This window comes from Physella acuta, unplaced genomic scaffold, assembly GCF_028476545.2.
Source record: "Physella acuta isolate Inbredline_101_S28 unplaced genomic scaffold, ASM2847654v3 ptg000210l, whole genome shotgun sequence".
Lineage (NCBI taxonomy): Eukaryota > Metazoa > Mollusca > Gastropoda > Physidae > Physella > Physella acuta.
Window position 1 is genome coordinate 1 of NW_026731729.1, and position 51,833 is coordinate 51,833.

General features: G+C 34.9%; 3 protein-coding genes across 10 annotated transcripts; 1 reads left to right on the forward strand and 2 right to left on the reverse strand.

The window, feature by feature from the left end:
* Positions 1-780: 780 nt before the first annotated feature.
* Positions 781-1,770, reverse strand: LOC131937459 (cysteine-rich motor neuron 1 protein). Its single transcript, XM_059294914.1, has 3 exons — positions 1,612-1,770; positions 1,191-1,340; positions 781-890 (listed from the first exon to the last, which is right to left on the reverse strand). The coding sequence occupies exons 1-3, from the start codon at positions 1,711-1,713 to the stop codon at positions 870-872; spliced, it is 273 nt and encodes a 90-aa protein (XP_059150897.1). The 5' UTR covers positions 1,714-1,770; the 3' UTR covers positions 781-869.
* Positions 1,771-3,731: 1,961 nt separating this feature from the next.
* Positions 3,732-14,962, forward strand: LOC131937456 (RNA cytidine acetyltransferase). Of its 2 annotated transcripts, none has more exons than XM_059294910.1 (27): positions 3,732-3,821; positions 6,332-6,483; positions 6,665-6,756; positions 6,983-7,154; positions 7,261-7,383; positions 7,515-7,576; positions 7,760-7,874; positions 7,993-8,100; positions 8,208-8,341; positions 8,481-8,574; positions 8,743-8,841; positions 9,150-9,286; positions 9,371-9,510; positions 9,604-9,851; positions 10,014-10,130; positions 10,390-10,491; positions 10,634-10,708; positions 10,836-10,967; positions 11,435-11,568; positions 11,717-11,765; positions 11,857-11,950; positions 12,065-12,172; positions 12,359-12,531; positions 13,012-13,131; positions 13,669-13,767; positions 14,144-14,295; positions 14,544-14,962. In XM_059294910.1, the coding sequence occupies exons 2-27, from the start codon at positions 6,376-6,378 to the stop codon at positions 14,638-14,640; spliced, it is 3,084 nt and encodes a 1,027-aa protein (XP_059150893.1). In that variant the 5' UTR covers positions 3,732-3,821; positions 6,332-6,375; the 3' UTR covers positions 14,641-14,962. The 2 variants fall into 2 exon arrangements, with proteins under 2 accessions (XP_059150893.1, XP_059150894.1); XM_059294911.1 differs by lacking the exon at positions 3,732-3,821 and adding an exon at positions 4,008-4,090.
* Positions 14,963-17,102: 2,140 nt separating this feature from the next.
* On the reverse strand, positions 17,103-51,324 carry LOC131937454 (MAP kinase-activating death domain protein). 7 transcript variants are annotated; one of them, XM_059294906.1, is made up of 33 exons: positions 51,244-51,324; positions 49,248-50,151; positions 48,977-49,118; positions 41,859-42,017; positions 41,630-41,761; positions 41,430-41,543; positions 41,055-41,135; positions 40,612-40,626; positions 37,869-37,979; positions 37,321-37,479; positions 36,775-37,102; positions 35,729-35,928; positions 35,439-35,494; positions 35,095-35,341; positions 34,822-34,924; positions 34,335-34,406; positions 34,059-34,170; positions 33,088-33,274; positions 32,209-32,397; positions 31,949-32,024; positions 30,896-31,036; positions 29,107-29,450; positions 28,748-28,927; positions 28,301-28,590; positions 27,945-28,161; positions 26,964-27,071; positions 26,673-26,837; positions 26,436-26,514; positions 26,146-26,252; positions 21,330-21,402; positions 20,269-20,315; positions 19,220-19,292; positions 17,103-17,951 (listed from the first exon to the last, which is right to left on the reverse strand). In XM_059294906.1, exons 2-33 carry the CDS (start codon positions 49,847-49,849, stop codon positions 17,947-17,949), a joined length of 4,914 nt encoding a protein of 1,637 aa, XP_059150889.1. In that variant the 5' UTR covers positions 49,850-50,151; positions 51,244-51,324; the 3' UTR covers positions 17,103-17,946. The 7 variants fall into 7 exon arrangements, with proteins under 7 accessions (XP_059150889.1, XP_059150885.1, XP_059150888.1 ...); XM_059294902.1 differs by having other exon boundaries at positions 37,869-38,039; XM_059294905.1 differs by lacking the exon at positions 40,612-40,626 and having other exon boundaries at positions 37,869-38,039.
* Positions 51,325-51,833: the final 509 nt, after the last annotated feature.

The following is a 51,833-nucleotide window of genomic DNA, read 5'->3' on the forward strand; positions in this document are numbered from 1 at the left end:
GATGATGATCATGATAAAAATATTTGTGATTACAAACTTTGAAATGCAATAAAATACGAAAAATAAGCATATTTTAGCTAAAATAAAATGCGTTGGTCGCTCTAAAAAAAATTTCAATACATTTTGCAGCCACCGCTTTTATTTTATACGCTTTTGTTTTGATTTGTTTCAAATTGTGTTGCTCAAATTTGACCCACTACTAGATCTCTAATTCCGCGATTTTGTTTTCGTTGAAAGCACAACAGTCAACAATACCTCAATTTCAATCTAATTAGTCCTTGAAAAAAATTATTCAAAGATAATTATCTTTAATTTTAAAATGGGAGAGGTAAACAAATTAAGCAGGTTTTGTGTTCACGGCTGCTTTAAAACCCGACCACGAAGTCTACAAGAATTAATATTTCCATTCCTTTCGTTCTCAGCACGACTAAAATACTTGCTTTAGATTTAAAACCCGATCAGCAGCCCCAACGCTTAACATAACTCCACCCCTTTTAGTTAGAGAGCGAATTAATGCGAATTTACTTATTGTATTAGTTTTCCTTCTATTAAAGACTCTAGTAATATTCGGATTAATTTTTAATGACAATGTCTATTTTAATATGTAAGTTGATTCAAAATTATATGTTTGCGTTCACATTGGAAGTAAACTTTTGTGGATAGGTAATAGGAAATTAAATCTGCTAATAAAATTGGTTGAAACATTTCCAAGATTTGATCACAAACCCACCCTTGACTTCCTGACATTTAAAATTAATTTTAACATAACAAAAACAAAAAGCCTGTAAAAATAATTTTTATTTAAATCAGACCAATCAGACATTAAATTACTTTGAATGAAACTGTCTCTGATCTTGACGTCACTTGTTTCAAATTATAATTAGTGGGCCCTGTAGAAGAAAGTATAGAGGCTGGACCGCTGGAGGTAATTTTTTTGTACTTCTAACTATGCGCTCCGTAACCAAACATGAGTGCTTTTCACGGGAAACTAGAAATCATAACATTATACAGCTTTGTTTCTATCTAAGCTTTCATAACAGCGTATTGTGAATGGGGTCGTCCTTAAGGCATCCATTGCGTCACACGTTTGACCGTTTTTAATCCTAAAAACACATCTAAACTACATAAATCCTACATGATACATTTCTAGAGCTTAACAACAGCTATTTATATTGGACAGTTGCTCTTACGTCATCAACACAAATCGGACAGCAGGCGCCCGGGGGAGTCTCAAACTTTTCACAGCGGGTGTGAGCGCATTCCAGTGTGATGCAGGTCACCTGACCGCTGCTCTGGCACGTGCAGTACTGGCACGCGCTGGGTTTAAAACTGTTGCCCGTCTAGAGATGACATTTGCATAAATTATTTCATTTAAATCTTCACCAATCAACCGTTAAATATCTACGGGTCTCTAAATGATTGTTTTTAAATTTGACGAGAAGAGTTAAATAAATAAATAGGCTTATTTACTTAAATAAGCTGTTAATAAGCAAAGTATTGCAATTTGAAATGTGGATGAAAAAATGTTGATGTATTTTAATACATTGGCCAACTAGGGTAAGCTCCACTTTTAAAAGCCTAAAATTGTTGCCCCACGAGCTAGCAACTCACGTGCAAAAGTGCGCCGTCTGACTCACACCCTGGGCCAGTACTAGCACCATTCACAGACCAGCACACAACCGTCAGAGTAACAGGCAGGAAAAATGGCGACATTATTGCACAGCGGTGTATACAACGCTTATTGCTGGTTTCAGATGTTTACAAGACGAATAGGGCTCTTATCTTAGTAGGTCTACGTTTTGAGTTGTGTACGAACATAGGTGTCGTCACAGTGTAAACCTTTCATTTCGCCACTAGAATTTTGTTTGCCACTGTTCACCGTTAAAACGAACCCAACAAAGTGACAGAGGCATAGCGACCCTTCCCCGAGCCCGGGGACAAACTTTCAATTTGGCGCCCCCCCCCCCCCCCCCCCCCCGCCATATATTTTTTCATATTTATAATGCAAAACTGCAGCTAAAATGAGCTTTTAATTATTTTTCCAACCCATTTTGGCGCCCCCTAGGGTCGGCGCCCGGGGACATATGTACCCCCTGCCCCCCCCCCCTTCGCTACGCCTATGCAAATATACTAAAATACTCTCGTCAAAAAAGGCAAAAGAAATCAACGACATTTTCTCCCGACGAAAGGATTCTCGACAAAGGAACCCGCAACATTTGGACTCGCAACATAATGCCTCCCAACATATTGTTCTAGACAAAATGTTTCCGGGTAATTGGTCTACCAACAAAATGACTTCTAATAAAAAACCTTCCGACAAAATGAATTCCGGCATTTCTGTATTGTAGAAGAAACGTAGATGAATAGGGTTTCGTGTTTTAAATTGTAAGCTTTTATTTTAGAGGCGATCATTGTGACTGGTACTGACATTGAAGAAATCAAAATAATTAAATAAGTCAATATTTAGATATTAGTTTGAGTTTAAGCTCATGGCACATCCAAAAAGGATGCTCCTCATTTTCACATTTTCTCTTTCTCTTCCTTATCGACTGGATTATAAAGACACCCGTCAGTGGGATAAAGAATGGAATTTCGTGAATCAAATCTGGACATTCAGTATTTCTTCCAGACTTGTTTCTCGGGGGGGGGGGGGGCTTGATATTTTCGGGGGAGGGGGTACGGACACTGGTAAAAGTATGTTTTCTATATAAATTCCAATACGTTCGGGGGCGGTAGACTTTCTTCGGGGGGGGGGGGGGAGCGGAGATGCCTGAAAGAAACTGTGTGCATTGCTGATAATTTTGTAGCTCTCTCTCACCTTGCGGCACATGCAATAGATGTGATGTCAGCCATGTCATTACCAGTCAAAGTCACGTCCCTTTGAGGAGATGAAGCATTTACTTACCTTGGTAGCATTATAGATGAACAGAGGGGAACATATGCAAATGTGAAAGCAAAGCAAGAGCTAATTTCATCCGGCTTAAGTAGATAGTATAAACCACTAGAGAGTTCCACTTGAAAACCAACATTTGCATAATCAACTTCACTGTAAATTCGTCTTTATTACCAGAAACTTAGAGGACAACCAAAAATACATTTAGTGAAAGTGTAGGTTTTGGCTGCCTCGGGCAAATTCTAAAAATTAACTGGTTAGACATCATCAGCAATGCCAACAATTGGCAATAGACATGCCTAAGTCCAGTAAGAGTTAAAGAAAATTTGGTGGTGATGATTTTAGCCCTCATCTACCACACCAGCTCTCAAGTTGAACGGACAAAACATTGCAGACAAGCGAACGAAAGGTCGCCCAAATTGCCAAGAAATAGTTCTAAATCTACTTTACAGCGACTTTACACCGAAACTAATACTCAACCCCCCCCCCCAGCGAAATAGAATTTATATACAAAATATACACTCTAATCACCAGTGTCCGCGGTCCGCCCCTCCCCAAAGTTTCAAGTGCCCAGGGAGAAAAATGCCTGAAAGAAACACTGCCCAGGAAACAGGACTATGTTGTATTAGGCCTACATACCCCAGGAGGGGTGACGGGCTGTACATGAGTGATCACTTCCACGGGAGCATAGATCTAATTAAATTTTTAAAATTATAGTGATAACGAAAATGAAAGATGTTTCTTTAAAGGTATTTTGTTTTGTAAATGGTAATCAGTTCTAAATTTTGTATAGATCTAGTGGAAAATATAAAACTCAATGTTGTCTAAGAGAAACGAAACAAAATTAATGAGGCTGATAACACGCGTTGACGCTAGAAGTTGACGTTTGTTTACGACTTACGATTGTTGGATACGCAAGCTCTATCCAGTAGGTCTAATCTTTGGTTTAAATCGTTAGAAACTGTTAACTAACACTAGATTTATATCTAGAATATAGACTGGTGACAATGGAGCATTAGTTTCTAGCTTAGATTCCAGCTAATTTAAAAACAAAATTTTAAATTACCATGTCCATGCCACAATCAGTTGTGATTGTCTGATTCAACTGATTGTGGCACAATCAGTTGAATCAGACAATCACAAAGGTGACAAAACTGAAAAAAGTTTTAAAAAACACCAGTCTGATCATCAGTCTGAGTATGTTACTAATCTTATCTACAAAATATCTAGATTCTAGATCTATGTACTATTAGGCTTGTCGGTATCGGCCGAGATCGCGGTAAAAACATGACCCGAAATCTCCCATTACTTTCTGATACCGGGTGCACGAGATTTGGTTTCGCATACTAATAAGTTTTTAATTTATGGTAATTAATTAAGTTTAAAAGGTCATTTCCTAATGTTAAATGAAAAGTAGGCCTAGAATGGTTTTCCAGTTGTTTTGATGGCTTAGCGATCTGATTGCATGCTGTCTCTGCTTTGGTCTTACCGCGGTATAAAGGTTAACTTCAAATGCTTTAAAAGCGCGATTTTTGAAAAGTTTCCATTTAGATAATGAAAGTTTCCAAAGCAGATACATCCCATTTTTATAGAAATGATATTTATTTTTGGATATTTTGACTTTAACATTAGAAAATACTCATTTGAAAGTAGTCACCGTAAGTAGGTCACGTTGCCCCCATTGACTCCAATGTTATATTTCTTCATCCCGATCTGCCGGCTTTTAGTTTAGATACACTAACAACAGTATTCTTATGTAATGTACAAACAAATCTCCTACTTGTTGTTTTAAACATATTTTAATATACCTGTCTTTCATTTTTTCAACTCTGGTTCTAGTTTTGCTTGAAGTAAAATTTTGCTGAGTCAGACATAGGTTACCTGTCTGTTGCTAGAATACACTACACTAGCTATGTGCTAACACTGTAATTTTAAGTATTCAAGTTCTACTTACCCTTACTTACAGTTATATTTATATGCTGAAAATCAGAATTCATACACAATACACACATAAAAACATTGATCAGATAACTTCAGTTCACTTTTAACAAAATGGCTTAAAGATAGACTCTACTTCACCTGCCCAAAATAATAAGGCAATTATATGCACATTACAGCGTTCAAGTCATTTACTTTAGATTGCTAACTATGTAGTTTTTTCATTCACTGTATTTATATAAAGCATTGCTTTAGAAACTTTTTCATATTTGTGCAGCACAGTTTTATAACATAATGTCTTAAAGATGGACTCTACTTCACCTGCCCAAAATAATGGGGCAGTTATATGCACATTTCAATGTTCAAGTAATTTACTTTAGATTGCTAACTTTGTAGTTCTTTCATTCACTGTAAAACATTGCTTTAGAAACATTTTCATATTTGCGCAGCACAGTTTTTTTGGGGTTATAGAAGGAAGCCAACACAAAAATATACTTCTGTATTATTTTTATTTATTTCAACAGCATATACAAGTTCTATATATCATTCTAGCTAAACTCTGCAAATATGAACAAAATACAACTGCAAGTAAAATAACTATGCTCAATTTATTCAGGTATACCATGACTTGTCACAATTGGCCAATGCAAAGACAAGGGCATTCCACCCCTCACAAAAAAATTCGCTAAAAAAAAACTATTTGAGCTAGACAGAAAATCTTTTTTGTTTTGTTTTCATATAGTTGAGCTCTACAAGAATATATAATTTTTATTTTTATATGATGATTAGTGTTTTTTTACCTAAATCCCTAGTACTATGTTATGTAGTAGATAGATCTATGTAGTGTACGAGTCTTGCTTGAACTACATAGTACATACTACATTGGACACATCACAACAAAAAAACATCCATCAGTTGTGATTGATTTGATTGATCCAAGTAACAAGTTTTCTTGAAGCACAATCTCTCAATCTAATACTTAACTCAATACTTATAGATCTAGATTCTAGATCTAGTTTATAGTTTTACTTTACTATACTGGATGGTGAGATGATGATAAGATCAAGATCATTAAGTTAGTTAAGAATGACAGATTTATGTTTTGTAGCTGCGTAGCAAAAAATGATTCGGCTGATATTAGCCAAAAATTTACCTTTTGAGGCTTTTGAATCCCTAGTAGAATGAACCCCAGCCTGAGTCTGGCCTCAGTCTCATTCCTATCCAGTCTTTATATTATATATCAAGTTCATTAGTTCAAGGAACTAGTAAATTGTAGTAATAGATGTCATTAGATGAGCTCTACATTGCCTGAATTATTTACTGTCAGGTCTGAAAGGACTACTACTCGCTACTAGACCTATTATCAATATCAGGGTTTATTCAACATGTTATTGATAATATTAATTTAAGACAATGTTCAATGTATGCTCTGTTTTGATTTAAGCCAAGTGAATTCTTGCTGATTTATTGATTGTTGTTTTTCTGTCTAATTCTGTTCAGGATAAATTGTAGTAGATCTATAGGAGTTGAAAGAAGTAGTAAAAATGGTGAGAAAGAAAATAGACAACAGAATTCGTCTCATGATAGAAAATGCTGTAGGGACACGCCATAGATCCATGTTTGTTATTGTAGGTGACCAGGGTAAAGACCAGGTAAGCAAACTTATTTTTTTCATTTAAGGATAATTCAATTTTGCTAAAATTTTATTTATCAAGATTTACTCATTAGGGTCTAATTTTAATAAAATCTATTTTCATTTCAAAGACAGATTACTTGAGTCTTCAGTCAAAGACTAACCAGCAATATAAATATATTTGTTTTCTTCAATAACAGGTGGTCATTCTACATCATATGCTCAGCAAGGCAGAACTGAAAGCAAGGCCATCAGTCTTATGGTGCTACAAAAAAGAGTTGGGATTTAGCAGGTTAGTGAGGTCTAGTATTTGTTTTGCTGGTGATATTTTCTTTTGGGATCTAACTTAAATATTTAATACAATTTATGACCTCAAAATTTTTATCAAAATTTTAATTTTGTTTAAAAAAATTCAACTCCCCATTCAAGTGATATTGTTTTGTTTGTTCATTTTACATGATTTTACTGGGCTCATGTGTCACTCATTTCTTTACTTAAAATGGATCACCTTTTTGCAGCCACCCTAAAAAGAGGATGAAAGAATTACAAAAGAAAATTAAAACTGGGCAATTAAATGTAAAAGGAGATGACCCATTTGATTTATTCATTTCATCAACAAACATTCGCTACTGTTACTATGCAGAGACCCACAAGATACTTGGAAACACCTATGGCATGTGTGTTTTACAGGTATCATTTGATGTAGTCTTTGAAGACTTTTCACTACTTAAGTGTAATGTTTTGTTTGTCTATTGATGGTTTTAAAACATTTTGGAATTTATGTATTTGCTTCAAGGACTTTGAAGCTTTGACCCCCAACTTGTTAGCCAGAACTGTAGAAACTGTTGAAGGTGGTGGCATTGTTGTCATTTTGCTACGTACCATGTCCTCATTGAAGCAACTTTTTACCATGACTATGGTAGGTTTTCTATCTGCGTACTCTTATTAACTTAAACTTTTTTTGTTTTGGATTTCCCTTAATAAATTGTTAACTTGCGTAGTTGCTTTTGTGCCTAATATTATATTAGCTGTACTTTTGTTATAATACAGGATGTTCACTCAAGGTTTCGAACAGAGGCTCATCAGGATGTTGTGGGTCGCTTCAATGAGAGGTAGTTACTAATGTTTAAGCAGTTGAGTGGTATGCAGCTTAGATTTTAGCAGCTCTGAGTGCTGTTGTTTACATGAGTTAGGCTAAAAGTTAAAATTGCCTACATATGAAAAGAAGCTGTTAAGTAATGTATTTACCCTTAACTTTGCCTGTGTATGTTTAATTGTAATTACATTTTTTAAAGGTTTCTCTTATCGCTGGCTTCTTGTGAAAATTGTGTTGTTGTTGATGACAAGCTACACCTTATTCCAATCTCCACACATGCTTTAAACATAGAAGCGATGCCAGCTAAATCATTGGTTTGTTGGTTTGTTTTTTAAATTTAGAGCTTTTGTTATAATCTGATTTTAAGAGTGTTTTGTAAGATATTTTTTTTCAAATAACTAACATCCATTTACTTGAAAATATTGATAAAAGGATGAAGCCTCCCCAAATGAAACTGAATTGGCTGAGTTGAAACAATCAATTCAAGAAATGGATGTTACGACAGGAAAGATAATTAAGCTGTGTCGGACTTTGGATCAGGTATCTATGACATTCAAGTTCAAGTGCCATGTTGAATCATAGTTTGCATTTTTAAATTAATAATTATAAAAAAAATGATTTAATAAATTCTTACCACAAATGTTTAGGCTCAAGGCTTTCTGAAATTTGTGGATTCTATAGTAGAAAAGACTTTACGTAGCACAGTTGTAATGACAGCAGCAAGAGGCAGAGGAAAGTCTGCGGCTCTTGGTTTAGCTATGGCTGCGGCTATTGGATTTGGGTACTTCTATAACTAATTTATTTTAGTATTTTGAATGTACTATTATTTACATGGGAAAAGTTGTTCAAACAAGATTTATTTTATTTTTCTGTCAAAGCAAGACTGCCTATGTTTAACATCAGCAATTTAAAATCTCCAGCTATTCTAATGTTTTTGTCACTGCTCCAAGTCCTGAAAATCTCAAAACTTTGTTTGAGTTCATATTTAAAGGCTTTGATGCAATGGAATATCAGGTAATTATGTGATGGTGATATTTGCTTTTTAAATTCTTATTCAGTCACTGGCTAAAGATAACCGTAAAGAGACTTATATACATTTTAAAAAAATCATGTTTCAATGATGTAAATACATTTTTAAGCCAGCTAATTTAAAAAAAATTAATTTTGATTAACATATTACAGGAACACATTGACTATGAGATAATTCAGTCTACCAATCCAGAATTTAACAAAGCTGTTGTCAGGGTTAACATTTTCAGAGACCACAGACAAACCATCCAGGTATTGCAATATTTACACTACGGTAGATCAAATACAAGTCCATCAGTCAGTGACTAAAGTTGTAGGGTCTGATTGAATAGATAGGGCACTTTTCTATAAGTTCAAAGAATTTGACAATTGTAATCTTATTTTAATGTAGTTCTACATTTTAAAATATTAGTACGATAATTAAACTTTGCGACCCATTAAATAGTTTTTAGCTTAATTAATTTTTAGATCAGCTATTTAGTTAAGACTAGATGCTAGTATAGACTTTCTGTATACTTAATAAAATATATGAACATTTCACACACTCTAATGTATTTCAGTATATCCATCCTGCTGATTCCCACAAACTAGGCCAGGCTGAGTTGGTGTGTATTGATGAAGCAGCTGCCATCCCTCTGCCCCTCGTCAAGAATTTGCTGGGTCCTTATCTGGTCTTTATGTCTTCTACAATTAATGGGTAGGGTAAATAAAGTCATCAATTTTTTATTTTACTAATGTCAAGTATTTAGTGGGAGCTTATAGTTACAATTTTGTCTTGAAGTTATGAGGGAACTGGCAGATCCCTGTCTCTAAAACTGGTCCAGCAGCTGAGGCAGCAGTCAACCACGTATGGTGGCAGTGTTAAAGAAGCCAGGCTGGCAGCAAACATGGCCAAAAAAGGAGCAGACACGTCAGCATCAGGTTGGATACCATGTTTATCCTTATCAGTTCTGCTGTGGTTAAACTTTCAGGTGTTCAATTAGTTAATTAATGCTTTTACCACACCATCTGCAGGTCGAGTACTTCATGAGATTGAGCTGAAAGAGTCTATACGATATGCCAATGGGGACCCAGTAGAGGCATGGCTCAACAGATTGCTGTGTCTGGATGCCAGCTCTGTGCCCAGGTCAATAACTGGCTGCCCTCTACCTGCCACTTGTGACCTTTACTATGTGAACAGAGACACCTTGTTCTCTTACCACCCTGCCTCAGAGAAGTTTCTGCACAGGGTTATGGCATTGTATGTTTCCTCACATTACAAGGTACAGTGAACCATTACATGTTGTTGTATGCTGTTCTATCTAAAGCTTAAGTCCAGAAGTGAACCTTCACCCCACAACATATCTAGTCTAATTTTACTATGATTTGAAGTCCATCAGTCACCATTGGAATCAGATGTTGAAGTAGTTGTAATTTGTTCACAGAACTCCCCAAATGACCTTCAGCTTTTATCAGATGCTCCAGCCCATCACATCTTTGTGTTGCTTGGCCCTGTACAGCCCTCACAAGGAGGACTACCTGAAGTCTTGTGTGTTTTACAGGTAGGTACTGATTTTCTATAGGACTACATCCTCTTTATTTGGTTTTCCTTAATTTAACAATTTTTCACATTTATTGATATTCCAAAAAAAAAAGATTTTTCTGATTAGTTTGTTTTATATAACAAGTTTACATTTGTCTTCTTCATACTTTAAAAATATTGATGAAGATATTCATTAACACTACAGATATTTCCTTATATTGTCTAAAATATTTTATAGAGGGCACCAATGCTAATCTTTAATGTGCTCTGTAAACAAGGTTTGTCTGGAGGGTGAAATATCAAAATCTACCATCATGAACAGTTTACAGCGAGGCAAGCGAGCATCTGGGGATCTCATACCATGGACAGTCTCGCAGCAGGTAACTGTTTTCATACCCGACAATGTCCACAGTACCATTAGCACTCCTGTCTGTAATCATACCTGACAGTATTAAATGTCCACAGCACCATTAGCACTCCTATCTGTAATCCATATCTGACAATGTTTTTTTTTTCCCTCAGTACCAAGACCACGACTTTCCTGGGTTGTCTGGTGCCAGAGTTGTGAGAATAGCAACACATCCAGACTACCAAGGGGTATATATTGTTGGCATCTCTACACTGCCTCGCTTTTGTTTATTTAATGTAGTGTTTGGAATCATTTCACTTGAGTTTTCTGTTACATTCACCATTGCTTTATGTGTTGAACTAATTGTGCTCTTAGATGGGATATGGCTCCAGGGCTTTAAACCAGCTCCAAGAATATTTTGAAGGGAAGTTCCCTAACCTTAAAGAAACTAATGAAGAAAATATGTCAAGTGAAAGTGAAGATGAAATTAAAGAAGTTGCTGAAGAGGTTAGTAAAAATTGTCAAGAAGAATAATGTCGTCTTAAGCTTGTACAGTTTACCATAGACAGTTAAAGATTTTTTAAAAATGCACCTCAGTGCTAGTGTGGGTTATTTTAACAATTAAAACAAAATAGCAATATCATTGTGCTACTTTGTTCCTAATATTAAGATTTTGTTTCTACTTTGGCTGTTGCCAATACTTGTTCCTGAATCTCCTTCCATTGTCCATGGTCAAAAAAATAAATAAAAAATAAACATTAGCCAGGGTGGCCACAGGGACTTTTGCTGGCCTGGAATGACAAGGATTAGCAAAATTACATAAAAAATACACATCTGGTTGACACACCATGAGGGCTACATCTAGTATTTTACTTAACACATTTATGTATTATATTTTTAATCCATGTTAAACATGTGCAAACAATTTTTATATCTAGCTTATTAAAATTAAAATTTGACTTGTTTATACACAGGAGTTAGATCTTCTTAATGAGCAGATTCAGCCAAGAAAGAAACTGCCACCCCTTCTGGTGAAGTTAACAGAGAGAAGACCAGAAAGTCTTGACTATTTAGGAGTTTCTTTTGGTCTGACTTCAGATCTCTTCAGGTCATTGAAAATAAGGAGCTGATATTGTCTTAGTGTAATAGTTCTAGTGTGTTGTCCACTGTGTTCAGGATCTAGGTCCTGGCTGTGTAAATATATTTTAGTTATAACTAACTTTTTAGAAATATAAATGTGTGTTAACTACCAACAGGTTTTGGAAGAAAGCAGGTTATATTCCAGTCTATATGAGACAAACTTCTGTGAGTTGAACCCTTATTCAGATCTTATATTTACCTATATTAGTCTATTTAAGCCATGGAGCACTTGTTTACATTTTGTTTACATTAACAGAATGAGCTGACTGGAGAACACTCCTGCATCATGTTAAAAACTTTAAATACTTCAGAAGAAACAAGACAAACATGGTTGGCAGCTTTTTGGAAAGGTTGGTCATTTGTATTTATTCAAAATTTATCTAGACAAAACAAAGATTTAATTTTCTTACTTTTACACTTTTATTTTTTTTAAATGAAAAATGTTAATTTTTTAAAAATTCCAGATTTTCGAAAGAGATTTGTAGCACTTTTGGCATATCAGTTTCGAGCATTCAATCCAGCTACAGCGTTAAATATTCTCCAGAATAAAAATTTGAAAACAAAAGAAGCAAGTGAGTATACTGCTGTTGTCTAAATTTATATTGAATTTGTTCCAAACTAATAGCCATTGCCATATTTAAGTAAAATTTCGGAGTTTGTTATACAGCTTAACTGTTATTATAATGATACTGGCTATAAGAACATATAAGGATGACTCTTTGATAAGTGAGACTTAATCTTGATTAACATCCGCATAGATCCACTGAGCCAATCTGAACTTTTGATGTACTTCACAACATATGACATTCAGAGGTTGGAGTTGTACTCCACCAATATGGTGGACTACCATCTTATTGTTGACTTGTTACCGGAACTGAGCAGACTTTTCTTCACAGAACGCATCAACATTCACCTCAGTGTGGTGCAGTGTGTAAGAAAGATTTTTAAAATCCTAAAATACAATGTTTCGACTAGGCTATAATTAAATAAATGTAGAAAGTGCACATTCTTGATTATAAAATGAGCAACTAAAACGCTAATTCTAATGTTAATTATGTTGTTTCTATAAAAAAATATTCTAAATGTCAAAATAAACAATCAACATTTTGGGTACATTATAAATAATGCCCGATTCAACGGCAGAGTCACTTTAGTTAGATTTAACTTCATTAATTATATTGCCCGTAATTGAAAAAAAATACTTCTTAACTTTAGAATGATAAGAAAACTACATAAATAAAAAGTTATTTCCTGCTTCTGCTGGCATCTTCAAAATCTTGTTATCGAGACTTCAGTTATGCACATAAATGTATTACAGTTAGTTTGCACGACCAGACACAAAAATTTTCAGGTACATAGGATTGTAAAGGCATAATAAATTGCTGTAACATTGCCAGCATACATGTTTCAGAGTATTCTGTTATCGCTGGGTCTGCAACATAAAACAGTTGAGGAAATAGAGAAAGACATAGAGCTGCCCGCTAATCAGATTTTAGCTTTGTTCAACAGAACTATCAGAAAATTTGTACAGGTAAATTTTCTTCATATAATATTGTCTCAGTTATCTTCTGGCTTTTGCCTCATTGTCCTCTTATTTTCACACCTTCTTGCTCAGTTTTTTTTATCAGTTTACCTTACACATTATTAAATAAAGTTACCTTTTGAACCTGCAACCCACTAGGCAAGTGAAGAAGAGTTCTCCTGTTTCTGTGACCTCGGCCCTAACGTAAATAAGTTACCCATCAGAGTTTAGTGGACTCAGGGAAGTGCTACAACTCTAGTCAGGACTTGGGCTTGACTTTAGGGTTAAATTTCAAATGCTCTACCATTTGGCCATGCCATCCATTAACAATAGTAAATGTAATTAAAAGGTGCCCAGTCAATTTTTTATGTTGCGAACAGTATTAGATTTCAGGGATAAAGGGGATGCACTCAACTGTGCTGTCTCATTACAGTTAGGCATTAAATATGAATGTTTCACTGTATTTTAAATACAAGGGTTTTGTAATAGACTGAAGTAATTGTTCAGCAAAATATGAATTTTTTAATTGTTGTGGTATATTTTCAGCATTTTAATGAAATTTTAGAAAAAGAAGTTGAAGCATCCATTGGAGAGAAGAAAGAAATTGTGATGGATCCATTGAAGAACACAATGGACCAAGAATTGGTGCGCATCATTTATATCAGTTGATAATTCATATTTATTTTGTAAAATTCCTCTCAAAGGTTGATAGATAAGGAAAATGATTTTTTAAATGGTGGTAAATAAAACTGTAGAGCAGAGATTTCAATAGATGAATGAATGCTAGGACTAGGACAAAGATTTATTAGATACATCGTAAACTAGTTGCCCCATACCCAACAGTAACAGTGTATCTATTTGGTATACCTTGCATTATTTAGCAAAAGGGTAAAATGGTTTTAAAATTTACTGTCACCTTTTTTTTTTAGATTAACTTTCTAATTACTTTCCACTGTCATCAAAAGGTCATGATTAGTTACAGTTTGTGGAGATACAATTTTTTTTGTGTGTTTGTTTTCAGAAAGAAGCTGGGAAAGAATTCAAAGAGCAACACAAAAAGGATGTTGCCAGCTTGATTGGGGCAGACCTTTCACAATATGCTATTAAAGGATCAGAGTGTGATTGGAAAGATGCACTAAAAGGGGCTGGGAAATCAATAATCAGTGTTAAAAGGTGAATTCTTTTTAAGTAATAAATTCTTGTCTTGCGCCCTCTGAGATTTTTCTAATGATAAAATAATTTATCAGGGTGTATTAGCAATTCAATAAACCTTGATCTCGTATGCTCCCCTTCATGTTGTAAATTACCAAAAGTAATCATTAAATAGTCAGAAAGGCTGTAAGTGTAAAAGAAAACACCTGAATTGAGATGGAAAATCTGTAATTAGAAGTCAATTACATGTTATAATTTTTACTTTTCAGCCACTTAAACCAGAAACGTAAGCTAGTTCAAGATGCTGAAGCTGAAACTAAACCTGGTAAAAAGAACAAGAAGAAGCATAAAAAGATGTCATTGTAAATTTCTGTGATTAAAAAAATTTTTTATCATTCGGCTTGTAAATAAAAAGTCAATTTTAAATTTGATAGATCTACTTTTATTTGTAAACAAGAACCAATTTGAGAAGAATTTGTGCAGCAAAAAGCCAGTACATGGATGGATAAGAGACAATTTTTCTTCTAACAACTTCATGTCAAAGCCTAATCTCACTATGTTGACATCTATCATTTTGTGAAAAAGTATAATCCAGATTTTCCTATTCAAAGAACATAAAAAAAAGACTATACACCCATGATTATGTTGAGACTAGTAAATCTAAGATACATTTAAAAAAAAAAAAAAAGGAGTAAAATGAGCTTTCTGCACTGCTGGTATAAAATGTTTACAAGTCTGTAAAACTGCTCAGTGGTTTTTGATTAATAGAAAAAAAGAACATGACAAGCATGTATACATCTTATTTATAGTGTTTGTCAAGTACATATACTATTCTAGATTCCAGCAAAAAGTTCAGAAATGACTCCCATTTTATTTAGGTGAGGGAAATGTGGAAAAAGATAACATAGTTGATTTCACTTAATCAAGACACATTGTATAAAGGTGTTTTGGCCTAATTAAGTAGTTTGTCCAAAAATGCAAAATAAAATAGGACTAGCTTCAGGGTATACCCATAAATGTCAAATACCACATCTGAAAGTATAGGTTGAGAATTTTTTTTTTAATGGTGAAAAATCACCCTCTACTTATTTCACCCTATTCCCTTTAATTGGAACAACTGAGTTTGGCTTCATTAGAACAGGCAGATTTTCTAGTTAAAAAAGACAACCTAAAAATTCTTACTTGAATGAAAGGTTTCAGGGGTAAAAAGTATTAGTAGCGTCTCTAGGTAAGAGATGAATGCTCATTTACTGCCCAATTTGGTCATGTGACTTAAATCAGCCTATCTCAGATAATACTGTATCTAAAGCAATACATTTAACACATGTGGCTATACAGAGAGGGTATTAGAGTCCTTATCTTGGGCTTTCAATTCATGAGTGTGATTGGAACATTATGAATTGGGTCTTTGGGTTGGATCTGCTGTCAATGCCTACCAGTAAAAAAAATACGAAGACACCAGCCAGATTTGTTGTTCAGTCTAGATAAACTGCTGCCTTAAATAACAGGTGCCCTGATTAAGCGGAATTGACTATATGGCAAAACCAATTTTAAAATTCACATGCAGTTCTATTAGTTATTGTATGTCCTCTTTTCCCCACCCAATATACTAAAATAAAATATCAAATACATTTGTTAAATTCCTTTTGAATAAACTTACATGAGTAGAACAATAGATGAATTGTATCAACCAATGTATAACTTAAATCAACTAAACAAAATTATGACAAGACCACAAGCTTAAACCACCTAATTCTACAAGATAGATAATAGAAAAAAAAAACAACTATACAATCAATGAAGTACTGGATTAAAAATAAAACATTGAAAGTAAATCTTTGCATATTATTGATGAGCATTCTGTTATAAATAGCCAAAAACTATCTACATCTATCTACATTCCCTACATGAAACAAACAAATCTAATTACCATCATAAAGCAGCTTTGTAACTGATAAAACAAGGTACCACCAAGTTAGTCATGTTGGTTGTACATGATGCTGCAATGAAACTGCAGGTTTGTAACTAATCTACCATTCCAGTACTGGAACAACAGAAACATTCATGTTTACTCTTACTTGTTCCTCGTGACTAAAAGACAAAGAAAAACATATTTCATCACAGAGTCTTGCACAGCCATTGTGAAACAAGTTTGTACAGTGTGACCATCCTTAGACATGGCAATAGCAGGCCAGCGTTGACATCAAATATTGCCTTCAAGGTTCTTCTTCCTGGGTCTCCAGCAGCAGGGATGGAGCAGATGTAGGGACAAGAACAGTACACATTAGATAGCAATAGACTAACTTGCAGCCACCCCATAGCTTTCTCTCAATACAGTGTTAAAGCTTAAACATTTCTGAAACATGTTTAACAGACTAGGGCTTTCTTTGTCTTAAGGGATAACTAGTTATCATTCAGCTTTTCAAATCTCTAAATCCATCTGTTCAATCTACACCTATTTTCATTCTAAACCTATTTGTTCATTGTAAATTTTGATACTAGTTCTGGGTGCAGAGAAAAAATCCTGATTAAACATGTTTTGATGTAGTTCCTAGCCTCCAGAGATGTGCCATTGCAAATATCAGCAGTAAGTGGAAAGATACATCAAGATGATGATAAACTCTGATACTAATGCAAATGGCTAATATTTTTAAATATTGTAGAACAAAATAGTTTGTTCGACGAAAATAATGAAGTTAGAAAAATAGCTTTTAGCAATTGAACATGAGTAGTTTGAATCACATTATAAAAAATAAGACACTGAGAAAAATAACAATAAAACATGTTTCAGATGGGTAAATCAGTCAAAGCACCAGTTGAACAAAAAACAGCTGGTAAAAAAATAGGATTTAATAGCAGTCACACTGTTGACAGGTATAAGAAATATTGTCCACAAAATTTCAAACTTTTAAAAATAATTTCAATATCACTTTAAATGCTACAGCAATAAAAAAAATAATGCTGTTAAAATTTGTATATCAGCACAGAAATATTGGAACAAAAATCTAAATGCACTCATCCACTCCAACATGTATGATGCTACTTACAAACTAAATGCCTTACTAATGCAAACCTGCACTGCTGCCAAAGCTGGAGGTCTCAGTACTAAAGTGACAAGTATGTATATTTTATAAAAAAAAACGTTGAGTGGGCAGTGTTTTAAAAAACTAGGGTTAATTTTTTTAAACTAATGCTAAAATTACAAAACTCCATATAATATTTCTGATTATTTTGGACTTTATTAAAAAGCTCTACTTAGACAATAAGATTAAAAAATATGAAAATGCTTTAAGGTAAATAAAGCAGAGAGCAATGCATTAAAATGTGTACAACATTTAGCACCATTTAATCCATGCTGTGTTAACAACATGATAACTTGTTTTTATTTTTAAAATTTTTAACCAATCATTGTTTACTTAGTGTAAATTTTTACATGACAGTCATTGGAAGAACTGCAAAGGAAAATAAAATAATTTTTAAAGCTGACTAGAGTTTTTAAGTTTACAGCTAATCTGTCAAAGTAGATTTTTAAAGCTGTTTTCCCCTCCTCCTCAATGACCCCCTTATAAAAAAATGTCCCTCTCTATGTTTGGAGCAGGTCAGGATTGCTTTCTTTGCTCCATCCCTGCAGCTATATAGGAAAATAAACAAAGGACTGCATAGCATATCTGGTCAGCCTGTAAAAAAAATTTAAAGAGTGTATACTCACATTTTTAGAAAATATAAAATAAAGAAACAGTAAAAGTTAAAATTTGTTTAAATTAAGATCAAAATATTTTCTATGTAAATGATATCTAAAGTAAATGTGTACTTTATTTTAAAATTCTATAAACAATGTGGTAAAGACAAAATATGTTCAGGTCAAGATTTAACTAAAATAAATTCTGCAATAAAAAGAAGTCAAATTTTAATAATCAACAAAAAGGGGAGAGAACAGATTTCTCCAACATGCTGGTAGGGTTAGTGGTTTAGGAGATTGCTGATCTAATAATATCACCCTGTGGCCAGTCAAAAGCGTTACTTCAGAGGGGATACAAAGATAATTTCAAGCTAAAAAATGACTTGAATTGTTAACATCTTTATCTGCCATCACCGCAATAGTTGACCATTACCTCCATAAGCTTTCAAAATTAGTGGGATTTTATAAATACTAGCCTACATTTAGCTAAGCTTAAGCTATGAAAAAATTACAGCATTATCCTGATAAAAAGGTTTAACACACTTTCTTTAAGACAGATATGGATTATAATGCTGGGGCTACTAAGGCAGCTTATTTAACTGAATTTGTTTTAACTTCAGACTTGCTAGCTGGTACAAACTATTTCCCTCAACAGAAGCTACAGATTTCTCAGTACCATGACCTTTGTACGTGACAAGTAACATGCCCAACACGGACAAGATATACAAATTGAAAAATGCTACACAACACTCTGAGATCAACCTTGATATGTGCATAGCTCCAAAAATAAAATTAATTTTGTTTGCTGATGGATTTTATAGTCCTGGTGTGCTCAAGAAAAATTGAACTTCTTTTAATTTTGTCCCCATCATAATTTGAAAACTTTAAACTGTATTACTGACTTCTCAAAGTTACAAAATGACATCAAATGACAAAGAAGCAAGTTGTGTACAACTTTCAATAAAATGGTTTCTATTAAAATTAAGTTTTACTCTTTAAATGTGCCAACAGATAAAAAGCAAAATTAAAAAAAAAATCACTACAATAAAGAATGAAAGCTAGTTAATGGATTTTTGTTAAATTCCAATCTTGTCTGAACCAATATTTATACATTTGAAAGAACCTCAGGTAAACAACTATCAAAAAGCAAATTAGTAAATTTTTATACAAAAGAAAAAAGAGAAAATATAAAAAAACTTAGTAATCCCAAAAAGCTTTGTTAGTTGCTAATTTAAAAACTGGAAGCTTGAACCAAATGATAATTACTCTTGATATTTTCCATTGGAGATGCCATATGTACACTTATAATGCGGTGAAACATATTTGTGATAGCTGAAGCCTGTTACAAGAACAAAGAGCAGCTCAAATAATCTGAACTTAAAAACATTTTATCTCTGTTTTAACACAGACATAAGTAGAATTTTAAAAGTGAGGCCAATTATTCAATTGGATGGAAAGAATAAGTAATTTTCACAAGTGAATGAGTATTCACAGATCACCTACAACATTAATCCTTTCAGCCATTTTGGGTTGTTTTATTTAAGATCACACACTTATTTTAATTTTCATTTAGTTGTTTTATACTAAAAAATAATGTTGTTTTTTTTTAAATAAAAATATATACTGAAATTGTGAGCTAAATATCCTAAACTAGGCCCCATAAATAGTTGCATTGCCATTTTCTTAGTTATGAATTTTAAAGCCATATACAATAAGGATGTAAAACTTGTACACTAATACTTAATTATTTTTTATCTTAATGATTACAAAGAATTGCTATGTAAAAATCTACAGCTCATTTTCGGATAGTTAGTTTAGAATTTTCCTTTGCTGGACAAGTTATTTGCACCAAAGGGAAATCTATATTTGAAATCTATTGAAATTTATTTTTTAGTGTTTTGACCCTAACACACATACACACACAAAAACCTTAAAAATTTAAATCGGTGTTGGTATTATGGAAATAAGGCTTTGTGTTAAATAAATGTCATTATTAAGGTAAAAATAAAAACTGATACTTAATTAAAGAAACCCTTGAAAAAATGCTGGCAAGGTGTAATTAAGTTAGTTTAAATACTCTGGCTATAAACTGACCAACCCTGAACATAACAAATCTTTAAAAAAAAGTGTAATGTCAATCAGCATTTTTACAATAATCAGAATAAATTATGTTCCTATCATTACTGTCAATGAAATTTTATTTTCAAGGTAAGAAGTAGAATTCAGGTCTAGAAGAAAAAGGAGTTAAAAAGATATAAAACCATATATATATAAATAGTGGTCACACAGAAACATCAACAACAGGCTATACATACCATACTGGATTTGAATTTGTGATAAATTATTTGCTTGGTTTTGGGATCTGAGAAAGAAAAAAGTACAAATTAAAATTCTTTTTGAAACATCTATGTAATATTTTATGTTAATCTCATGTGAATGAAACTAGTACACTTTTGACCCTTTAATGAAGCAGATGAGTAGTAGATAAGAGTAAATTCTCACACTAGCCACATGAGTATAACATGTTTAAGAAAGATCTTAAAGGATATTTTATTATACTTTTAATTATTACATAATTTCTACTAAAATGATACAGTAGATATTAATTGAGTAAAATATTTGGTAGCCTTTTCTTATCTCAACCAAAAACTCCCTTCACCAACAAAGCAAGCCATTGAAATAAAAATGTGAATCATTTGTAGCCAGGAGCATCATGCAGGCTCAGAGAAATATTAAAAACTTGGATTAGATCATATCCTTCTGACCAGTCCATTTACTACAAGCAACCTCAGCTGCACAACTTTTATATCAAGTCTTTAGCATAATTTATTAAATCTTAGTAAACAAATAAATTTGACATCTTTTAAAAATAGATATAGTTCATTGAAAATTAGTTAACTTTTTTTTTCTCTTTAAAATAAAAAAAATTTATCAACACAATTTCTTAGGAAAGCAATTCTAAAACCATAATTTTGATCTTTCTTTATATAAAAACAAGACTAATTACTTAAGTTATTTAAGAATATTCATTTAAGTTAAACAATGTAGTAATAAAATATAATTAATAAAGAAATTGTGAAAACAAATCATGTCACTTCAAAGCCTGTGCAAGAAAATAAAAATAAAACTTAAAAAAAGAAAAATGAAGCAGTTGTGGGCCTAAATCTAGCACTGATATAGAAAAGCAACAAACACATGATATGCAAGGTTCTGTGTAGCTAGAACATCCACTGTCAACTAGTGCTTTTAAGCAAAGGAGGGGGAAATAACTCTCACCAAGATTTTTTTTTAAACACCCCAAGCAAACAAAAGTTGCAACAAGAGTTGTTTTTTTACTGGTGGGAAAAATAATGAGAATAAAAAGCACCATTCTTACCAAACTCTTCTAGAACAAATATTCCACCTTTCTGTGTGAAACATTTCCGGATCCTTGCTAGCTCAATAAACAACTGAAATAAAAACCAGTTTACAGAACATAACAAAACAGAACAGAAAGAAAATAAAAGCACTAAGACAACACTAAAGTACAATCTAAGGTAACATGTACACATAAATGACAGGGATGAGATGTGAGGAGAGACTCAAGTCAAAGAATGAAAGATGATCACAGAGAGCCAGGAGAGGAGAGAAACCTGGGTCAGCCTGACCCACAGCTTTGGGACTCCTTTCTAACTGTTGACCTCAATTATCAGCATTCTTGTTTACATTTTTAAAAAAGCAACCTATATACTGATACCCTGGCACTGTTTTTAATTACCATAAGAAGAAAATAAGAGCATATATTTGTTGCTTTGATTGGTTCAGTTTAGAGATATGTCCATGTCGTCCAGTCAGCCATGACCAAATGATGCTGGTTGTGATGACATCACACATCATTTGATCAAGAAAAAAAAAGAGATAATTCACAAGGGTCAGAAAGTAATAATGCCACTGGATAATTATTGTCACAAATCACCAGACAACAAGAAAGGCGAATGGAAGCCTAAAAATAGATTTGCTCAAAGTTAACAGACTGTGAAAAGGAAAATTTACTGTTCTAAAACTTCTCAGTTCATATTTTAATAAATCTAAATTATTTTATTCTTATAAACATTAAATTGTACACCTTTTTTTTTTTTTACAAACTTGAAATTTGAAATGTTTAAGCTTAGAAAATGTGTGTCCTTTAAAAAAAACTTTAAATAAGCTCACCTGACTATACTTAATTAAGGGATTTAAGAATAAGTAATTTGAGTAATTGACAGACTAGTAAATTTCAAAATTTGAGTAGTATTTCTAAAACTTGTGATCATATCTAATGATTGTAAAAAGATCTGGTTAGAGATAAAGAGAAGGAAAGATGTAAGTGCATGCAATACACAACATTGACACAGGGAACTTCAAAGCAGAACCAGGGAGAAAAACCATCAGCATTCTTTATTGTTAAAGGTTAAAATTGGCCTAGGTAATTCTACCTTAGATTAGAGATGATTTTTTTTTAGGTTTTATATATATATATATATATATATATATATATATATATATATATATATATATATATATATATATATATATATATATACATACACATAATTCTAATTTCATAACCAATTAATTGTAAAAAGAATGCTAATAATAATGTAATATGCAATAAATAAATAAACTACACATCCAGTGAACTACACAGGGATGTTACCGACAGGAGCACACCACTCTTTCTAAACACATTACTAAATTACATAAAATAACCAAATATTTCATTATTCACTGTGCTTTGTTTTTAAATTTACAAAAGGGGAGTAACTCATTACCTCAAACTCCTGAAAGCCATAGTGGAAAGGAAGCAGGAAAGAGTTAAGACAGACACATTAGACAAATCTTAACATAATTTATTAAATGAACAAAATCAATATTAATCTAGCTATGTCAAGGATTAGTTTTCCTTTTACGTTTTTTAAAAGAACAAAGGCACATATTTTAAAGTAAATAATGTTAAAATAAAAATTAATATATCCTTATGCAATACTTCATGTTAGTTACTTTAAAAAATATTATGACATAAAATAATAATCTATTATTAGCCAATTGAGCTGTCAGTCTATTGTCAAAAGAAAAGAAAAAAAAACAAGACAGCAGGTTGGAGCTTTTGGTTCGCTGCTCGCTGAACTCAATCTTGTATTAATACAATCATCCTATTTCTTGTATCAATACAATATAGTGAATTCCTCATTAACCATGACAAAAACAAACAAAACAAACAGCCAAAAACTCCAGACAAACAAAACTTGCGGCTTGAAGTATTTGGCAGTGAAAATTTAGCAAGGGATTAAAATGACTTAAAGTGGCCCATAGCAATTGTGCTATTTGTAAAACGAAATGGACACATCAACAGAAACAAAGCATTCAGGTGGTTCAGAACATTTGGAAAATTTAGATAAAATAGTGAAGAAATTCTTTCTGATTGCTATAAATAATGTGAAAAGAGAAACAGTGAAACCTCACTAAAGAAATCTAGATAAGGAGAACATCAAAGCCTCACAGCTTGTCCAAATAAACTCAGACAAGAATACATTATTTATAAAGAGTATAAAAATTAAGACATACAAGAAAAAAAATTTGATAGAAAATAATTACAATCCAATTAAACTTTAAATAAGCTAGCACTGCTTTAAAAATACGTAAAAACTTTTTTTTTAACTAAACAAATGCATCATTTATTTCTGACCAAAGATTGCATTTTTTCCTAGCACAAGGTGTCTGAAATGTTAAGATAAAAACAAATCATTCTATCAAAACACCTGGATAAATTCTTTTGTTAATGTACCAAAGATTAAATGAGAAAAATTCTTAACCAGTGGACCAAAGAATAAGTGAGTGCTGTAGTGGTTGGAATATTCTGCTGGAACTTGTTCCATGCAAACACTACCAGATGAAAAATGCTGGCTCAAACAGATAAATAACTGGTTTTAACCATTTTTAATGGAGCTTTGCTTAGGTAGTCACATTTCAAAGGATATTTACAGGATAAGTGAATCAAGGAAAGCTCGTTCTTTAAAGTCATTGGATAAGTTCTTAATTGTTATTATTACTGTAGCATCTACTTGCCAAACAGAAATAATTCTATTTTGGAATGTAATGAGGTCAAGATAAAAATATCATTTGCTCCTTTGCTTGATAATAAAGTAAGAAAAAGTTCAATCACTAGGAAAAGTTACAAAAGTAAACATGCTTGACACATACAAAAGTTATTAAAAATATATTTGCCGAATTTTCAAATCCAAAAAAGAAAGAAAATATAGTAGAAAAGCAGGCAGCTGTATGTTGTATAAGAAAATTCTAGCTGGTGTGAATAAGATGGTAAGAAAAAAATGGCTACCCTTGACCAGTGAGTTGGTATTGATGTGAGACCAAAACTCAAGTGTGCCACCTGTCACAATACAATAGTGGGAAACAGAAAAAGTTACAAGTCACCAAGGGTTATCAATGATAAGAAACAAAACAATATGAAGTTGTATGAAAAAGTTGGAATGGAAATGTTTTGAATGCAGCCAACAACACTTATGATTCTTATCTAGTATAAAGCTAATCATGTTTTTGGACAGAAGCTTCAAGCAACCCATCATCACTTTGAAAAAAAAAATGTCTTTAAGAAGAAATTGTGAATACAGCTTCTAATAGCATTTCTTCATTAAAACAAAACATTTTAATCCATTTTTAAGCATGTGGTTATTGACAAAATCTAAAATAATCCCCTTTTTGCTGATTTGCTTGATAAGTAATTCACATCTCTCCTTTTAATAGTTTGGTAGAGACAAAAAATAAGAAAGCTGCTACCATCAAAAAGATATTTACATTTGCTTCTATATTTTTTACTAGTTTAATTATATATATATATATATATATATATATATATATATATATATATATATATATATATATATATATATATATATATATATATATATATATATATATATATATATGTATATTTGTGTCTGTGTATGTGTGTATATATATATATGGTTGAAACATCACTTGTGGTGTTTATGTGAAAGGCCTATGAAGGAAGATTAGGGTGGTATTGGTATAATACAAAAATTAGAGATGAAATATCCATTTTCAAGAACATAACTATCTTTAAAATTGGTGCACATAAACATATCTTAACTGAGCTGTTGTAAACTCAAGAGTGACTGCATTACTATACAGCAATGATGGGTTGAAAAAAAGGTTATTTAAAAAATAACTGCAAGCAACTCCTGAAATATGCTGGTTTGGGAGGGGTGGGGGAGAGACATAAAATTGATTAACTAATACAGTCCAGGTCAAACAATGCCTTTCAGGCAAGAAATTGAAAAAGGGCAATATTGAGAACTAGAATAAAAAAATACTAAGTATAAAATGAGTAGGTTAAATAATCTGGCACATAACATATACACGAGACTTGGCATTACATCACCAGAAGCTTTCACAAATGCAGTCATACAGAATAGAAAATTGCACACGACTCATGTCAACAAGAAAATGGGTTTTCAAAAAAAAAAAAAAAGTTGAATGAAAAGAATGATAACAATAAAATGTATTTAAAAAATGAGTTTGACACAGCGAGCAGGAGGCACCAACACAAGACTGAAAGATCAAGTAGGGAAAACATGTACAGAAACCAGTCCAGTCCTAGTCCCCCAGCCAGCCTAGCTGATACAACCTAGATGACTATTTTGATAGATTAGCTGCAGTTTGTCTAAGCAACAGTAGAGCACATGTACTGTCCTGTCACCAATGGGAGATGATTCAAGTGAGCAAGCAGAGAACAACCAATGCACAAGGAGATTGTAGAACAGACAAGTTTTTATGGAAAAGATGGATTGTCTTATACGTGTGCTAAGTCTAAGACGAGAAAAAAAAACATTTAATGCATATAAATTCTTGCATCCTCAAATTATTTGCTTTAACACAAACTGGACTAGATTTTATCATCTAAATATAAAGGACATTTACAGTTTGATATGTTAGCAATACTTTATTATAAATAATTTTTCTTCTCCTTATCAAATTAAATCTTTGATACTTTAAAATATTTTCAACTTTTAATATTAACAAGTGAATATATAATACTAAATGTATTTAATTAGCTGACAGTAAACTATCATTGAAACATTATCTAAATGCAATTAAAAAATCAATGAACTGAGACAAGCATTCAAATGACTGACCTTGCTATTCTGAAGGAGAAGACCTATCCCTTCCATACATACTTGTAACAGTCCCCCTTCCTTTGTCTTGAGATCTTGGACAGGAAACTCTCCTCCAAGTTCTGGACCTAAACAAATGTTTGTCCCTTCTTACAGGCTGCTCACATAATAGTCATGTTATATGTTACAACATGCTCTTGGGTCCAATAATTAACTATTTACTTATTACATATTAAACGTATAATTAAGTATACATTGAGAAATGTACTGTTAATATGAATGAAATGTTGCTACATCAAGAAATGTCTTACGCAAACCTGGAAGACGTGCTGCGTTTCTACTGGCTGCTTTCTCCATTGATTCTTTAACAGAGAAGTAGAGTTCTCGGCACTGTGGATACATGGTCATATTAAATCGGATATCTCTAACAACCTATCACAACCAAAAGCTATTTCTTGTCTATTCTGCATTTTAAAATGTTTAAAAAATGTTTCATTGGGTCAATACCAAGGGTTGGCATCAAAGTCTGAATGGCAAAAAAACTTTACTTTTTTTGTGTAGAACTGGTTGAGCTGGACCTTGTCCTGGTTTTTCCTCCACAAACAGAGCACCTTGGTTTTGGGGCAGAAGGTCATGTTGACCAGCTTCTCAAACCACCAGCGGTCATGGATGGCCCCAGTCACACTCCGTAAGAGGAGGCAGTCATCACAAACCTGCAGGGTTGAAGGGGGAGGGAGTACAGGTCCAGTTTTCAATCAGTTGAACCCACTAGAGGGTCAAGGTCAAAACAAATCAAGCTAAGGGCACTAGGACACAAGTCTAGTAAACTAAGGCTGTACCTCCATAAAGAGCATGTCTCCAGTGTTGTCTGTACCCCAATGGACTGTGAAAGATTGTTTCTGCATCCTCCTGCTGCACATGGGTTTCAGATCAATATCATTGCCATACTGTAGGGGAACAATTGGGTAATTAACTCATTGCTTTCAGATCAATATCATTGCCATACTGTAGGGGAACAACTGGGTACTGTAACTCATTGGTTTCAGATCAATATCATTGCCATACTGTAGGGGAACAATTGGGTAATTAACTCATTGCTTTCAGATCAATATCATTGCCATACTGTAGGGGAACAACTGGGTACTGTAACTCATTGGTTTCAGATCAATATCATTGCTATACTGTAGGGGAACAATTGGGTAATGTAACTCATTGGTTTCAGATCAATATCATTGCCATACTGTAGGGGAACAATTGGGTAATGTAACTCATTGCTTTCAGATCAATATCATTGCAATACTGTAGGGGAACAATTGGGTAATGTAACTCATTGGTTTCAGATCAATATCATTGCCATACTGTAGGGGAACAATTGGGTAATGTAACTCATTGGTTTCAGATCAATATCATTGCCATACTGTAGGGGAACAATTGGGTAATGTAACTCATTGGTTTCAGATCAATATCATTGCCATACTGTAGGGGAACAATTGGGTAATGTACCGCATTAGTTTCAGATCAATATCATTGCCATACTGTAGGGAACAATTGGGTAATGTAACTCATTGGTTTCAGATCAATATCATTGCCATACTGTAGGAACAATTGGGTAATGTAACGCATTGGTATCAGATCAATATCATTGCCTTACTGTAGGGGAACAATTGGGTAATGTAACTCATTGGTTTCAGATCAATATCATTGCCATACTGTAGGGGAACAATTGGGTAATGTAACTTATTGGTTTCAGGTCAATATCACTGCCCTACTGTGGAAGAAAATAACTGTAATACAAACATTCAGAAATAACAATGGCCTACCAGATGCTGAATGTTGTCTAAAAGGTTGTTGATGTCTTGACTCTGTACAAGACCAATGTGAGATTTGCCCAAAAGGCGCCTGATTTTTTTCTTAATTTCATTCTTTGGTACCCTCATCATCAGCATGAAAGCAGCCTGGTTGAACAACATGACAGCCAGCAGCCTATCTTCATCATACTCCAGGCGCTTCTTTTCTGCATCACCAAGGGAGTTGTACCTAGGGGTGATGATTGCAAGTTTTACTATCATTAATAAAGAACTTCCAACACCATACAGCCAGTCAAATGATGAGAACAGAAATAGATCCATTAATTAAAATATGTACTGTAAAACTAATTTATGTCTGTAGATCTGACCTCTCCATCATCTCCGAGGGCCGCTGGTCCATCCCAATGATGTCCCTCTCTTGAGCCACAGCGTCCAGGAACATGTCCTCCCAGAACTGCATGTGATCCCAGACTCGGGACCGGTCCTTCCCCACCAGCTCCTCAAACAGGTACGTCCTGGCATGGGCGTTCTCAGCAGTCAGACCAGCAGTCCCAATGTGCACCAGCTTGCCCTCGCGGAACCTGTACCCTGAGCTGTAGGCACTCTTTGTGCTCCAAATGCTGGAAGATCGACTATGCCTAGGGTGCATGTTTCCTGGCTGTTAGGAAAACCTCACACACATTACCAAATCATAGCAGATAGTTTCAACAACTAATAAATCTCACACTTAAGTCTCAAACTATATTGAAGTTTATCAAAGAAAACACAGTAATATTATTTTTACAACATCAGTTAAGCAGACATGCTAAACTAACCCAATTTGTCTCCATCTCACTGTCTGAAAGTGCTGATCTAATGCTCTGGTGGTTGATGCGATGACGCCTTTTCTCAAAGTCTTCTTTTTCAGAGCTGGTACTGACAAGAGTGCTTGCTTCGGACATCTCAGAGTCTAAGCTGCTGAACTTGCGATCTAGCTTGCTGGTCTTGATCAGCTCCTGAACAAACAACACATCACTTCATCACAGCAGTTTGTTTTGTGACTGGTATAGCATCACAGCAGTTTGTTTTGTGACTGGTATACAGGTTATACTGTCAAGTTGTCATATATAAATGTCTAAATAGCGCCCAGATTAAACATTTAAATAATCTGTTATTTTAGATATTATTTTCATACCTTATTTTTCACCATCTCTCTCAGCATATCACCTTGACCTTGGTGAAACCGACTTTCAGGGTCAACATCAGTCACAACAATATCGCAGGAAACAGGTGCAGCTGGAGGTTGCTGTTGCTGCTGTTTCTGAAGCTGCTCCCGACTTAAGCCAGACATTTTGAGGGCAGCATTTTTATTCCAGTCTGAGGAGGTGATGAAGCCAGTGGTGTCCCCTCCACCCCCTGGGTCAGGCCTATCTTTAGGTTTAGTCTCCCTGCCAGCACTGTCCCCACTACCTCCATCATCTGATACAGACGTGATTTCTATGTTCTCAAACTCATCCCCATTTACAATCACAGGAGAACCTGGAGGTTTTAAATACTTTATTACTGAGAAAATGTCTACTGTTTTCTATCATAGAGTACAGAGTCAACATCAAACACAAGAAAACAAGCCTCTTAAGTTTCTTTTTACACCCAGCCAAATTGTGTTTAAAACTTCAGTAGTCTTCATAGCAATATTTTAACAGCATAAAAGGGTAAAAGGTCATGGTGAAATTTAAGTAAAATAATTGTATTCATGAAAAAGTTGGCAAAGCATCCGGGACATTTAAAATATCTTAATAACTAAATTTTTGTTATATTAATAATTTCTTTAAAAAGGCAAAACAAGGAAATGACAAACACAGTAGCATAATGAGTAAAAATGCTCTTTTGAATGGTGATACACATTTGATTTGTTTACCACACAACACAAAAAAAAATCACAGGGAAAAAAATCACAAAAAGGTAAAGAAAAGTTTTAAAAAAATAGTTTAAAGAGGATCAAAATTGAAAAGTCAAAACAACACCTTAACCCCCACCATAAAGAATTGATCAGAAAACTAGTACTGCTTTAAAACTAGAGTCTTGGTTAGTAAAATTAATGCTTAAACTTAATGAGTATTATTTTCATTAAAGCATTACTGTCAAAAAAGATTTCAACTAAAGGGAATCTTAAGCTATATTTGTATGAAACTATATGAGTGATAAGTAGCCATACAACTTGGTATGTAACCTAAGGACCACCATGATCAAGCAAGTGTTAGTGTCACAAGGGTGGGGGTGAGATGGTAAAAAAATGACCAGCCATGAGAGAGAAGGTTGGTCTGCATAAATAAAAGGGAAACAGGAGGTGGGTGTAAGGCAGGTGCTCTGTATAAAATTCTAATAGTACATGTTTACATAATTATTCTTCAACTATTATTTAAACATAATGTTTCCAATCTGATCTCCTTAGAAATAAAACAATGTCTTTAAAGATATTGATGTTTAAATCTAATTTTTCTAATCAACAAAACATTCTTTTAACTAATCTAACTTGATAACCATTTAGTGTTTACTATATTTTTGTCGGCCTTTTAAAAACATTGTTATTTATATATATTACATTACATTTTTTTCAATTTAACTTCTATTTAACTAGTAAATTATAAAACAACCTAAAATGTTTTTAAAATATCATTTCTTTAAAAAATAATTGTATTTCTACTATTGTATTTTCCATCCTACCAGAAACTGAACTAAGATTTAACTGTTACCCTGATCTCTCTCAACTTAGGCCACTTGCTGCACATTAGAACAGATGGTTTTCTTATACACTCAAATACTCAGACAATGTAATCATTAGAAAGACATGAACATTAAACACTAGCCCTTCTTGTATCATGCACAAACATAAGCAAGCAAAGAGAAGAGCTAGAACAAAGAAAACATGCACATCTAAAGGAGGATGTGACTTAGCCACACCCCCATCTAAAGCTACAACTTGCCTGACTCTGTGCTAGGACTAGAAGTGAAGGGTTCATTAGGGTTAACAGAGGATGCAGGAATAGTGGCGTGGGGTGGTGGAGGAGGAGGGTTCACTGAATTTGGGGGGTGCGGGTTTGAGCCCCGCTTGCCTTGCCACCACTCTGAGGAAAGGGAGGGGTAGAATGTTAGTTGATTGACCAATAAATAACAGTCAGCATCTTGAAGACAAACAAGGTGGGTAACTCTTGTACAGATGACTCATGGTTTAATGTTTAATGTTAAGGGCAGTGGAAAGCTTTTAACCATCTGGTTCAAACTTTGTCTTGCTATACATTTAAATGAAGAAGAGAAATGATAACTTTCAGCATCTGTTTTCTGCAATGTTTATATCAGTTAACAAGCATAGCTTAATGAGCAGACACAGCAGCTAAACTAAAAAGCTAACAATCTTAAATAGGAACAATTTCAGTTAGTTTTAAGTGGAAATGTCTAAGCCATTGTAATAAATTATTAGGTAGAAATTTATTAAGAAACATTAAAGTTTATAAATTAAAAATAAAGATTAGAATCAGAAATTGTATTAAATGTTAACACTTGATTAAAGAAAGCTTGAATAATTTGTTAAAGTTAGTTTTAGCATTTCATCAGATTAGTCTCACTGGCAAATCTCAAATATCTAACTAAACTAGTCAAAACCTCAGCCACACATTATAACAAAGACTAAAACAAATAGCTATCTGATCAAGATTTGTTTTCATTCATCAATTTATAAGATAACCCCTGTCCAATAAATACAAAAACTAAAAAGGACTGCATACAGTGTGAAAGAATGAAAAATGTGTCATCTCAACCCTTTACCTGTCATACCAAGTATTTACACTTAATGCATTCACAGAAAACATTTATCTAGGCATACAGAGCTTAAAATATTCATTCATTTAAATAGTTCTATAAATAATAACAATTAAAGACAATTATGCTTTCCTTTATCTGAAAAAGCTTTGCTCTATAAACTAAACTAAGTCTAGATGTTTACAATGCAATTCAAACAGCTGATTAAAAAAAAAACTTACTTGATGTGCTGATTTCATCCGACATCTTTCTGCTTGGTGAGTCAAGGCTCTCATGGCTTCCATGTAGAGACATTCTCTGTATATATAAACAAACTCGTTAGACTAAATGAACTCATTAGTAGGCCAGTAAAATGGGCTAGTCAGACACTAATACAAACCATCAAGCTCAGTGGTCCATAAAAATGATTGAACCCTATATGAATGTGACTAGTTGTGTATCTATCTACAAACCAAATTATCATCTGTGTACTCTCATATACCTCTGGTGTCAGGCTGGCATCACTTTTATTGGAAGGATCCCTGGCCCAATAGTGTGTGTGAGCTATCTCCAGCACCATGTAAGCTGAGGCCATGCCCCCAAGGCCGTGGTTGTTGATGGTGTGACCTAGACCATGTATGATTGCTTTGAGAAGGGAGAGCATACCCTTGAACACTTTACTGTTTATACACTGTAAAAAAAGAAAAAATTGTTGAGGTTTTAAGTTAACAAATAATATTTGCCTTTCATGTCTTACTTTAGTTGTAAGAAAAATGACACAAAATCAGTGAAAAAGATAGGGTCATGGTGGTTGAGTGGGTAAAGATCATGATTGCTAAGCTGAAAAGTCCAGAGTTTGAGACAATAGCTGGAGACAGAGACACATCTAGGAGAGAAAACTCCAAAATCAAACAACTGCTTCCTTGTAGTTTGTTCTTGGATGGACAAAGACTATGAAAACTAATTCAGAAAGAAAAGCAGGCTGAAATTGATGTACAACAGGTTGACACGTAATACCTTATTGTGTTGGAGAAATTCCGTTCATCATTATAATTAAGAACCAAAAAGAAGAAAAGTGAAAAAAAACATTTAAAATTTACATTAAAGTTAAGAAGGTAATAATTTTTATCAAGAGTTTTTTCATACAATGAGAGCTTATTAAAATGAAAAGTGAGGTTTATAAACATTGGAGGTAAGAAATCTACCTTCCCACATCTATGTGAAAGTCTAACTTACCACATCTTCTATGTGAAAGTCTAACTTACCACATCTTCTATGTGAAAGTCTAACTTACCACATCTTCTATGTGAAAGTCTAACTTACCACATCTTCTATGTGAAAGTCTAACTTACCACATCTTCTATGTGAAAGTCTAACTTACCACATCTTCTATGTGAAAGGCATCTTCAGAAACTTTCTGGTCCAGGTTACGGTTGAGACGACTAACAACAAAGTTGCGGTAGTTTTCATCTTCCATCAACTTGTTGATTTTACTGTTTTTCAGCCAGCTGAGACCTTTGCCCTCCAAGACACCATTAATCACTTCCTTCAAGAGCTGCTGGTTTTCACTGTTACAAAAGTTTTATCTTCAAAAATTAGTTGTTATTTTTTTAAAAGCTAAGCGTTGTTACCAATGTACGGTTTTATATTTGTTTATTAAATGATGAAATCAATACTTAATTAACTAATATGTAAAAAAATTGACTTTATTGTTAAAACAACAAAATTTTCTTTTTTTTTAAATTTAAAAATAATGAAATAGAAGTATTCTATATAAACTATTAAACACTAATCATTATCCAATCTAATGAATAAAAAGTTTTAAGAACTCATTAAACAGGATGTTATTTGGAAACACATCAAAGATGAATAAAATTAGAAAATACACTGTACAAGCAAAAGATACAACAGGTTTTAAAATGAAAGTTTGAACTTGAACTTGTAACAAAATGAATGTTAAATGAAACCTACTCACAAACCCCCAGTATAAAAAAACCCTTTTTCTAATTTTCTTCTAATGATCTCATCCACTGAAAACCTTGGCACGTCCCTGGTAATAAAATCCTTTCTATAAAGAGTGTTTGACAGTGCATCTAGTTTAACATAAATAATTTGGTTTGGGTTAGTTGAGTTGTTCAAGAATGAGACTATACTCAGACGAATGTAAGCCTTGTGACACTTTAATACATGAATGTTTCAATACTATATATTCTCAAAATACTTTCTCAATATGTCCAAATTTAAAAAGTGTGGGTCACACAAGTTTTTCTATAGTTCCAAGGACTTTGGTCAGTGATAGCCAATGATGACCAACAGTAGTGGCATCATCAAGTTTGGACAGTGGCCACTCACCTGTTAGAGTTAGCCTTGGTGTCAACAGGTGTCAACTTGGGAGCTTCTTTCTGTTTCCTGTTGGTGGCGTGTTTCACTAGACCTGATTTCTCTACCAGAGCCTTTCTGTTCCCTGGAGACACAAGCATCAAATATTTAACAGATGTTGTATCAATACTTGCATGAAAATACAAGAAAGTAAATATACAAACCCAGGGGTGTGAAACAATACAAGAAAGTAAATATAAGACAAACCCAGGGGTGTGAAACAATACAAGAAAGTAAATATGAACAAACCCAGGGGTGTGAAAGGTTTGAGTGGCACAGCTTTAGGCTGGGGAGGAACTTGTGCTGCTTGTTTGTTGCTCCCTGTGGATGGGAAAGCAAAATTTATGTTAGTGTTTTAAAATACAAGGTTAGAAGCAAGGTCTACTTTATCTTCCCATTAATTGTTCTCGTGATCCTACATTTAAGACAGCGGGTTGAGTAATATTGCAAGCCAGAAGATTATTCCTGTTCCTTTCTTAAAAACTGGTTTTTAAAAACGAACACCATTTGTTTAACAATTGTATGTTTCAGCATAATATCCAATTAAGTTGACTTTTTTTTTATTATGTTATATTCCTGGTGTGTAATTATTATCTGATATGTTTGTATAATATTGGTCTGGATGATACTGATCATTAATTAAGAGATAACTGTTATTTTTATGTCATATTTCCTTACCTATTATAAAACAGTGATGGGGCAGCTTATAATAATAGTGACCAGAGTTGTTACTCACCAAACAGCTCAGAGACAGTGCTGGTGGCAGAGTGAGCCATGTCTGTGAGCTCATTGCTTATTGTGGAGATCAAAGAGGAGGTCGATGTCTTTTCACCTTCAGACTGTCATAGAGAAAAACATGTCTTGTAGTAGACGTTCTCTAATAATTACCTCTAGAGTAAGTTGACGCAACAGTAGAAATACTATTTTATTAGTGAGTAAATATTAGTTGAAAAAGTCCATAAATACTGTTCATGATAATACACTGTGTATAAGGTATTTTCTAACAAACCTTTCCCTTCCTCAAAGGTCCACCAGAAAAGTTCCCCAGTGGAGGCCTCAGGCCTGGACTCAACTGAAGTGGTTTCTTCACCATGGGAGGTGTCATGCGAGGTGTGAAGCCTGGGGGGATATTAGGTCTGGGAGGGGGAGTCTTTGGGGACTGAGAGGTGTTGGAGACAGTCCTGGCTAGCTGTGGACTTCTGGGGGAGTTGGGGCTGGCTGGTGGTCGACTGAGGCTGGTGGCTTCCTGAGAAAAACTAAAAGAAAAAAAAATTTCTTCAACTCGATACCAACAAAAACATGAATGTTTCAAAACTAAATTAAAGGAAATGAAAGTATTACAATCCAACCTACCCTAAGTGAGCCCGAGTGTCAATAGTATTCCCAGAATCATATCTAAAGACACTTTCCTGAAAAACAAATGGTTATTCATGATGACCTACATTCAGATAAATGGAAATAAAATTTCATTTAACTATTTTAAAAAATGAGGTGGCAAACTTGACTAAAAAGTCAATGCCTTTTTTTTAAGCAACAAGTGCTATTAGAAATATTAATATAAGTGCTGCAACTAGCAAGTGTCAAGTGAGTTAACTGAAGTTAGTCAAAGTTCTAGAAGAGTTGTTTAGCTGGGTGAGACAAACCTCCCTCCCCATCTGCCTGTCCCCACCATCATTGCTGTAGGATGGGCTGGATGAGGCAGAGGAGCTCATGTCACTGTCTTCTTGTAGAGAGAGTGCTGAGTCGCTGTTAGTGGACGGTGCTTCAGGCAGATGCAGTTTACTGGGTGGGGTGTACACTTTGGACTCATCCACAGCAAATATTTGCATCTCTGGAGCAAACGCTGTTAGAGAGGCAGCCAGAGTTTTCATGCAATAAACACATGCATTCAAGGTATATGTTAGTGCACATCAAGTCTAGCAATGGTTTTCTTAACCCCTTTGCTGTCATGACTCATACGTCTTGTCATAAATACTATAAACTGTATTATATTACTATGTCTCGATTACAAAGTGATGTAATAATGCTTTATTCCTTACAGAAATACATTACTGTGTACTAAATAATATGATTAAAAAAAATTATGTGGAGGACTGTTTTGCACTCCTCTCAGTTTGGTATCAAATTGACAGAAATTTTGAATTGATCTAATTTTTTACCTGTTGTAGACTTTGTAATTGCCATGTCATTAAAAAAAATAGTGGTGGAAGAAAAATAATGGCAGCAAATTATCAAAAGAGAGGTCTGGTTCATTATTGAGTACTGTTCACTATTTTACATTATTGTCATTCAAAGCAGGACCATAAACACCAACTACAGCGAAAAGGTTAAGCTAAATCAATTTATAGGGGCCAATTTACTTCAAGACAATTGTTAAGTTAAGGGCAGGGTTATATGCGAAAAAAACTATTAGTGCAAATTGTTAATGTGTTAAATAAAAATCATGCATAAAATTAGGAAGCCACCAGAAACAATTTTTAAAAAAAGAAACTTTCTTCAGAATTAAAATTTTGATTGTACATACAGAAATTGAGTATGAGCTTTTTATTTTAAAACAAGAAATGAACTAAATTATTAATTACAGAATTTGATCTACATTAAAATTTAGAAATTCCTTACTTTATTTTGTAAATCAATCAAGTATGGTTAGGTTGTTAGAAACATGGAAGGGGAGGAGCTTGGTACTCACAAGGTGTTTCCCCTCTGATGTCACTGTTGAAGAGATCTGAGACAAAGTCACTGAGAGAAGAGTAGGAGGAGCTGGTGCTCTCTGCCCCATCACTGTCACTGCCACTTTCATCTGTTGGGTTGTCGTCACTCTGCTCCTCTGACACCGACGTCAGTGCCGCGGCCAGTGAGGAGCTGTTGTCATAGATGGGGAACTCGACCAGCTGTAGCTGCTGGGCGTACCACTTAGGCTTGTCACCAATCAGGCTGGGGTCATACACCGCTGTCTGCACGCGCTGGTAAACAAGGTTTGTGGGGCACAACGACCACTCCGATAGATATTCAACAGCCTGAGGTATCAATAGAAAAATATTCTATGTTATTAAATTGTTTATTTAAGATTTTTACATTACTTTCACTATAGCTCATTTTGTTCCTTTACCAAACAGCCTTTCAGTATTTGTTTAACAGAAACAACTGTGGCCGCCTTATGTTACTAAAAAACATAAACATGAGTAAGCAAGCAATTAGCTCTGTACTTAAAAATCAAGACCTAATCAAGGTGTACCTGTGTCCTAGCAAGCTTGGATGTAAACATTGTTTTCTCAGCTCGAGACTTGAGAAAACTGTACAGCTGAAAGGCAACCACAGGCCGAGGATACAGGCGCAGTGTCCTGGTGTGCTCAGTGAAATTCCCAAGAGTGTTGGCGGAGTTGAAAAATCTCACCTACAAGTAATCAGGGCACACAGTACCACTTAAATTAGCTGAACAGTTAACCCTAGTCATTCACATGTAAGAGTAACACAAGTTCCCATTAAAGATCTATCAAAAGGAAAGGTGAAGTAGAGTTCATGTTACTGTGACCTTAGCAACTATAATCAGCACCATACCCAGCCACCTCATCAATTCAAGTACCAGTTATAGCTAGGTGAAATCAGGAACGTCCTACCTAATGGGACATCCTACTAAACAGGGCATCCTACCAAATGGGACATCTAACCAGCCAACCCATCAGTATCCCAGGAATTAAAGTCGTGACATTTAGCTACACAACATCAACTCTATTACAGGAACACATCATACATCTGTACAAAGCCAACATTGGTGTGACCTACCATGGCAACACGAGTAGCTACATCCACAGAATCAACATCGTTCCCGTAAATCAGAGGATTGAAGCCAGTCGCTGTAGTCAAACTGTCGCGACGTTGCCAGATTTCTGGATTCTGTGCAAGAGCATCGAGGTTTTTGATTGGTTGTGGAGTCATGCTCATGCTAGCTAGAGCCTTTACCCCATGCAGAGAGAAAAGCAAAGCAAAATTTGAGTGACACCGCTGCCAAAAAATATTTCCTACTAAATTCAAAAAGGTATAACCACTAAATAAAGCCATGTGTTGAGTCCCATCAAAATTATTGTGGAAGTAGTTTTAAAAAAAAGCAATAAGATATTGGCAAAAAATTGAAAAAAATGTATAAAATGTAATTACAAAAGCTCTGAAATATTAAACTTTGCAACGCCAAAACAAACTTTATAACATTAATGTTAGGGAGCAATGACAGAATAAAATGTAAACATTTTCTATGTAGGACTCATTGTAAATACATTATTAATGGGTTTTTTTCATAATAAATTGAGTGAAATGATTCTTAATATAATCCAAATATTTCAAGTGACAAGTATAACAGTCAAGAATTATAAAAAACAAAAAAAAAATGAATAAGCTAATAATGTTGACCTTGTTTAGTATTTAATGAAGATTCAGTGATAAGACTCACAAGATGCATAGGAAACATGATAAGATGTATAAGAAATGTCCTGCAAACTTCTAACAACATATTATTATTACCCTCCCAACTCCCAAATGAAAAAGATAATATGTATCCCCAACCTATGCCAGTCATATAACCTACATGTAAGTTACCATCCATGCCTACATGTAAGCAACCAGTGCATATATATGTGTAAGCTGCCAGCAATGCTTACGTGTAAGCTGTCACTCATGTAAGCTACATGTAAGCTGCAGCCATGCCTACATATAAGCTGCCAGTCATGTAAGCTGTCACTCATGTAAGCTACATGTAAGCTGCCAGCCATGCTTACATGTAAGCTGACTCAAACTTATATGTAGAGCAAACCATCTACCAAGCAAAGTTTTATTTTAGTTTACATATTTCTTCTGACTTTCATGTAAAGCTACAAGATATACAAGGAAAACAAATAAGGTATAAAGAAAGGAACTGAAAGAATTTGTTTTTAATTGAAAAATGCAAAAACTGTTTATAAAAAAGTGTTATAAAGCAAGTGATCATGTTATTGCTCTATTTTTACCCAGTATCAATTGCTTGTCAAAAAAAAAAAGTCAGTGTCCTTGTATAAATGTAAATGAATAAATACAGTCAAGGCTGAATTCAAATCCTTATCTTAAGCAGTTGATCTGTTTTGCTTCTTAATTTTATAATTGTGTTACATTAATACTCATTATATGCTGTTGTCAGGTGTTTACACATTTAAACAGGAGCAAAAGTTATAATAAATATATCATTTTCCTACATAAAATTATCAAAATACTTGAATGACTTCAGTAAAAAACCAGCTATTCATATAATTTTGATGGTGGAAATTTAGATTTTTAAAAAAAGGTATGTTTAAATTTCATATACAAAGTTTACTTTTCAAGAATTATTTGTAATCTAAGCAACTATTTGTTGACAGTCAACTAGATGCCCAGAAAACAACTTTAAATTACCCACTTTAAATTACATGTCAATGATAATACTTCTTAATTTGTTTAATAATTAACACAATTTTTAAATTGCAATTAAACTGTGTCTAGAATAAAAAGAAAAGTTGAGGTTTGAGTCAGCTCCAGCAGTTCTAAACCCGCATCCCCGTAAAGGCCATGCACCTAGAGAATACCAATGGAACAAGGTGCAGTCATATAAAATGTGTAAATATTTTTGCTGTTTTACTCATAAAACTGTTTCCACAATGCACCCTAACTTAGTGAAAGACCAACCTACAACAAGAATTTTTTAAATCAGTCCTGATTCTGTACAAAGAGATACTAACAAAAAGAACAGAAAGGTCTCTTATGAGCTCAGTATTGTATTTTGTGGTTCAATGTGTATGTTCTACATAGTCTAACAATATTGGTGACTAAATCAAAGTAAGATAATACAAAATTCCACTTTTGATGGTAAACAAGTAAAAGTGAAGGTCACTTTATCTTACTGCAAAAGTATGAGTCACACATTAACTGTCAGCTGTTTGATTAAAATTAAAACACCAATTGTTGTCCCCATTTTATCAACAATGTTTGCAAGATTTTCCTGCTTGATATGTCAACAGTTGTCCCAGTGTGGACCAGCATAGAGAAAACATTACAGTAGCAATGATGGAGGTTCTGTTACCAGGATATTCAAATAGTAGTACCATTTGTTCATGTGTCTTAATAAATCTGTCTAAAAAATCAAATATGTACAATGAAACTTTGTATTTATGGATGTAACAATTCAACTGATTATTAGAGATACAAATCTGTAGACTGTATAATAATAAAACTAATGAACAGTTGGTGGTAACATTTATTAACTAAACACCTAAATCAATAAATGGTATTGCTCCATTATGCATGTGAGCAACATTTACAAAACCGATCAAATTTACTCTCTTTTATTCATATAAACATAACCTTTGTAATAAATACATTACTACCAAACTTCCAGTAAATATTGCTACCTCCTGGTTAGTACTTTGAAATGTTACTTAATCCTACAAGCCATCACCAAGCTGATAGTTAAAGAAAGATGGAATATGAGCTAGATTCAGCAGTTTAAAACAAGCTAGCCAGTAGTTACCTTATCAGTTATACACTGAAAGAATAATCAGTTCAAATATTGCATTAATACTGGGTTGCTGTTTTTTTTTTATATTTTAAAAAGTACTTTTAAATACACTCTGGTTAAAAAGAATCAAAATGCTCAAGTATTGTAAGTATGTGGGTAACTCATAAAAATGTTAAAATCAATTGAAACTTTCAAAAATGGAAATGAAAAGAAATATTTACAAATGAATATAAATAACTATATAATTGTTTTACTGCTCTGTTGAACCATGAAAAACTTAATATTAACATGATATTGTTTTAAAAGTAAAACCAAATCTTTCTTCTGAGATGATCAAAATGTGGCTCAAACATCTAAAAACATTTTGAAGTCTACATTATTGATTGTGTTTAAACAGTATTGCAGCAAAACAAATGTGTTAAGTTTATAAACCCCAAATCTAGAGCCAAACGTACCTGTTTCAAGTGAGTCTTCAGGGCTGTTCCCTCAGGTTCAGGTAGAGGTGGCAAGGCTTCTGCCCCAGGTGGTGTAATGATCTGATCACATGAACCATAATAAAAGCTTAATGTGGGGCTTCACCAGTTCATATTCTTCATTTGCCCTTTCAAAATTCAACCCTTTTCCAGACATTTACAAACTTGGAGGGGGGGGGATATTATATACGTATACAGTTATTTATAAAGAGAAAACCATGACAAGTAAGCCAAATAACAGAGCCCTGAAGGTGGATTTATAATTTTTTCTCTTAAACTTTTTAAAAGCACTTTCCACTAACCAGAAACATCCATGTTAAATAAACACTCCATGTGTTACACACATGACCAACTTACCTTGTTACCATCTAGATCAATCAGCCAAATATCATCCGGCAATGGAAAATCTTTCTTGTAACCAAAGAAACTGGCAGGGACACCAATGAGATAAGGTGTGGGGGCAAGCAGCAACTAGAGACAGAAAAACTCAGCTGAAATTGGATCCCAACACTAATCCTCGGGAGGTAAAACTTGCAGGTGAAAACATCAGCCCTTACCTGTTCTGCTGAGGCCATGCATGTAGGTAGGAGTGGAATGACAGGAAACATATATTCTAGAGGGTAGAGCATAGATACAAAAGCCATCACAGACATAGACAGGGCGTTGTAGTCCCTTGATTGTAAGATCACCTGCAAACAAGACAAGTTGTTTAATTGATGGGGAAACAGGTGACTTACAATTACAGTGCTAAGTATATGGATGTAGACCATGCTGACTGAGACCAACCTTGTGTTCCAGCATGATAGCAGTCAGGACCTTGAGACAGGTGTCAACTCCCAGCAACTCAAGGGGGAGGTGCAGGGGGAAATCTACCAGCCCAAACCTGGTGTTGTCTGGCAGTGCAAACATTAGGGGAAGCTGCAGCTCTTTGGGTAATACATGGACCTGTAGGTGGAGGAGGACATCAGTTAGGGGAGGCAACACATCAGGGACATCAGTTAGACAGGGGAGGCAACACATCAGGTACATCAGTTAGACAGGGGAGGCAACACATCAGGTACATCAGTTAGACAGGGGAGGCAACACATCAGGGACATCAGTTAGACAGGGGAGGCAACACATCAGGGACATCAGTTAGACAGGGGAGGCAACACATCAGGGACATCAGTCAGACAGGGGAGGCAACACATCAGGGACATCAGTCAGACAGGGGAGGCAACACATCAGGGACATCAGTTAGACAGGGGAGGCAACACATCAGGGACATCAGTCAGACAGGGGAGGCAACACATCAGGTACATCAGTTAGACAGGGGAGGCAACACATCAGGGACATCAGTTAGACAGGGGAGGCAACACATCAGGGACATCAGTTAGGGGAGGCAACACATCAGGGACATCAGTTAGACAGGGGAGGCAACACATCAGGTACATCAGTTAGACAGGGGAGGCAACACATCAGGTACATCAGTTAGACAGGGGAGGCAACACATCAGGTACATCAGTTAGACAGGGGAGGCAACACATCAGGGACATCAGTTAGACAGGTGAGACAACACATCAGGGACATCAGTTAGACAGGTGAGACAACACATCAGGGACATCAGTTAGACAGGGGAGGCAACACATCAGGGACATCAGTTAGACAGGGGAGGCAACACATCAGGGACATCAGTTAGGGGAGGCAACACATCAGAGACATCAGTTAGACAGGTGAGACAACACATCAGGGACATCAGTTAGACAGGGGAGGCAACACATCAGGGACATCAGTTAGACAGGTGAGACAACACATCAGGGACATCAGTTAGACAGGGGAGGCAACACATCAGGGACATCAGTTAGACAGGGGAGGCAACACATCAGGTACATCAGTTAGACAGGGGAGGCAACACATCAGGGACATCAGACAGGGGAGGCAACACATCAGGTACATCAGTTAGACAGGGGAGGCAACACATCAGGGACATCAGTTAGACAGGGGAGGCAACACACAACAGTTACCAGTTAAATATATCATTTAGGTCAATACTTAAATAAATTCATTCCCTTGTGTAGTGGTGTTCTTTACTGGTGCTAGGATTTGCATTCCGCCCCAAGAGGATTAATGTAGTAATACAAAATTTCGAAAAGATTACACAGGTGTAATGAAATAAGTTTTTAGAAAAAAATTATAGGCAAAAATTTTAATAAATTGAATACATGAAAACGTCCATGTATTGTGCATCATAATTATAGATGTAACTGGATTTTTGTAAGTTGCATTTATTTAAAGATATTGGCAGATGGCAATTTTATTTATATATTGGTCACACAAAAATCCCCCCCCCCCCGGGAACTACTAAAATGACGTTTAACCAGGAAAAGCCGGTCAAACCTTGAAGTCATACTACAACAGCTGTATTGATGTGTACGTTGTTTAACCTTCCCATCTGCTACTTGCCGCTCTACAATTACAGGTCATGATGAATGGAAATAACTGAGCAATAAATCTCTACACGGCAGCACAACCACAAATCAAACGGCCCAGATAGCGTGGTCAGCGGCAATGCCCGTCAGCCAGGAGAATAAATCTTGAGCTCAGTACAAGACATTTGCAGGGTGAAAAGATCGGCTCAACGTTACGTGTGAAGATCGTTCACATCACACAAACCTTTCTTTATATCGCGGCTCAACGTTACGTGTGAAGATCGTTCACATCACACAAACGTTTCTTTATATCGCGGCTCAAGGTTACGTGTGAAGATCGTTCACATCACACAAACGTTTCTTTATATCGTGGCTAAAGGTTACGTGTGAAGATCGCTCACATCACACAAACGTTTCTTTATATCGTGGCTAAAGGTTACGTGTGAAGATCGCTCACATCACACAAACCTTTCTTTATATCACGGCTAAAGATCACGTGTGAAGATCGTTCACATCACACAAACGCCTCTTTATATCACGGCTAAAGATCACGTGTAAAGATCGCTCAAATCACAGAAGCATCCGGCTAAAGGTTACGATGATTTATAGCTAAAATCAATGCTGGTTAACTTTGGTTAATGCAAAAAAAAAGGGGCGCTGCGAGGAGGCCATCTAAGGTTCAAGTAATGTCCTGCCATATTTTGTTTAACTGGATAAAATTACTCTAGAACAGGTAACATAACGCCCGACAAGAAACATGATTTACATGATAAAATGACAGAATGAAGTCGACAGATTTGATAAGTAGCGTGTGTTTGATAAGTAGACTTTCTAGAGTGTTTCTATACGTTGTTTAATAGTTTACTTATTACTGCGTTATTCTGAGATACTAGAGTGGTCCCCTGAGATATTAGATTTAATGGTGAAGTAGTAATTAGAAAATCGTAAGATGAGCATTTTACTATTAAATAACCAATCATATTTTTGGGAAAAGTATGAACATACGACAATCGTTATCTAAAAATAGCGCACGACCTGATTTCAACGCCCGATATAATCGAGGAAGACAAGCTTTCTACAAAGGTGATTTTAGAGCTATCGATAGCTTGCGTGGGAGTTAGGCTCAACACGTGTTAGAAACAAAGCTGAGAGGTTTGTTTTTTCTTTAAAAAAAAACATTGAGCAAAACAACAGTTCAATCACAGTGCAGTGAGCACCTCGGCCCACCCAACGCTTATACCTTACAGTAGTTTTTTTTTTCTCTGTGGAGCGCGGCCAATAGACGAAAGTTAAAGTTCTCACAGTGGCCAAGCTTATCACAGTTTGGTTAGTCTCGATACAACATTGAAAGAAGGATTATGCCACCCCCACCCCCTTCCCCAACATAAATGTATACACACACACACATACACACATATATATGGATATATTACGAAACAAAAATGCAGTCCAACCACGTTTCTACATTGACAAAGTGATAACAATGTGAATGTTACACTGATACCCTTGTAATTTTTAAGTGTAACGTATGAAGTGCACCACCTGACCATACATTAGCTGTAAAATACAGGGCTGAGAAAGGTCACTAAATGTTCACCAGACGTGGGTAAAACAAGTCAACTGATATTGCTAACATCAGCAAGATACTAAAGGAGAAATCTTTCTAGGTCGTCTGTTTTTTTTCCTCTCTGTTAGCCGCTGGAGGTAACCTACATTGTGGTTTAATGTGACACGTCATGACTAAACTACTCACTGGGGTAATGATGATATACAGCTAATTCATTGCAACGTTGCAGAACACGTGATTTGCTTATAATTAATGTAACCTAATTAGTAAATTAGAAAGAAGTCACCACCCCAATGCCACGACGTGTATTGAAAGACAAAGTATTCACACGTTTATTCTACACATTGTGTAGATAAGGTAAACCGCAAAATATTGTAGATTTGCTTGATACAGTCAATATACTATTCCGTTAATGTGGTTGGTCCCTAAAATCAGTCATAAGCACGATTCCCTAATTATGTAAAAAAAATTCTCTGACCATTTGACCATCGTCTAAGTTGTTATTTCTATGACTATCTGGTCATGATCTCAGATATGCTTCCTGTCTTTTGTCTGTCGGTTGTGCTTCGTCTTGAGGTCGAAACGGGCGAGCGAAATTTCGACCACTTCTAACCGGCCAATTTCTCTAAAACTTGGCACGTGGGGGTCAAGACCCGAAGACGATGCAATCTGACATCAGTATTTGATATTAATTGGATAACTGATTAATTTTTTTAAAGAATAACGAAAGTCTCCTATATATAATACAATTTTCCGCGATATTACACGCAAATGCTTCATGTTCATTTGGTGCGCAATTGTTTTTAGTAATGCAATTCTAGTGTATGAAAACAATTTAAGTATTTAAAAAATTCATCATACAAACGTTTTAATAACGTTATAATAGCAGTGTGTATCACCGTGACGACGATATGACTACAAAACCTAGCGTGTACTGTGTCACGAGGTCGGTCAATAAAGCCTGCTGGTGTGTACACAGTCCCTCAGTCACATAAATAGATCTACCACTTTTGTTTACTCGCGTGCATCACATACGCCTACGGGGCTTTTTTCAGATATTTTTTCCGGGGCAGCTCTGGAAACTTCAGGGGGGGGGGATATTAAAACTTACATTTTCTATATAAATAAAAAAAAAATTTCTATTTCGGCAGGCAGCGACGTCGTTGTATTTGCCCCCCCCCCCCTCCCCCCACAGATGACTGAACCACTGCACGCCTATCTTACCAGAAGGAAGAGGATCTGCTATGATGCGTATGGTTGGTTATTTTATGGTAATGAAATGCGAATATCTCGTATGATCTATTAGAATTATATTAAAAACTGAATGTAATTAGAACACACAGAGTTTTAGGAATGAAATTAATTTTAACATAATGCAATTAAGTAACGCCAATCAATAGAAATAATAGAATATAACCTTTTAAGAGACGGACTTGTGTGCCTGACAATACGATACGGTTTGAAACTATATTTCTCACCATACAGAGTGGGACTTGGGACTGCATTTATTTCTTTTTTAAATGTATTACATGTCCGCAATACAAACACAAATCAACACCTAAGAAGGGTAGGTGTGGGCTTGAGACTTGCACGGGTCGTGTAAAGACCACGATAAAAAAAAGCATTAAAGACCTAACTGGTTGTTAGAGTGAGTAGCCACCCAGACCCTCTTGTGGGGAGTAACCTAATTGTGTTGTAAAGCTCGTAACGTTCACTGCCACCATTTCCTGGCCTAATGGTACGGACGGTCTAAAACTAATGGATCTAAAACGACAACAGGAAGGTACGTCTGATACACAATCCGGCCATTCGTCTTGAAATACACGTCAAACATAACGTGAGAAGGACGCTGTGTTGGTTGTACATCAGATTTTATTTCACTATCAAGTGGGAGATGGGAAGACGTGAACACGCACACCTTGGCAGACACGGGACTACAATTTTATGATCATAAATAAACAAGATGTGTTGGTGTTTCTCCGTACAACATGTTTTGGCTGGCACTCACCGCGATATGGGCAGGTTAACACCGAATCGCTACGGCATTAATCTACCGTTTAAATGAATGCTATACGTATTTCATATTAAAGTTGGACGTGTCTAGAACTGGGTGAGAGAAAAAAGATGACAGAGAGAAGACAGCAGAACAAAATTAAAGTTGTATTATATAACTTTTCCCCGTGAAATTTACAATAGGTGTGACAACGCATTTTTAGGATTTTAATAGTAGTCCGATATTGATTTGTATCCACCGTTTTGCAATTATACTTTATACTATTCTTTTTGTAAAATTATAATTTTTTTTTGTAAATTGTAATAGAAATTCATTGCTATACTTAATGTTGACCGAGATCAGAGTATAGGAAATCGATAAATTAAAAAACAAAACTGCAATTTTGAGGGGAGGGGGTAGGCTGAGGCGTGACGTCATTTTAGGGGTGGGGTCTGGATTTTAGAGGAAAGGGGGGGGGGGGGAATCGTCCAAAAAAAAGCGTGGTCAGTTGAGTGTACCAACTGTAACATACAGCCTGTGTGATCCTTCCAGACTGCCTTATTCTGGATTTATCTTAACAGAAGAAAAAGCTAACACTAAGCCAACTATGAAAGCCAACATTGTACGGTTTTAAAGACGTCATAACCGCCCACTGGTTTGTGTGGTAACCGCCCACTGGTTTGTGTGGGCGTGGCAGGGTATCATATTTACATCACACACAGTAGCTGACATAAACTTATTGCGTGATATTGCGCAATGTGATCAACACACACGTGTATAAAAATATTGCAGTGATTGTTCTACTCGACCCATCTAATTTACATTACAATTATATTCAGTCCCCTCAATGTTTTATCATTTAAGATTGATATACATCTCCCCTCCCTCACCATTAAAATGATGCCAACACCCAGCATTTATATAAATAGCTCCCCCCCCCCCCCCACCCCAACGGTTTCTCAAATCGGTGACACATTGTATTGATTTACTAGTGAGGTTAAATTTAGATGAGTCTAGAGAGCAACACAAAGTAATTGGTTGCTATACATCAGATACCCGGCCTCACAGATCCCATTGATGTAAACATATGAAAAAAATGGCAAAACAATGCATGCCATAAATGATACAATGATATTGATATATCTACTCTATACAGATTGAAAAAAAAAACATCTGTATTACAATTTGTCTACAAGCAGGGAGTGAGAAATGTAGTACTTTTCTATTACACCTTAGAGGGGTTCTTCTTATTAGCAATACATTATTAGTATTAATCAAATTATACTGGTCTTTTTTTATTTATATAAATAATAGTATCCATGTATTGTGATACAGCCTGCCTAAACAGGAAAGTTCAAATAACAAGTTTGTTAACAGGAAAATTCAAACAACAGCTTTGTTAACAGGAAAGTTCAAATAACTTTGATAACAGGAAAGTTCAAATAACAACTTTGTTAACATGAAAATTCAAAGACAAGTATTTAATGGTAGTGATATAGCCTGACTTGCCAACATGATATCAAAAGAATAGTTTTTGTAACACAACGGTTTGAATCTTCAATTTAAACAAGATCTTACATCTTGAGAGATCTATTCAATGTGAAAGGGAGGGCAAGTGAAACAGAATTGTATAGATAAATATTAAAAGCATTATTGTTTTGATTAAGGCTTTATTAATTTATTGTATAATTTATTGTATGAGTAAAATACTTTTTCAGACCTGCAGAAGAAGTACAGTTCATGTTTCTTTGACCTCAACAAATGCAGTGATCATGTGATCAGCAACATGACCAGCCTCCTTAACCAGACTCAGTGATGACCTCTGAGTGAATAAGAGCCATGGGAACCAGGCCCAATGTTGGCAATAGTGTGTGCTACATTTAGAGCATGCTGATCCATGGTGTTTAATGTGTATGTAATAAAGCAGTTAACTCACTTCAACACGTGTCTTCCCTGGAACAGGAACTGGTGCACTGAGTAGCCTTAAAATCCAAGTTTCAATTTCTCGAACTTCATGCATTACAAGGGAAGATATATTCTCACTGGTTTGGCCAGTAAGTACACCCCACACAGTATCTCTGGGGAAAAACACACTATTTAAAACATAACTCTCAACAGAGTTTGACAATTATTCTGATATAAGAAAAAAAAAGGCTAGAAAATGTGCATAAGTTTTATCTGAAAACTTTGTATAAATAAAATCTTACCTTGCTGTTGCTTTAGATCCACCCACTCTTCTCACACAGCTGCGATCATGGCATGCTTCTATTAAACGTCTCAAAATGAAGAGGCACTCACGAAAAGTTGAGAAGAATGGATGATGACTCACTATACACAGGGAGGTCAAAGTATTATTTCTGACCCGCGTCTTCCTTCGAGCCCTGCTAGGGGAACGTGGTCTATCACATTCAGACGAGCTTAGAGTTTCAACAGAATGATTTGAGCCAGTGCTAGATTTTTCTACTTTTTGCCATGCCTCAGAGGAGTGAGCTCTTTTTTCAAAAGGTCTGTAAAAATTTATGCAAATACCAAAACGAACCAGCCCAGAGTCTTTCTCAGTCAATGTAAAGACAAAAGATGTTGTTTCGCGGAGGCTCATGCGTTTGGGGCCTACACTAATGCATCCCTCTGGCTGGCAAAAAAATATCACATCGTTGGGTAGTGGAAAGTCACGGTGATCTTCAAGAGGATAACGCCGCAGTAGTTCGGGTGTCTGTGACATCTGGTTATTACCATTTGGAAAACGACATCCGGCAATAACCAAATAGTCCAAAAGGCGTGGGGAGAAGTATTTCCCTGTATCGCTCATGTTTGAGTTTGAAATTGAAAATAAATTTCACCAAATAATCAATAGGAAATAAGGCACTTAAATAATGTGATAGAACTGTATTGATGCTTGTTTAAAACAGTTATTTACATGCCGTAAACCTTGACTATTCAGAAAAGTATTCCACAAGTCTTAGATGCTAAGTTGGTATCAGTACTATTTGTCACCTATAGCATCTTCAAAACCAGAAGAAAAGGCACTCATTTTGAAGTCTTTGAGTTTTAAACACAGCTTCCTTACAAAACATTAGGTCAGGCCTATCATCTTGAAATAATAAATTTAATCTGGAATTTAAAAAAAGTTACTAAATTAAAACAAGAAAACAAAATTTAGATGCACAACCTAATAAATAAAACATAATTTCTAATATATATGAAATGCACTGCAGCATAACTCAACTTTAATTACAGTTTACAATCACAAACATTAAGGACATTTACATATACTTACAAGCAGAGAGTATTGGTCATTAGACTACTACAGTCTTAGTTCTAGTTACTTTAGTTAGTTGTATAGAAATATATCAATATCATTATTAATTGTTATAGTAGTTATTAAACAGTTATTGAAAAGTTATTGTGAATTTAGTGCTGGTAGTTCTCTTATTTCAATATTTATCTAATTCAAAGTGTAATCTCTACCCTTGTTTGTCAACAAAACAAGGCTGGTGGTAAAAAGTCCTTTTAAATTAAAATAGATAGAAACAGAGTATAAATTATTATGGTTCCCAGAAAAATATGCAATGGAAAGATGCGCCTGAAAAGTGTGCACAGATAAAACTATACACACAGAAAAATGCACTAAGCGATGTTTCTGCACACAGGGAGCTGAGAGTATTCCAGTCAACATGGGCTAAGAGTCATTTCTGCACACAGGAAATTATGCAAAGAGAAGTTTCTGCACACAGAATCTACAAGCAGAATCTATGTATCTACTGATAGGACCGTGATAGAGTAGATCAAAGACTCGATAACTAGCCTAACTCTTTTGTTGACTAGTCTATGACTTCACTCATCACTGTCTTGTAATGTCTCTAAATTTCTAGCAGTCTAGCTAGACTCTAGTTACTAGTCTAGAGTACTAGTTAGACCGTTGTTAGTTAACTTGTTAGGCACTAGATAGTAGAATCTAGTCAGACTTAGTTCTACTCTGGCATTATTCATTATCATTTATGGCATAGAAGATAGAGATCGGCATAGAAAAAGTCAACTCAATACTTCGCCCGCCCTATGCCTATGTTAAAACTATGTTTTATGTTGGGCCAAATTAATTACGTCATTAATATAAATATAGAGCTAGGCCTAGATCTAGCTTTAATAAAAGAAAACGTATTTCAAATGAAACAAAACCAGTTTTGGACAACACTTAATGCTTACCTTTTAGAGACAACGAATTTTCTTTTCGTCACACCTCACTTTCAGTTTATGATAAACACCTTTTGACGTCAAGGGAAAAATATAGTAGCAGCGACACCGACGATTCAAAGGGAAATAATTATAAATATATGGAATCGATAGAGGTTTTCTATCACTTCGCATTTTTATTTCGATTGTTCTCCTGTCTTCTTGTCTTTATCGCATTTTTTTCTAACCACAATTACAACCGGATCTTTCTAAAACAAGCAACAGTTTTTGCTTCTCTTAGACATTATGTTATTGTCGATAGATTTACATATTTTTGTCGAATCAAACAAATAATGTGACCGTAGCGTTGAACCGTCAAATCGACCTCCGACAAAACGACACAGTCAAAAAATAGCCCCGTCAAAAGGGCGCCCGTCATATTGACTCTCGACAAATGGACTCCCGACATATTGGTTCCAGATAAATAGGCTCAGGACATATTGGCTCCCGATAAACTTGGCTCCCGACATAAGGGCTCACGACAAATGTGCTCCCGACACATTGGCTCCAGACAAATAAATCATATGACCACTTGACATACAAGTAACCATTCTGCCCCACCT

Coding starts and splice junctions, on each gene's coding strand:
- LOC131937459 (XM_059294914.1), bottom strand. CDS start 1,713: ATGTCGCCATTTTTCCTGCCTGTTACTCTGACGGTTGTGTGCTGGTCT. Junction 1,341..1,611: donor CAGACGGCGCACTTTTGCAC/GTGAGTTGCTAG, acceptor TGTCATCTCTAG/ACGGGCAACAGTTTTAAACC. Junction 891..1,190: donor GTCCGATTTGTGTTGATGAC/GTAAGAGCAACT, acceptor TTTCTTCTACAG/GGCCCACTAATTATAATTTG.
- LOC131937456 (XM_059294910.1), top strand. CDS start 6,376: ATGGTGAGAAAGAAAATAGACAACAGAATTCGTCTCATGATAGAAAAT. Junction 7,155..7,260: donor ATGGCATGTGTGTTTTACAG/GTATCATTTGAT, acceptor ATTTGCTTCAAG/GACTTTGAAGCTTTGACCCC. Junction 12,532..13,011: donor ACCTCAGTGTGGTGCAGTGT/GTAAGAAAGATT, acceptor TACATGTTTCAG/AGTATTCTGTTATCGCTGGG.
- LOC131937454 (XM_059294903.1), bottom strand. CDS start 49,849: ATGAGCGATACAGGGAAATACTTCTCCCCACGCCTTTTGGACTATTTG. Junction 35,929..36,774: donor CATCAGAGGGGAAACACCTT/GTGAGTACCAAG, acceptor CCTCTCTAACAG/CGTTTGCTCCAGAGATGCAA. Junction 21,403..26,145: donor TTCTCCTTCAGAATAGCAAG/GTCAGTCATTTG, acceptor TTTTTATTTCAG/TTGTTTATTGAGCTAGCAAG.